The sequence below is a fragment of the Scardinius erythrophthalmus genome (assembly GCF_964197995.2).
Source record: "Scardinius erythrophthalmus genome assembly, chromosome: 24".
In the NCBI taxonomy this organism is placed as follows: Eukaryota; Metazoa; Chordata; class Actinopteri; order Cypriniformes; family Leuciscidae; genus Scardinius; species Scardinius erythrophthalmus.
Window position 1 is genome coordinate 30,798,805 of NC_138244.1, and position 72,089 is coordinate 30,870,893.

General features: G+C 42.1%; 1 protein-coding gene across 5 annotated transcripts; it reads left to right on the forward strand.

The window, feature by feature from the left end:
* Positions 1–5,687: 5,687 nt before the first annotated feature.
* On the forward strand, positions 5,688–47,612 carry LOC308684382 (epidermal growth factor receptor-like). Of its 5 annotated transcripts, none has more exons than XM_081355569.1 (16): positions 5,688–5,822; positions 23,048–23,199; positions 23,447–23,633; positions 23,837–23,971; positions 24,078–24,146; positions 32,818–32,936; positions 33,949–34,090; positions 34,456–34,572; positions 39,541–39,692; positions 39,918–40,122; positions 40,391–40,525; positions 40,634–40,702; positions 42,891–43,009; positions 44,017–44,158; positions 44,522–44,638; positions 46,606–47,612. In XM_081355569.1, exons 1-16 carry the CDS (start codon positions 5,744–5,746, stop codon positions 46,617–46,619), a joined length of 1,953 nt encoding a protein of 650 aa, XP_081211695.1. In that variant the 5' UTR covers positions 5,688–5,743; the 3' UTR covers positions 46,620–47,612. The 5 variants fall into 5 exon arrangements, with proteins under 5 accessions (XP_081211695.1, XP_081211697.1, XP_081211694.1 ...); XM_081355571.1 differs by having other exon boundaries at positions 23,048–23,112; XM_081355568.1 differs by having other exon boundaries at positions 5,693–5,822; positions 46,611–46,782.
* The last annotated feature ends 24,477 nt before the right edge of the window (positions 47,613–72,089 follow it).

The window sequence follows — 72,089 nt, forward strand, 5'->3', positions numbered from 1 at the left end:
TCCACCATTATATGACCCCTTTAATGACAGTTGTCATAAACATGCATAAGACCTCCTTCATATTTATGACATCTGTCATGTCATGATTATGATGGTGTCTTGTCAGTCTTATGCACACCCCTTCAAGTAAAGTGTTACCATATATTTATTTTGCCACATTTAACTTTGTTGGACTTTCACAAACAATGTTGTAATTTAAATGTCAAAGTATGATTTTTTTCTCACATTTTTTTTTTTACTTTGCATTGATCACTTGTTTATTTATTAAAGGAGACATATCATGCTTTTAAATTGTTCCTTTTTACATATAAATGATACATTTGTAGTCTATATAAAGCGGAACTGCAATGCTTGGGTCTGAATTCCTCATTATTATAGCTCCACAGGCCCCTTTTCTACCCCTTTTCTGATGTGCGTCTGAGAGCAACCCGTTTTGGTGCGGTCTCTTTAAATACAATTGAGACACTTCATACCCCGCCCCCTCTCCAGGTTGCAGAGGTTCAACTCCACCCCGTTCGGCCATTTTTGTAGTCTGATAGCAGAGATAGGATTTTCTAGCGGCACAGAAACTTTTTATTCACACGTTATTAACAAAATGTCAACAACGGAAACCTTGTCCAGCCAGCCTTACATGTTCGAGCCAGAGTCGGAGCCGGAGCGAGATGAAAATGAAGACGACGAACCTGCAGAACAACGTCTTCAGGGATGTAGTGGAGGCTAAACGCACGTAAACGCCGTTTACGCACCTCCCAAAATTTGGAAATAGCGTTTGCCCACCTCCAAAGTGCGTTTATCCACCTCTACATTGCGTTTATCCACCTCTAAATGTCACGTTATTTGAGCGGACTTTGCTTTTCCAGTGCGTGATCGCCGATTGGCAAATGATTCGAGCATTTGGGCCGTTAACTACAGAGCAGAACGCGCAGCGCGCAAACACGAGCAGAGAGCGCAGCGCGTGGACTAGACACACACACACACACACACACACACACACACACACGGAACAAAGAGAACGGTGCACACACACAGAAGAAAACACACGCTCGTGAAGTTACTAAACAAGCTGCGCGAGAATGAAACTTGATCGCAGCCGCAACAGGAAATCATTAAAACGATGCAAAAAAGTGATTTTTTTTTTTATTCATTACAAGCAGCTGGTTTAATGTAGGGAGCATGTCAAAACCCAACTGTACAAGAGATTCAGAGGGAATCAAGCCTGCACCAGGTTAAAGACTTTTCCCTCTACAGGGAAACACTGATCCACATTTTTCTGATAGACCAAGCAACTAATCAATTAAACGAGGAAATATTCAACAGGTTAATCGACTATGAAAATGATCCCAAATCCCTAATCATTATGCACAAGTGCATTGCATTGGAAGCCCTGGATATAGGCCTCACTCTCGATCTTTCTTACATATTTTTGTTCTCTCTGTTTTGTCATTTAGTAGGGGAGACCGGGGACAGTTGCAACATGGGGATGGTTGCAACATGTAATTTTTCTACAATCAGAAACAAAGCTAGAGTGATGACACTCATACTGAACATGCACAGTTAGCTCATTGAGACAAAAAGCTTAAGTTAATTAATGAAATTAAAGGTATTTTTAACATGTTGCAACCGTCCCTGGGTCGGGGTCAGTTGCAACATCTGGCTTCTTCCATTCAAATAAATACTGTTAACAATATGTCTTATATAATCATCTTTAAATGGTATGGGTAATTAGCAGACAGATGCAAGTTTAATATATACAAATTTGGTTGGTCTAGTCCAAATACTAACTGACAAAAAGTGTTGCAACTGTCCCCGGTCTCCACCAGTGGCGTCATGCCCATTCAAAGTGAGGGGGCACGTGCCCCCTCAGATTTTTCCTCCCTGATAATTTTTTTGTCACAACTTTATTCCTATTATGCTCCATAATATACCAGAGCCTATAACGACTTAAATGTATTCTTCTGGATGTGTAATAAATCGGTCAGCATCAGCCCGCCCCTTTTTCCTAATAATGGTGTCTGTGTATCAAATCTAGAGCGCTACGCGCATAGCGCTCTAGAATCTTTGCTGTGTATGTTCAAGCAACTCACTCGTCTCGCACGTTGAGCTGGCAATGTTTTACAGATGGTCTTGAAGTGGTAAGTGGGCAAAGCAACAAATCGGCATTGAATTAGTTATCGGATGATATTAAAAGGTAGTGGGATTATTTGTGGTTGACCTGGAAATTTTAACTTGATCAAAAAGTTATGGATTTGATATTAGCTGCGAATTCAGAGCATTAACTTAAGTTGTGTCAGTGTAACGTTATCGATAGCTAGCCTAGTCTAACTGTAAATTAGTTGGCTAACGTTACTGCCATACAAAGCCATAGTAACGTTATCTGATCGGTTTTGAAACATCTGTTCTGTTTTGTCTTGTGTCAAAGTCTCCAGCTGGTTCAATTGTTTTCAGTTTCATAGAAACGAGGGTGTTAAATTTGTTGTAGGCTAACTGCAAAACTCAAGGCATCGTTGATTACTTTTTTACATTTCTGTCAAATATTAACCATTTTCAAATAAACGGGGTAGTGTTAACCTTATTCAGCACTGAAATCTGTCAAACTTCTTTCAAAGTCCTTCATCACATATTAATATTAAAATAACTTAATTTCAGAGCACCACAAAGTCAGACCTCAGCACCTTTATGTACCTTTAATGTAAGATCGTTCTTAGGTCACATACCAATTTAAAATCATAACATAAAAACTGCAACGCTACTGTTTTTAAAATCATGTGTAGTAGGCCTAAGTGTACACAGTAAGTGTGTGTGTAAACATGCTTTAATGAAGTAGACTTCAAAAGCTTTTGAATTTGAGCTAACAGTTCTTTCATCAACCTGTCTTTTACATAAACTTAAAAAATAGATACTTTAACTTAGTCCTCAGATAGAGGAGGGTTGCTGCTAGCTCCGTTAAGGTATTTCTGTCCCTCCAAAACTGCATTGAAATGGTATGTTTAGCAGCCAGAATTTAAAAATTTTCAGGGGGAGAAACCCCCTGACCCCTCCTAACATGATCCATATCACCAGTCAGAAAACAATTGCAACGTCTCAGATTGTGCCCCCCCAGAATTTTGGCTTGCATGACGCCCCTGGTCTCCACTAAATTTCAACCATATTATTCCTTTTTGAGTCTCTTTACCAAGAACTTATATTAATGTATGAATTGAATAGTGATTGTGTGACCTATGATGAGGGAACAACTAGTGATACCCTTGGTAGTATCATCAAATGATAGCCTATAGCGATGTCATCAGGATACACATACACCGGTAGGCAGTGGCCCACCTTACCGGGTGACCGCTTCGTGGTCCACCAGAATGTATAGTTTACCCACCTCTTTTTTTACCACTACACCACTGAACGTCTTCATATGGATGTATCGCAATGGTGTGTTACTGTATTTATACATGAAACTTTGGTCTCTGACCTTTTACCACCATGTCGATTTATTTTGATTAACATGTGCGAGGGAGAGAGAGCAAGACAGCGTCTAGTTTGGAGACGGTGAAGTCTTGTTTACATTTCGCCTGGCTCCGAGAGAGAGTGCGAGGGCGCGCGTGACCGGGTCTCTCTCTCTCTGCTCGTTCTTTCAGTTAAACATGCGCCCTGTCACAAGCGCGGCAGTTCATCAACATTAGACGGTGTAATGAAGCGTGTGGGTTACTACATCCAACAACCGAACATTTTAACTTACCCTCTCGTAACTTCTGCATCCTTTAGCTTGGACTACAAAATTGCAGCGAGAAATAATAATGGCAGATTGCTCGAAGTGTTGAGCCGGTAGTCAATGTCCTTATTTGGCAGTTCCGCTGCAAATACTGTGACGTGATAGTTCAAAAAAACGTCATAGAGAACAGAAAAATCTGAACAGGTTGAAAAATATGACCAAAACAGAATATAAAGATATCAACGAAGCACCTGAAGAGAATAATTTCATCTTTTCTGTACTTCTAAACACTCCAAATATACAACAAAATGCATTTAAGGGCTAAAAAAGTGCATTTAGCATGATATGTCCCCTTTAAGAATATAGCCTGTTTTTCATGCAATAAACCCTTTAAAATGTGATTTTAAGCTCATTTATATTATTATTACTGTTATTATTTTTATTAATATTTTATTAATTTTATTAATTTTATTAATTGTATTAATTGTATTAATGCATGCAGCTGCCACACACAAATATAATGCAATTACAATATTTGATGATTTTATTTATTTATTGCAAAACTGTGCAGCCCTTTCCTATCTCTATCCATGATATTGATCCATAATAGAAGGATGATTGCATGAGAGATAGATGTATGGATATATATCTATACAGATGCACAAACAATATCAAACTATACAGATAAAATAGTACTGAATTATGTGTGTTACACACAAGTGTTCAACTAACCCTCTGTCTGTTACAATTAACCCCGCATATGGGGTAAGCTGAACATTTGCACTTCTGTCACTTTCAGTGCAACTGTATGAAAATGGAAGATCCTAGAAAAAAAAGCATTAAGTGTTCATTTGTAGCAGAGATGTGTATGTTGTTTGTGTAAAAAAGAAAGAAAGAAAAAAGACGAATCTAACTTAATTATTTTTTTAATAATTGGGCCAAACCCAAAATGTGTTAGGTTGTGCCCCGCTCTCCCCTACTAAGAAAAGTACTGGGCAATATAAGGTACTTGATACTTTTTCATCGATCAGGAAAATTCTCAGTTATTATTATTTTTGTAAATTTATAAATCAACTCTTATGTGTCTCCTAAAATATTCCTTTAGAATATAAATAAATTAGAGAGTGTTAAGACTATAGAACAATAAAATTAATATGGATAGAACAGTTCAGAAAATTTGGTCCTGGACAAGAGAAGTTGGAGTTCCTATTAAATCCCTTACTTTTGATTACAAACATGGCAAATCAGACTTGATTAGCAAATCTGGGAATTTGTTGAAATCCTTTCGAGACTGGGACACATAAGCATACTGGAATTTTTTTACTGAAATTGTTTTTGTCTTTTTATTTTATTTTATCATTGAGAAACAATTGAGATGGGGGATTATATATTGAGATTATATATTATTTAAATTATGTATAAATATATAGCTACTATATACATGCAAATATTTCGCAAATACATGCATGTGTGTATTTATACACTGAACAAAATTATAAATGCAACACTTTTGTTTTTGCCTCCCCTTTTTCATGAGCTGAACTCAAAGATCTAAGACTTTTTCTATGTACACAAAAGACCAATTTCTCTCAAATATCGTTCACAAATCTGTCTAAATCTGTGTTAGTGAGCACTTCTCCTTTGCCGAGATAATCCATCCACCTCACAGGTGTGGCATATCAAGATGTTGATTAGACATGCATGTGGAGGTCCTGGGCTGGTGTGGTTACACGTGGTCTGCAGTTGTGAGGCTGGTTGGATGTAATGCCAAATTCTCTGAAATGCCTTTGGAGACGGCTTATTTTATTTGGAATATGAATGCTGATGTTACAAACTCCCAGATCAATAATAGCCTACTGTAGCCTCTCTACCTGAATCACACCGTCTGAACTGCACGCGCACGATTCTCCCCGCTGCTGAAGGGCACGAGCGCGGAGGAGGAGCTGTCAAAGTTTACAGCCAAGTCTCTGGACATTTAGAACCCCCCGAAAGAAGAGCTCTTCAAACCACGGAGTGAAGTCTGAGAGGTTTGAAACATAAGAAATGGCAGGACCAACTGAGCTGGGATTGATTTTTACCTTTCTGCTCTCAGGGAGCCTCTGTGCGACGCCGGAAAAGAAAGGTAGGAGACACTCAGTATTATGAAACGGCTTGTTGTGTAAGATTAAACCTTCATCTTTGAATGCTCTCCGGTAGATCTAGATGGGATCGTCGCACATACCTTCAGAGATGTGTGTGCGCTTAGAGGAACCTCAGTCAGTCAGCGTGGGAACAGTGGGAGTTTGTGTTCACTGTCCCACAGAGAACTTACTCTTGGACTCGATTAGTCTTTTAAATTACGTTTTTATTCAACGTGACATTTACAGACAATAATACTCCTTCTGGAGGAACCTGAGGTTGAGTCTATAGTTCACACAGGGATCAGCCCAAATTTTAAGGCTCTATAACCCCACCCCATACTTTTAATAAGGTTGTGATTTCTTTGCGTTCATTAGTGAACAGGGGTGCGTTCTCCGAAACTACCTTAACGCTACGTCGTTATTAAGTTGTACCTTAAGAAGTACCTTATCGTTAATACGTGGTTTCTGAAACCTTCTTAGTTAAGTATACCTTCTGTAAGTCATACGTTCGTAAGGTTGGTCTGGAGCGCTCTTAGCTATACCTTATCACTGCTGACGGTTCATACCGCTAGTGGCCACCACTACGCAAAAAGCTTTTTTACATCGCAGTTTAATTACACATAGAAAATTGTATATGAACATTTAATATAAAATCTGATTAAGTATTAAAATTACATTTTTACTTTACTTTAAAATTTTACACATAAAATACTTAAGTTGTTATAGCCTACATCCAGTGTATGGAAGTGTTTTCATTAATAAAGTTTCCATATACTAATGGTTGTTAGCTTTTTTAATTACTATCCTAAGGCACATCAGCTGGCGAACCATTTGACAGAAAAGGCTTAGGAGTCTATATAAAGAAAGATGAGTTGCACAAACTTTATAGCTATGGCAGCGAGACAGCGAGTACTTGTTTTAAATCAAAGACGGCGCCGTCCGCGGAGCCAGTTAGTGTATGTCAACTACATGGCTGGTGGATAATCAGCATACGTTGTGGAGAACATTTACACACTCATGGCCGTGAGGGTTTGGGATTGCACACTTGCTAAATTATAAACACATACTCATATTTATTTCTGCATGTACATATTTCAATGAGCCCCGATAAATGCAGTTTGTACTATTTCTAAAACGCTTCTTTATAAAGAACATTGTTTTCTCAATACTTTACCTATACCGCTGTGAAGGAAAGAGCGCACAATCGATCATCGAGGCATCGATATCAACCTATTCAGCGCCTCCACCATGGACAGCGCCTGCTAAGGTCGAACTTAAGAAGGTTTACCTTAAGCAACATCCTAAGGTATAGTTCGGAGAACACACGTAGGAAAGGTATACCTGTAGTTAAGGTGTACCTTTTGAGTCTTCGTAGCGCGCTAAGAGACAACGTTATCGGAGAACGCACCCCTGGCGTGATTTATATACGGTAGTTGAGGCGAAGAGAAGAGGATATTGCCTTGAACTACTTCTTCACTATAGATTAAACAGCTGTAATAATACTCTAAAATGTGCTTCATGTGGCAAATTGACATGTTTTATTCAAGTCAAAATATTACTTTTATGAAAAAAATTAACATATGGTGACGCTTAAGGTTTCGGTTGTTAACATTAGTTAACTACATTAGTTAACGTGACTAATTTACTAATATTAGTTAATGTTGATCTCAACATTTACTACATTATTTCTTTTCCATCTTTTTTTTTTATTATTATTCAAAGTGGCTGAAAAACTCCAGTGAACATCAGCAGGATATGAATTTTGAATTAAATTTAGTTTTTAATTTAAGTGTGTTGACTTTTTTTTTTTTTTTTTTTAATTGAATGCCATTTGTTGTTACCTGAAGGATTTCTACCTGATCCAACCCTGAAAATGACTTTTGTCGGTTTAACAAAATGTAGTCAGGTAAGTCATAATTAGGGCCCGAGCACCGATGGTGTGAGGACCCTCTTGGAATTGCTCTGTTTATAAACATTATATTTGACTTCATATTGCATGAAGCTTCATTAGGTTATCTAAAATGCGTGCTAATGTGCTGGTCCACCACATTTTCTTTGATGTGAATCCAATTAACTAAAGCCATTTATTTAATCTATGATGTTAGTGTAAGAGTTTGTCACATTTATTCGATTTGTTTAAAGTGTGTTTATATGTCACTCTGCATATTATTTCGACGGTCTCAGGGGTGTCCTGTGTGTAAACACATGGCTCTGCCAATACTGACAGATGGGACACAAATCACTTTATTACAGTCTGCTTCCTCAATAGGACTCATTCAGGTTTACAGTCACGGTGCCAAGAGAGGAATCTCCTCCCTTTATTATAAGTTCTGTTTTGACAGTCATCAGTGACGTTACCTTTTCATGCAGATTTTGGTTTGTTTGAATTGCTTTCTACTACATTTGCAATTTATATAGTGTGAGTCTATTGAACACATTTACGTGGTCACTCATTATCATTGTGAAATGCACTGATTGCCAGTTTTTTTTTTTTTTTTATTGTACTTTGCCACCTAATTAAAGTAGCTTTCAAGCATACATCCCCAATAGTACAGACAGAACTCCTAATTTCTTCTGAAAAAGGGATGGGCTATAAAGCAAAGCTTGTCACATCAAAGTGGATAAGCTTGTATTCTTTAAACTTAAGTTTTTTTAGTTTTGTTCCAATTTCCTTGGACCCAATTTATTCCAAAATGAGAAAGTCCCTAATAACTTGCCCTCATTGTATATTTTTAATTGGGTTTGTCTACAGGCACTGAGATTTAATCTAGTCCATCTGAGAGAGTTGCTCTCACAGGTCTTCTTCAGACACATCCAGACGGCTCAGAGATGACTCAAAGTTAAAGCATACAAATACGTGTGAGATGAGCTTTAGTTGTGTTTGCCGGGTCTGGGGCTTTGACTGGTTTAGTAGTAAAGGTGTAGGAATGAGGTTTGTCTGCATGTTTATACTGTACAGTATGTCTGGAAAAGTCAAAGTCTTATTATACTTTTTAGTAAAATGCTGCTCTTCTCACGAAGTAAAGGTTAAACCTCTTGTGATCCTTCTCTGTTTAACAGTCCAAAGGTACAAGTTACATTAGTATTTCACCCTCTTTTTCCACCATAATATAGTTTCTTAAAGCATTTTAATTCTGCAGAACTGCTGCAGAAAACCATATTCACCCTTATGTTGTTCCAAACCTGCATGATTTTATTTCTTCTGTGGGAACACAAAGAAAGATATTGTGAAACATGTGTTTTATTCCATACAGTGAAAGTCAATGGGGTCCAAAACAACACTGGACCCCAATGATTTTCATTGTTCGGACAAAAACAGTTGAAACATTCTTCAAAATTGCTTAGGCTATGTTCAGACTGCCAGCAAAAATCCAGATCCAGATGGGTTTTGAAGGTCCGGACAGCAAAAATAAATAAATAAATAAATAAAATAAATGAAAACAATTTTTAGGTGGTTTGAAATGTGATTCCAATGCAATTTTTACAGATGTGTCTGAGTCTGAATGCTCTGGCTGCTCAAATCTGATTTTAAATAGTTTTTGCATCACTCTTACCATACACACAATGATATCGTCAAAACTGGTGAGGAACACGGTATTCATACACGGTATTCAAACAGTATGTCCAAAGATTTCAGCCGTGACTACATCAGAGTATACTTCAGTCTTAGTCTTAGTTTTGCACCACAACTCAACAGGATTTGAGGAGTGAGATGATGCATCTCCATTTTTCCTGTATTCTTTCTGAAAGCCTCGCCACATAGGTGTGAATGTCTACGCCATTACCAAAGCAACCCATGCGGATACCGGTAGATTGGTTATATCTGAACTCGTGAATCTTATTTGATCACTTGCAAATTATAGTGTGGGCATTCTGCCTGAACAGATCTGATTCGAGAAAAAATCTAATCCTTTTGAGTCTTCGTAGCGCGCTAAGAGACAACGTTATCGGAGAACTCAGCCCAAGAGAAAACGTTTAAACTTTTCATTTTACATCATCATGAGCACTCAGCAACAATTAGTCCCATTGTCTAACAATCTCAGATGGCTAGACAACATAGCTTTTTCATATGGATTAGTTTTACGATCTCTTTATGAACTTTTTGAAGTGTCAAAGTGATAGCATGTCAATGGAGGGACAGGAATCTCTCAGATTTCATTAAAAAATATCTTAATTTGTGTTCTGAAGATTGACGGAAGTCAAGTTTGGAACGACATGAGAGTGAGTAAATGATGACAATTTTCAGTTTTGGGTGAACTATCCCTTTAAGGTTTTTAAATCACCAAAAAAAAAAAAACAGATTCCATGGGATAATTTGTACTTTTTAAATGATTATACATCTCTACATAAATATAGTGTCAAATGGACAGTTTTTTTTTTCTCAGCGACAATCTGATTTCTCGATTCATTTGCAAGAGCTTTGCTTGTTGCCTACAAATGCTTATTTTTGCAAATCCATTGACACAAGCCTCCACCTACTGATAGGCCACTCACTCCACGTGCCTCTCAATAATGTTTATTCTATTTCCGCATTATTGTTTAGACTATAAAATGAGTTGCAGAATGCCTTGAAACCTCAAAATCTCTTCACTATCCTGATTTGCTGTCCGATTGTCCTCATCTGTCACACTGTTTGCACACGCTTTGCATGACCCAGTGATCGGTTTTGCAGACGGCCGGCTGTAATTTCTCTCAGCAAAACCCAATGCCCAGCGTCAATTTCCTGTCTTTAATATCTGCATTCTTCCCCCTCCACCTCGGCTAAGTTTTCATCATCCGTCCTGAACGCTCTTTCAAGAGTTACCAGAGCCCACTCACGGCTCCATATTGAGTTCCCGGGAGGGCGATTGTAAAAAACTGTCCGTTACTAAGGGGCCTTCGGCATGTGAAGGCTGGTTGTTTCTGGGTCTTGATGCCTCTCCCCGGTGATCGGCTTTTCCCAGAATCACATCTGCTGAAGCGGTTGGAGTTTCAAGAGCTGCGGAGAAAGTCAAACGAGCAGACCTCCTGCTTTGATAAACTGTTGAGCAGTTTCCTAAAACTGGCGAAGAAGTCAGTGCCTCATTTTGCTGGAGTGACTCTCTCTCTCTTTGGCAGAGAACAATGAGGGTTTTCTTCAAGCAGTTTTTGAATGTTTCTCCATACGACCGCTATAAAGGAAAGAGCTGTGTGACAGAAGTGTCATGTTTTTGAGTTCCTTTGTTGTTCACAGTCGTGTGGCGGCTCTGACCGTTTGATTGCGATGACAGCGACTGAGCTTGAAATGGCCAGAATCTATTTAGAGATAAACGCTTTGATTACCTGTGACAGTCTTTCTTTCTCTTTCTTTCTTTCTTTCTTTCTTTCTTATCTCTCTTATCGTCTCTGCATGTTATCACACATGCTAATTCTCAAGCTAATTCTGTGATGTTTGCCAGCTCACGGGAAGTCTATGTTTGGAAACATTGAACCTGCACGTCATGGAGTTTATAGTATTTCCATTATTGAGTGAGCCACTGTGATGGAAAGAGACCTTGGAATCCAGGCTGGAAAAAAATAAACGTTCCTTGTCGTTCTTGACATCTCAGTAGGGTGTGGCTTCATGTGAGAAGCTGCCGTTTCTGAAAATCCCACATCATTCCTCATCACATTTAATTGACCAATAGAAAAGACCACTGTGTAATTCCTTTTATTTATTCCAAGGTAGGGAAAGGGAACAGAATCTTGTTTAAAACTAATTGCCAAGTGCCAAGTTCTTAGAAATGGTATATATGTGTGTGTGTATATATATATATATATATATATATATATATATATATATATATATATATATGTATATAACTATCACACACAGGTGAAACTCAAAAAATTTGAATATCGTGCAAAAGTGATAATTTTGATGATTATGGCTTACAGCTTATGAAAACCCCAAATTCAAAATCTCAGAAAATTTGAATATTACCTGAAATCAATAAGAAAAAGGATTTTAAGAAAATGTCGGCCCTCTGAAAAGTATAATCATGCATATGTATATAGTTATATATACTAAATATATTAGTTTCACCTTTTAATTTGAATTACTGAAATACACAAACTTTTGCACGATTTTCAAATTTTTCGAGTTTCACCTGTATAGGATTTATTTATTACCAAACAAACGATTTATTATTTTTTAATTAATGAAAAAAAAACACACACACAAAAAAAACATTTAACTATCCTAAATAGGTAAACTTGTCTGGCATTTCAAGAGACAACTTGGATTTGGTGACAATTTTTTAAATATTAATAATGTTTTAACAAAATTAAGAAAAAAAATATTAGGCCACTTAAGTTTTCAGTTTCAAAAACACCATTATAAATTTATTTTATATTATTTTATTATATATATATATATATATATATATATATATATATATATATATATATAGGATATAATGTCTATATAATAATCTAGACGCACCTCTAGACCAAACAAACACAGTCTGACAAAAAAAAAACACTGGTCCGTGCGATATAAAAGAAATCAAGAGATGCGGTTTGCAGAAGCCAAGGCTAAATCATAATATGAGTCAAAAACGTCCAAGAGTTCAAATATGGTAGTCCCAAAAGCGAGATTGCATGTCTCGCCTGCAAGGTCTCGCAGCAAGTGTTGATTTGCAAAGTGGATCTAATCCCAGACGTCCCACTATTCATTAGATAATTATTTGGTTAATTTGAACGACGAGTAGTCGAGTAACTCGAGTATTGTTTTGATAAGAAATCGACTAGCAGAAATCAGTAGTCGTGCAACCCCTACTATCTATCTATCTATCTATCTATCTATCGTAATAATGTAGGCTATGATTTGCAAAATTGAAACCTGCTGCGTCTGTGTGTAGATGAGAGTATCAAAGTGTATGCGCGTTGTGCACACGCTACATTGATTATGGCCAAGCATGCGCCCTTAAAATAGTATATGAATAACATGCGCAACGCGCCACTGACTTTAAACTAGTTTTTTCGGTCAGTGGCGGAATTGTTTTCTAAACCTGTAAAATAGCATGAGGGAACGTTTGTGCCGGAACACGCCTCCTCTTTGCGCTGAACCGCCCCCGGGGAGCACAAGTGTATTTCTTAGTTAACCGACGTGCGTCTGTGGAGGGAAAAGTCCGCTGTGCGCGGGTGCAAAATAGGAATGATACATGCGTCGGTGTACAAAGTCAATTGCGCTGGGTGGGAATTGTGCGGGGGCGAGATAGGGCCCAAGAACTCAACAGGACTGTGCTCTTCTTTTCACTTGCACAGTTGGAATAATAAGTCAACTTGTAAGCTTAAGTTTTAGCACATTCATTAGCCAGCATTGGCTCACACTAAAGAAATAAAGACAAAAGCTAGCCAGGGATTTTGTCTCATAAAACAGTTTTCTTCACTTACTTGACATGACACATTTTCTGGAAGTTCACTTTGAAGTTTTCAAAACCCTACTGACCTCACTGGCTCCCTGGTTGCTGTATTAAAATATAATGTCCTTCTCAACTTTGCCTAGTCATCTGATGTTAGCCCTGAGGACAGTAATGTTGGGTTTCATACACCATTGGGAATGAACTGGCTGGATTTGGGATGGAACATTGTTTCAACTCATATCCAGCCATACACAGCAACAAAAGAAGTTGTACATAATGTTGTAAGTCAGTAAGTTATCTTAACTTGACACTGATGAGAACAGTGCATCTTTGTTACTATAAAAACACAGATGCAGTGTTTACTTCTTGAGAAGAAAGAGACACAAATCAAATCTGAGGACAGAAAGAAGACAACCAATGAATCAGCTCTTGGCTCCCTCTGGTTCTTCCAAAATGATGAATAAAGCCCACGACTGTGTAAGCACCAGTGATTCCATTAGCAACTCAATGGGTAACGGATCTGAGAATCATGATTGGGCACATTTTGTTCACATGGTCAACATAAGATGAATGTTCTCTAGTTTTGTAGCTTTCCAATAGATTAATTTGGGTCATTCTGACAATTTGGTGCCATTTAGGTTCCTAATAGCTACAAGTTATAATGTTCTACTGATTAAGCCCAAAAGCCACCAAGTTAGGAATGACCTATAGTTGCATGAAATCCTGCAGACGTGATCTCACTGCAACTTGATCACAAGTCCACAAGGAAGATGTGAAATGCTAGCGTGCTAATGTTTCGCTAATGTTACAACTAGGTGCTCAAAAGTCCCTTTCTCCAGCATTCCAGCCCTGGGCCTCAGGATAAACAAAGTCAAAGATTTGCAAAGTGTAACTGGAGATGTACACCGAGTTGTTAAGAGAGATAAACATTTGCCTCAGTTTAGGTCCAGTTTAGAAACATTTGTCTCTCTCAGGAGTTTTCATAGAAAAAAGTGTGATGCTTTGCGAGATGACTGACCTTAAATTGATTATCCATACAGTTCTAAAAAAAAAAAAAAAAAAAAACAACAACAATCCAATCTAAGAACACAGTGTCCATCAGATTCAATTTATATCTCCTGTGTAGATGAAAAAGAGTGGGCAAAATGTTATTTTCTAATGGAGACATTTTGCTAAAATTACACCATAAATACCATTATGGTGATGAATGTTCCCTATGGTTGGGCACTTGGAACTTCAATTATATTATTGTAAGTCTCCTCCTACTGATGCAGCGATGCAACAAGAAATCACAGTTATTTGGTTCTCTTACGAGAGGTTCTCTCGTATTGCGTAAGCTTGCTTACGCAGCGGGAAAAGTCTTCTTTTCTCGAGATACTGAAGCCAAAAATTATCCTTAATTTCATATTTTGTCAACGCAGTGCAGCTGCGGGCAGCTGAGCTAGAGCGGCATACTGCACGCTCATTGGCTGCCGCGCGGCAACTGCTTAAGCCTACCAGCGAGCGTGGCGTGACGTCACGCCCAATGAGGGCGCGCGCGCCCAAGTGCGTCACAGCCCGCCAGAATGGGCGGCGTCAGAGCGTATATAAGGAAGGCTCGTAGGCTATATTCTCTGATTTCTGTCTTTTTAGCGAAGCACTCGCATCGCTGAACTCTGGGAGGAAGCCGTCGCCGTTGCCCTGCAAGGAACAGCTAACGAGCCAGCTTAGGACAGCCTGAGGAAGCCGGTCGAGTCTTCGCCGCCTTCAGCCTGCCGTGCCAGCTCAGCTATCCGGCGATATCCTTTCATTGCAAGCTCTTTGTGTGTGTGTTTTGCTTCCGCAGCACTATCTAAAAGAGCAGAGGCGTTGTTGCAAATGCCTCGCACCACGTGCGGCTCATGCCGCTCTTCGCTCAGCGACAGAGACCGCCATCTTACCTGCGCTCTCTGCCTGGGCCGGGACCACGCAGCCGTCGCGCTTTCCACGGGCGGCTGCGCCTTCTGTGAAGAGCTGCCGATGTCGACCCTGCGGGCTCGACTCGCCCTTTTCACAGACCCTGCTCCTACCGTCGTTGGGCCGCGAAAAAGAAGCGCCGCTCTCAACGACCACCGGAGCCTGAGACTCGAGCCAGCGCCTCACCGGAGCCTCTCCCGCGGGCCTCGCTCTCTCCTTCTCCGCCCCCGCTTCCCGACGCGCAGCCGACGGCTCTCGCCCTCGATGCCGTCGCCTCAGGGGATGAAGCGGATGACGACGCGCTACTGGACACATGCTCGTTAATGGCGTCGGACAGCGAGGGATGGTCCGGCTCTGTCCGCTCCGCCTCCTCTACCAGAACGTCCAGCAGGACTCACGCCAGTATGGACGCCGAGCTTCTCCGCCTCCTCACACTGGCAGTCGAGCACCTGGGCCTCGAATGGTCTCCGCCGGCGGTGCCCCCGCCCAACAGGCTCGATGGATGCTTCCTGCCCGCCAGTCGACAAGCTCCAGCGTCCAGACCAGCGCCTTTTCTACCGGAGCTTCACGAGGAGCTTGCTAAATCGTGGAACGCTCCAGTTTCAACCAGACTCCGCTCTCCGGCCTCATCAACTCTCTCCCGCGTTGATGGAGCCGCGGGGAAAGGGTATGACCGGATCCCACCGGTCGAACAGGCGGTTGCAGCGCATCTTTGCCCCCCATCCGCGAGATGGCGCTCAAAGACTGCCCTCCCGTCTAAGGCCTGCAGGACTACTTCGGCGTTTGCCAGCCGCGCTTTCTCCGCTGCTGGGCAAGCCGCCTCAGCCCTGCATACAATGGCGGTCCTTCAAGTTCTCCAAGCCGACCTCCTCCGCCAGCTCGACGAGGGAGAACTGGATAAGTCTGCCTTGACCGACCTGCGCAGTGCGACGGACCTTTCCCTTCGCACGACGAAGACAGCGGCCCAAGCTATCGGACGTTCCATGGCTTCCAAGTCCTCCTAGCACTCGTCGGGAGGAAAAGACGGTTGAGTCCCGCTGCGGCCGGACCGCCGTCAAAGCTAACTTGTATCCCTCTGCCAGTCCCCTTGATAAAGGCTACTGCAGTAGTGTCCACCGCAGCCAACGAGCCAGTTTCTCAACTCTCTCGCCTGCCCACAAACGCCGTTTTTACGGCGACCCAGATAAATCAAGTAAAGAGTGTAAAATCTGGTCATTCGGCTCACGCCGTCAGTGTTATGAGTGTAGTAAACATGCCCACGTCCCAGTGTTCATTGCTACACACAAGCACAATCTCCCCTGTGTTACCCACAGAGTGCACTCACATAAAGCGCGCTACGGCCGCTCGAGTGTTAGTGGTAGGTCACGTGCCCACTCCCCAGTGCTCACACCAACACAGTGCCCGCTCTGTCTCACACATTCGGGGACCAGAACACTCCGCCACCGGCTGTGTGTTAATAAAGAGCCCTGTGCCCGCTACACAGCACGCACACTCTCATGTAAACACTTACGAGCCCGCACCGCGAGCCGTCACACACAACGCTCTATCACAGCGTCACTCAGCCGGCTGCCGCTATCAGCGAGCCCCCGTCTCCCCTCACTGCCACTGCGCGACTCGCGCACATACCGCCACAGGCTCCCTGTCCCGCGCTGTGCGGCGGGCGGGACCCGGAGGCGATTCGACCCCTAGCTATGAGTGCGAATGCATGGAAAGCTATTCCGGGAGTGTCGAAGTGGGTACTAAACACAGTGATAAAGGGCTATTCGCTTCAATTCGCTCGCCGCCCCCCGCGCTTTCGCGCCCGGGTCGAGACTCAAGTGAAGGCGGATGCAGCTCATCTGCTTCGCGCAGAAATAGCGAATTTGCTGCACAAAGGGGCGATAGAACGAGTTCACCCTCCGGTTACCGAGGCAGGCTTATACAGCCGTTATTTCCTCGTACCCAAGAAGGGCGGAGCGCTCAGACCTATATTAGATCTGAGATATTTGAACAAAGCGCTCGTGAAACGGCCGTTCAAAATGCTCACGACCAGTCAAATCCTCGCGCAGATTCGCCCGGGGGACTGGTTCATCTCTCTCGATCTGAAAGACGCGTATTTTCAGATTCAGATTATACCCCGTCACAGGCCATTCTTGATATTCGCCTTCGACGGTCAGGTATATCAGTACACCGTCCTGCCGTTCGGTCTGTCCCTGGCACCCCGTACATTTACGAAGTGCATGGATGCGGCTCTCGCACCCCTGAAATCAAAGGGAATGCGAATTCTGAACTATCTGGACGATTGGCTCATTATAGCGCACTCAACAGAGGAACTAGTTTCTCACAGGAAAGCGCTTCTCAATCATTTGGAAAGCCTGGGTCTTTCCGTGAACTGGGACAAGAGCTCTCTAACCCCCAGCCAGTCTATCACTTTTCTGGGTATAGATCTGGATTCGGCGGCGATGACGGCCAGATTGTCAGCACAGCGCGCACGCTGTGTTCGACACCTCGCCGCTTCCATTCAAGTGGGAAAAGTTTTTCCCCTGAAAATCTTTCAGAGGCTTTTGGGCCATATGGCGTCAGCCGCAGCGGTCCTGCAGCTGGGTTTACTTCGAATGCGCCCGCTTCAATGCTGGCTAAAGTCAGAAGTGCCCCGCAAAGCATGGTTTTCGGGCCGTGCACCAGTCAGAGTGACTCAGCGCTGTGTCTCAGCCCTGCAGCCCTGGCTGGCGGCCGAATAGTATCAGCGGGGAGTGACGATGGGGGTCATCGCACACCGCAAAGTGGTCTCGACAGACGCGTCCAACATGGGTTGGGGAGCGACTCACGAGGGCAGTCCGATTTGCGGCCCATGGTCGAATACGGAGAGAAGCCTTCACATAAACTGTCTAGAGATGCTGGCGGTCGAGAAAGCGCTGAGGCACTTTCTACCGCTTCTATGGGGACACCATGTGCTAGTTCGCTCGGACAACATGTCAGTGGTGTCTTACGTGAACCGCCAGGGCGGAATCAGATCCAGATCCCTGCGCGCTCTGACAGAGCGCCTCCTATCCTGGGCTCAGGGCCCGCTGCACTCCCTAAGGGCAGCTCATGTACCCGGTCGTCTGAACGACGGCCCGGACAGACTGTCCAGGGACAACGTTCCCCCAGGGGAATGGTCTCTACACCGCCAGACGGTCCAAACGCTTTGGCGTCGTTTCGGCGAAGCGCAGATCGACCTCTTCGCTGCGAGCGAGAACGCTCAGTGCCAGAGGTTTTTCTCAAAACACGAGGACGCGCTGGCCCAGACCTGGCCCAGCGTTCCGCTGTATGCGTTCCCCCCGATCTCGATGCTGCCTCAAGTGCTAGCGAGGATCAGGGAGGCGGACTGCGCAGTGCTCCTCATAGCTCCGCGCTGGGAAAACCAACCATGGTTCCCCGAGCTAATGAGACTGGCAGACACAGCCCCATGGCCGATTCCGGTGAGGAGAGATCTTCTCTCTCAAGCCCGAGGATCGATTCTGCATCCCCATCCAGAGCACTGGTCTCTGCATGCATGGGAAATCAATGGATATTCGTTGATCTGCCAGAAGGGGTAATTAACACGATCACGCAGTCCAGAGCCCCCTCGACGAGGCGGCTCTATGCGTCTAAATGGTCGGTGTTTAGCAAATGGTGTGTGGGAAAGGGTTCTAATGCTCAGTCCTGTGGAGTCCCACAGGTATTAAACTTTCTCCAAGAGATGTTGGACGCGGGCAGGTCCCCCTCCACGCTCAAGGTTTACGTCGCGGCCATAGCAGCGTTCGCCGATTCGGCGCGCGGCCGCTCACTGGGCAGGAACGAACTCATTACCCGCTTTTTGCGCGGGGCCAGGAGGATGAACCCTCCTCGGTCCCCGTCAGTCCCTATTTGGGACCTGTCTCTGGTCCTAGAGTCCCTGAAAGCGCATCCCTTCGAGCCTTTGGACTCTGTGGAGTTGAATACTTGACGCTTAAAACCGTTTTTCTGCTAGCTCTGGCTTCAGTCAAACGAATGGGTGATTTGCATGCGCTGTCCGTCAGCGCGTCGTGCCTCGAGTTTGGACCTAACGACACGTTAGCCATTTTCAAACCGAAGCACGGTTATGTCCCCAAAGTGTTAGGTACTCCCTTTAGGGCTCAAGTCATTACCCTATCGGCCCTGCCGTCATCCGGCAGTGAGGAGGGTGTTAACCGCCTTTGCCCGGTCAGGGCGTTAAGGTGTTATGTCACGCGCTCTGCAGCCTTCAGGCTCTCAGAGCAGCTTTTCGTTTCGTTTGGAGGGCGCGCTAAGGGTCGCGCCGCCTCGAAACAGACGCTATCCAGATGGATAGTGGATGATATTGCAGCAGCATATGCGTCAAAAGACCTGCAATGTCCGTTGGGCATACGGGCTCATTCCACCAGAGGCATGGCCTCATCGTGGGCATGGTCCAGCGGGATTTCCATTCATGACATTTGTATGGCGGCGGGCTGGGCGTCCCCCTCTACATTTGTTAGGTTTTATAACCTGGAAGTTCCCGCCCTGCAGGCTAAACTTCTGTCAGTCTAGTCGTGTTCATGTCCTGCTCATGTGCGCAGGCTGTATTATCGATTAGCTTGTCTGTTGAGCTGCACGCTCAGGGTATCAGTATGCATAGACCGGCCGTGCCGTTCTTGTGTTCCCTAGGTGTGCTTATGAACATGTGTTGGCCCGCACCGCTGGCCACCTGTCATTTCACCTCTATGCTTTTCATAAGAGTCATGTGTGATCGTTAGGCGCGCACGGCGTGGACAAAGGGTTCCCGCTGCGTAAGCAAGCTTACGCAATACGAGAGAACCTCTCGTAAGAGAACGATTCTTGGTTACTCACGTAACCTCGGTTCTCTCTAGAGAGGGAACGAGTATTGCGTTCCCTGCCGTGCTTAAAGCCTATAGCTCGTGTCGCTTCATTCGACAGAAAACAGAGAATATAGCCTACGAGCCTTCCTTGACGGCGCCCATTCTGGCGGGCTGTGACGCGCTTGGGCGCGCGCGCCCTCATTGGGCGTGACGTCACGCCAGGCTCGCTGGTAGGCTTAAGCAGTTGCCGCGCGGCAGCCAATGAGCGTGCAGTATGCCGCTCTAGCTCAGCTGCCCGCAGCTGCACTGCGTTGACAAAATATGAAATTAAGGATAATTTTTGGCTTCAGTATCTCGAGAAAAGAAGACTTTTCCCGCTGCGTAAGCAAGCTTACGCAATACTCGTTCCCTCTCTAGAGAGAACCGAGGTTACGTGAGTAACCAAGTATCGTTTTAAAGGAAGGAAAGTAATAAATAGGTATAAATAGATATAAAATATATATATATATATCTGATAATCAATAACTAGTCTATTTTCATGTCAAATAATGATCTTGTAATTGACCATGCTTGAGTCACAAACAGACTTCAACATTCAGCATGCCAAACACAACAATGGTAGCTATACTAAATCAAGAGTAAATCTAAAGGAAATGATCAAGTAAATGATCAAGTAAATGTAAGTACTGTAACTACGCGTTTGTCAGTACAAAATACCATTCCTATTTCACTTTACTTCGTTTTTTACGTCAATTTACAATTGGTCTGCATGCTTTTTTTAAGTAAGTCTAACTAGATTTGTTACGTTTGTTACTCCCAACACTGAAACCTACGTACTTGTACACTGAAACAGAGGAAGAAGCTTTACAGCGAGTGAAATGAAATCAACAGTATCACTTTCTGGTAATAAAGCCAATAATGCATTTAAAGTACACTCTGTGAAATAAAATTCATGGCTCTTCTGTGGGTGTTTTGCATCTGGCTCGGTTCAAACACGTGTCTTTCTTCCCAGCTCTCTCAATTCCGCCCTTTCCATCCCTCTTTCTTGCTCCCTCAGCCCTCCCCAGAGGCCACTATAGCATCTGGGTTTGGAGTAACGCAATGACCGACCCCATACGAGGAACTTCCTGAAATGTCAGAAGGGCCTTTTTTTTGGTTTCTTTGCTTTATTGCCATCCACTTTTTTTCAAATGGTAGTGGTGTTGGTTTTTTGAGTGTGTGAGTGTGTCTCTGTTTGTTCCATCTTCTTCCTGTGTGTTCTTCAAGTCCCTGATCTGGAACACCCCCACATCTCCACAGTTTTGAGTCTATATCCCACTCATTGGATCCACTCCCGGATGGAATCCAGAATTTAGCTTCAAAGACACAAAAATACATTATTGTCATCTACACCCTGAGAATCTTTCATTGTGTTTTGATGCTATCTTTGTTTACATTGCGCCATATGTAGCGGAATACACCTCCTCTCCTCAGCCTCAAACAATTCTGTCCTAGCAGGAGAGGGAAGTGTGGGCTTAATGCACAGGAAGACCTGAGGAAATGCTTTATTTTCCTCATTAAAACTGGAAGTGGTCCTGAGAGGTTTAAACTGCTCTTGAAACCTAAAGCCTTGAGCTCTAGATCCAAGAAGGATGATTCAGAGACTTCAAAATTACTTTACAAAAACATCTGCCTTTATTCTTGCAAGAAAAAAAATACGCATGTGTTCATTTTTGTGCAATCCATCTTCCAGACGGACAAATGAAACTTTCAACCAAAGTGGGGATAAACTTGGGGTCACGTAATGAAATTTGGAAAATAATCATCTAAATGAATGTTATCTTAATATGTTATTTTATATATAAGCACTATTTATCTTGGCCCACCGCAGTCTTTCCTTTGCCGCTCAGAGCACTTAAAACAAACGCCCACCTCACTGAATTCTGATTGGTTCATTAGCTGCAAAAGACACCTACATGCCTCAGATTGGCTCCGGCTCTAGCATTTGCATTCACAGATGATTTATTACAATCATTTTAGTCTTTTTTTTGTATTTAATAAAGATTTTGGAAATGGCTTGGCCAGAGCCTAGACTTAAATTCAAGTGAAAACCTGTGGTTTGACCTGCGAATTGCAGTCTACAGACACACTCCATCTAATTTGTGTAATTGGAACAAATTTGCATTGCAAAATGGGCTAAAATTCCACAAATGTGAAATAAACAAGAAGGCTCAAGACTGTGATTGATGTTAAAGGGCTGTGTATAAAGCTTTTTATGCTCAACCAAGACTGTATTTGATAAAAAAATACAGGAAAAAACTGTAATATTGTGAAATATTATTACAGATAATGTTTTCAAAAAAAAAAATATATATACTTAATTCATTTGATGGCAAAGCTGATGCCAATTTGGTGCTCAAGAATATCATATACATAATTAACCCACTATATTGCTAAATGTACCTTATTTTTCATATAAACAGACAAATATACCAGTATGGCTTCTCTTGAGACTCCTCTGCTTCAGAGCGGTCATAGTTAATGATATGCTAAAGCTCGCCCTGTATGTTGATGTGATTGGTTACAAGGTAGTTTGCGACATAAGAAAAACTGGAGATTTCAAACCTCATTTTTGAGACCGTCTTTGGTTTACTGCAGTTTTAAAGAGAAAATAATCAGCAATGGTGTTGACTTATGAATTTGCACATGGTTTAAAAATGTCACAGACATATAAACAACATTAAAAACTTTTATATATTTGAGGAAACTGTGATAGATGTGTTTAAAGAATTCTTTGATAAATAGAAAGTAAAAAAAAAACAGCATTTATTTTGAAATATAAATATTTTGTAACATATATAATAAAAGTCACTTATGATCAATTTAATGCATCTTTGCTCAATAAAATTATTTTAATTTAATTTAAAATATCTTACTGACCCCATGTCTTACTGTATTATTGAATGAATAAAACTGATTCCAATGTGTTTGAAATTATGTTCAAAAATAATTTGGTTGGGAGGTTTTAAACAAATTGCAAAAAGAAACCAAAAGCATTTTTGCTTCTACTGGAATTTGAGTTTTATTATGCTTTTTTCCATGAAGGCCCCAGTGGATTGAATTGTTCTTTTTGTTTCTCTGTGTGTGTTTAAGTGTGTCGGGGAACGAACATCAAACTGGCCCTTCTGGGAACAGTGGATGATCATTATCAGATCCTGGTAAAAATGTACAGCAACTGCACCGTGGTTCTGGAAAACCTGGAAATCACATATCTGACTGAAAAACACGACTTGTCTTTTCTCAGGGTATGGTATATATATATATATATATATATATATATATATATCTGTTTACAAACACTACGTTCAGTGCTATTTTACTGTTATCTTACTGTTTGGTTATTGTAAGTCATCTATATACCAATGTTTTATTATATTTTGTATTTCATGACAGATGCCTCAACAATATTTAAATTATGCAGTATAACAACTCTTTATATAGTATTAGTGATGGATGTTAGTGAGCTTTATGTGTAATGTTTCTGATTTTTAGAGCATCCAAGAAGTTGGTGGGTATGTTCTTATTGGGCTCAACTCAGCTCCCAGCATTCCCCTAGAGAATCTGCGCATCATTCGTGGCCACTCCCTTTATGAAGACAGATATGCCTTGACCGTCCTACTAAACTCCGACAACAGCATCAGACAAGGCGTGAACCAGTTACCACTGACTAGCTTAACTGGTACGTGGTTATATAAAAGTGTTCTTTGTCCTAGTTTTTTTTTCTTCCAAATGAGAATAACACATGCGTCTAACTGACCTGTGTGTCTTTCGCACATTTGTTTTGTAGAGGGAATAACATTCATTAATCTCCATGCCTAGTGCTGAAAGTTATATTTGCATTACATAAATGCATTGTTCAAACACTGTCATTTTCCCTCCTAGAAATACTGAAGGGTGGAATAAAATTTACCAATAACTATTATTTATGTAATGTGGAGACCATCCAGTGGACTGATATTCTGAACATGGAGACCCAGCCTACAATCATAAAGCCGCAACCAAACTTGGCTGGATCCTGTAAGTCCCTCAAGATTATTATTATTATTTTAAATATGCACGCATATTAAATGGTACTAATTAATTTTGCACGTTGATTAAGAATGTTCTACTCTACCTCCCGCAGGTGGGGAGTGTGACCTGAGCTGTCCCAATGGTTCCTGTTGGGGCCCTGGCCCTCAAAACTGCCAAACAAGTAAGTGGTCCTAAAAACTACTCGAGTAACTGAATCTGAATGTTTTTCCTACTTTCAGGCTTTTTAGTAAATTTGTGAAAATGTTCTATGTAGAAGTGTTTAAAAAAACACAACAACAACAACAACAACAACAAAAAACACAGAAGCCTTTTTAAAGCTAGAGAATGGGAACACAGATACTTTACACTACTATTCAAAAGTTTGGCTCTGAAAACGTACTCGGTTACTAATGTAACCTCGGTTCTCTCTAGAAGAGGGAACGAGTATTGCGTAAGGTTAGCTTACGCATCGGGAAAGTCTTCTTTCTTCGAGATCTGAAGCCAAAAAATTATCCTTAATTTTGTATACATTGTCAACGCAGTGCAGCAGCCGACAGACCTAGGCAGGCTGTATAAGCGTGCTCATTGGCTGCTCGGCGGCAACTGCTTAAGCCTATCGGTGAGCGCTCTGAACGCGGCAACCAATGAGGGCGCTTCGCGCCCTCCGCACCCTTCTAACCGTCAGAATGGGTGTGGCCAGCGTGTATATATTCAGCGCTCATAGGCTAAAATTCTGGTTTTCGCAGTCTGAAGCGCAAAAGCTCGTGGCGCGACACGGCAGGTTACGCAATACTCGTTCCCTCTTCTAGAGAGAACCGAGGTTACATTAGTAACCGAGTACGTTCTCTTACGAGAGGTCTCTCGTATTGCGTAAGGTTAGCTTACGCATCGGGAACCCTTTGTCAACGCCGTGTGCGCCGAGCATCCAGCCCATGAATCCCAGGGAAACCGGGGAAAACACTCTGCTGGGAAATGTGGCCGGTCGGAGAGACGGGCCAGCGCAGTACAGGCACTTCATGCAGCATATGAAATAGAGCGGCGCGGCCGGTCTATAAACATAACAGTACAAACAGTAGGGCCGGCAGAGCGAGCCCATACAGTACATAAGCACTCATAAGGGTAGGAGAAAAACGACATAGTCGGTCTCACATGAAGGGAAAAATTCCCGCGCGACAGAGAATAATACGGGCGGCCAGCAGCGCGGGCCAGCACCGACAACAGCGCGTAACGGGAAATAGGAAACAGAGCGGATCAGCCGGTCTGAGTCAAACACTTCACCCTGAGTATAGTACCAGAATAGCGCCAGCATATGAACGTAGTCTGCACACGAGAAATGGGCAGAGCATACATGTCACTTATGCTGACAGTATTTTTGCCTGTAGGGCAGGAACTTCCAGGTTATAAAACCTCACGAATGTTGATGGGGAGGCCCAGCCCGCCGCCATACAAATACCGTGATTAGAAATTCCGCTGGACCAGGCCCACGACGAGGCCATGCCTCTAGTGGAGTGGGCTCTGATGCCCAGAGGGCACTGCAGGTGTCTGGAGGCATAAGCTGCTGCTATCGCGTCCACTATCCACCTGGACAAGCTCTGTTTCGAGGCGGCAAGACCCTTGGTGCGTCCGCCGAAGGAAACAAAGAGCTGCTCTGAACGCCTGAAAGCGGCGGAGCGCGTGATGTAAACTCTCAGCGCCCGGAGGGCATAGGAGGTTATCACTGTCCCCACTGTCGGATGCTGGCAGAGCCGAGAGGGACATAACTTGTGCCCTAAACGGGGTTCCAATCGCTTTGGGGATGTAACCGTGTCTCGGTCTGAGAATGACTTTCGAGTCATTCGGCCCGAACTCAAGACATGCAGGGCTAACAGATAGCGCGTGCAAATCACCCACTCGTTTGACTGAAGACAGAGCTATCAGAAAAACGGTTTTAAGCGACAGATACTTTAGATCCGCGGATTCAAGCGGTTCAAAGGGAAAAGCCTCTAGGGCCGCTAGGACCAAGGACAGATCCCTCGAGGGAACCGAGGGGGGCCGCGGGGGATTCATCCGTCTAGCTCCTCTGAGGAAGCGGATAATGAGCTCATTCCTTCCCATTGCCCGGCTGCGCGTCGTCTCAGCGAACGCTGCAATAGCGGCCACATATACTTTGAGCGTGGAAGGGGATCTGCCCTTTTCCAACAGCTCTTGTAAGAAGGAGAGCACCCGCGGGACCCCGCATGCGCGCGGATCCAAGTTTTTAGTAGCGCACCATTTAGAAAACACCGACCATTTAGACGCGTAGAGCCGTCTCGTGGAGGGGGCTCTCGACTGTGTGATCGTGTTCACGACCCCTTCTGACAGGTCAACGGGTATCCGTTGATCACCCATGCATGCAGCGACCAGCGCTCTGGATGGGGATGCCAGATCGATCCACCGGCTTGGGAGAGGAGATCCTTTCTCACCGGGATCGGCCATGGGGGTGAGTGCGACAGCCTCACTAGCTCTGGGTACCAAGTTTGGTTTTCCCATCGCGGGGCTATAAGCAGCACTGAGTGGTGCGTTTCTCTGATCCTCGAAATGACCTGTGGCAACAGGGAGATCGGAGGAAAAGCATACAGCGGGAGGCTGGGCCATGTCTGGGACAGCGCGTCCTCGCTCTTCGAATAAAACTTCGGGCATTGAGCATTGTCTTTCGACGCAAAGAGGTCGATTTCCGCTCTGCCGAATAGGCGCCAGAGAAACTGGACTGTCTGGGGGTGCAGAGACCATTCTCCCGGGGGAATGTTGTCCCTGGACAGTCTGTCTGGACCGACATTCAGGTGGCCCGGCACGTGCGCGGCTCTCAGCGAGCGCAGCGAGCGGTAAGCCCACACGAGAAGGCGTTCTGTCAGCCTGCACAGATTCCTGGATCTGACACCGCCCTGTCGGTTCACATAGGATACCACGGACGTGTTGTCCGAGCGGACTAGCACATGGTGATCCCGTATGAATGGGAGGAAGCGCCTGAGCGCGTTCTCGACCGCTATCATCTCCAAACAGTTTATGTGGAGGCATTTTTCCCGGTCTGACCACAGGCCAAAAGCCGGTTTGCCCTCGAACAGAGCGCCCCAGCCTGAGGTGGAAGCGTCCGTCGAGATAACTTTGCGGTGTGAGATAGCTCCCATTGTCACTCCCCGCTGGTACCAGTCGGCCGCTAACCAGGGCTTCAGAGCTGAAACGCAGCTCTGAGTCACTCTGATGCGGATACCGCCGGAAGCCCATGCTCTGTGAGGCACTCGGGCATTCAGCCAGCGTTGTAGCGGGCGCATTCGTAAAAGACCCAGCCGAAGCACTGCTGCGGCTGAGGCCATACAACCTAGTAACCTCTGAAATGTTTTGAGAGGTACGGTGCTGCCCGGCCGGAGGGACGCGGCCAGGCGTCGAATGCAGCGCGCGCGCTGAGTCGACAGGCGGGCCGTGTACTGATATACCTGACCGTCGAAGGCGAATCTCAAGAATGGCCTGTGACGGGGTATTATCAGGATCTGAAAAGCACGCGTCTTTTAGATCGAGAGATATAAACCAGTCCCTCGGGCGAATTTGCGCGAGAATTTGTCTGGTTGTGAGCATTTTGAACGGTCTTCTCATAAGAGCCTTGTTCAAACGTCTCAGATCCAAAATTGGTCTGAGAGCTCCGTCCTTCTTGGGAACGAGGAAATAACGGCTGTAAAAGCCCGACTCGCTCATGGAAGGGGAAACCGGTTCTATAGCCCTTTTGCACAGAAGTGTAGCTATTTCTGCTCGAAGTAGATGTGCTACTTCCCCATTCACTCTGGTCTCGATACGCGCTTGAAAGCGCGGAGGGCGGCGAGCGAACTGCAGAGTATAGCCCTGTTTTACTGTGCTTAGCACCCGTTCTGATGCGCCTGGAATAGTTTCCCACGCTTTTGCGTGTGCAGCCAGGGGCAGAATGGCCTCCGGGCTCCGATCGCCGCGCATCGCGGGCTCGAGAGCTCGAAACGGAGGGGCGGGCGCGGCGCGCGCGCTCTTGGTGCTTAGATACGGCGGATCGCACGCAGCGATAGCTGGCCGTATTACACACAGTGTCCCGGTGGCTTTAGACGGGGAACATAAAGTGTGAGGCGCGACGCGCGATGGCGGCGTCGGGGGCGAAAATGTTCGTTAGTATGTGTGAGCGCTCGAGGGCGGGCACAGGACTTACATTCAGGGGCGGGCGCGGCGCGCGCGCTCTTGGTGGTTAGATACGGCGGATCGCACGTAGCGATAGCTGGCCGTTTTACACACAGTGTCCCGGTGGCTTTGGACGGGGAACATATAGTGTGAGGCGCGACGCGCGATGTCGGCGTCGGGGCGAAAATGTAGTTAGTATGTGTGAGCGCTCGAGGGCGGGCACAGGACTTACATTTAAAACATGACCGGTCGTGCGAGGCCGTGTGACAGAGCGGGCAGTGAGTAGGTGTGGGCACGGAGAAGTGGACACGTGACCTACTTTTAACACTAAAGCGGCTTTTGCCTGCTTCATGAGAGTGGGCTCTGTGAGAGACACGGGATGTATAGTGCTTGTGTACAGGGGTGAGCACAGAACGTGGGCACATTCACTGTACTAGAAACACATACGGCGTCAGCCGTGCAACCAGACATATGCTCTTTTGAAATTTTTCTGGGTTGCCGTGAGAACGGCGGATGCGCGCAGGCGAGCGGGTAGATACCGGCTCGTTGACTGCGGGGTAAACAGCTGCAGTAGCCGTGGCAACGGGGACTGACAGAGCGTTAAGCTTCGACGGTGGTCCAGCCGCAGGGCTGCGGGATTTAACCGTCTTTTCTTCTCTCGTGTTTAGACGCTCAAAAATACTCGAGCACCCTGAGAAGGTGTGGTGCGAGAGGCGGGTTCGCTTTCTGTAAGTAAGAAAGACTGGCCGCGAGCTCGGAGAAGCAAGCAGCATAAATTTATTTCTTCCCCGAGAGCTGGGATCGAACGCGGATCTCTCGCATGAAAGCGTATGATTCTGCCACTGAGCCACAGGGGATAACACATAAGCTTTCAGTTAGCGCGAGCATATAAAAAGCGACCTCATGTGTCGCGTCGGCGTTTGTTTGCAGGCGTGCGTGTGTTTAAAACAGGCTCGTTTACTGCAATAGTAATATTTCCAGTCGCCTGAACTTAAGAGGGGACTGAGAAATGTGTGAGGATTGGCGGTTGTCCAGCCGTAGCGAGACTAACACACTCTCTTCTCTTTTCGCCGGCGAGTGAGGCGCGCACGCTGAACGCTGCTCGTGACCGTCCGCTTTGTCATCCCTTGAACGGCGCAATCTGCGCGGCCCAACGAGGGAGAGAGCGGGCTTGTTTTCTGTATGTAAGAAAAACTGGCCGCGAGCTCGGAGAGGCGAACAGCATAAACTTAAACTGCCGCGAGAGCGGGGATCGAACCCCGGTCTCTAGCTTGACAGTCTAGGATTCCGCCAGTGAGCCACAGGGGAGAATACATCAGTACTCGGTTAGCGTCATCATGTCTTGTGACGGCGTTTGCTTGCAGGCGAGCGTGTATTTATAACAGGCTCGTATACTGCAATAGTAACAATTCCAGTCGCCTGAACTTAAGAGGGGACTGAGAAATGTGTGAGAATGGAGGTTATAGTCCAGGCCACGGCGGGACGAAAACACTCTGTTCCCCTTTCACCGGTGAGTGACGCGCGAGGACGGAGTAGCTTTCTTGTAACGTAAAGAGAGCTCCAAGACCGTCCGCTCCTGCCATCCCTCGTGAGCGGCTCAGTTTGCGCGGCTCGAACAGAGGGAGAGGAAACTCGCTCCGAGACCGTCCGCTTCTGCCATCCCTTGTGAGCGGCGTAGTTGCACGGCTCGAACAGAGGGAGAGTACGGGTATCTATCACATTCGCCTCATCTCCTGACGCGGCGGCGGCGCGGGCAGAGCCGGCGGTTGAGCGGCCGGGAGGGAGAGGGCGAGAGAGAGCTCGAAGGAGAGGTTCCGGCGAGCTCCTCAGTCACAACAGTCTCCGGTGGTCGCTGCGAGCGGCGCTTCTTATTGCGCGGCCCGGCAGGGACAGGCGGAGCGACAGCTTGGTCGAAAGCTTCAAGTCGAGCCCGCAGGGTCGACATTGAAAGCTCTTCGCACTCGGAGAGTGCGGTGGCGGCGTGCCCGCGGCCGAGGCGGAGAGCGCAGAGAGGTGGCGGTCTCCGTTGCTGAGCGGGGCGCGGCACGAGCCGCAAAAACGAGGCGTTTTTACAAAAACGCCTCGTGCTCTTTTAGAGTACACACAGAAACAGTAATAATGTAAAGGATATGTCGCCGGATAGCGTAGCAGGCACGGATGGCTGAAGGCGGCGAAGACGGCCGGCTTCCTCAGGCGCTGTCCTAAGCTTGCTGGTCGCTGGTTTCAACGGCGGCGGCTCTCAAGATCCAGCGATGCGAAGAGCGTCGCTGAAGACAAGAAAATCAGAATTTTAGCCTATGAGCGCTGAATATATACACGCTGGCCACACCCATTCTGACGGTTAGAAGGGTGCGGAGGGCGCGAAGCGCCCTCATTGGTTGCCGCGTTCAGAGCGCTCACCGATAGGCTTAAGCAGTTGCCGCCGAGCAGCCAATGAGCACGCTTATACAGCCTGCCTAGGTCTGTCGGCTGCTGCACTGCGTTGACAATGTATACAAAATTAAGGATAATTTTTTGGCTTCAGATCTCGAAGAAAGAAGACTTTCCCGATGCGTAAGCTAACCTTACGCAATACGAGAGACCTCTCGTAAGAGAACAGTTTATTTGAAGATTCAGTCTCTAGAAACACTGCCTTTCTGATAGCTTACTCTGCTCTGATTGGTCAGATAGCTCAGTCTGTTGTGATTGGTCTACTCTCCTCTGATTGGTCAGATAGCTCAGTCTGTTGTGATTGGTCTACTCTCCTCTGATTGGTCAGATAGCTCAGTCTGTTGTGATTGGTCTACTCTCCTCTGATTGGTCAGATGACCCAGTCTGTTGTGATTGGTCACTTACAGCTCATGTCAGAAACTTTTTTTTTATTATTTGTGGTAATTGTAATTACAGGGTTGCCAACTCTCACGCATCTCGCGTGACAGTCACGCATTCAGCCTCAATCTCACGCTCTCACGCTCAACAAAGAAATCTCACGCAAAAATAGACATTCTTCTGTGCTGTATTTTTATTTATTTTTTTCACTCATGTGCACTAAATTTCAGAATTACTATAAACAATTCAGGCTCTTAACTACTGGATGGACCACTAGTTATGGCGCAAATTAGTTAAAAATCTCCCAGAACCTAGAGCGAGCACGCATGCGAGACAGAGACTGTCGTCCACTCCAAACCAACCGATAGCGCGCGCACGCACGGCAGAGAGGCACGGCATTTTATCAGTTGCGGCGCCTTCATCTAGGCTACACTGCAGCACGACGTATATTCACATCAAATGTTAATGCAGAGGAACGGGACACTGCAGTTCACAAAAGTTCATTATTTGCATGTGCTTTAAAGCCTTGCCGGTTAAACATGTCATTCGCTGCTGATGCGCTGTATATGCGCTTTACTGAGCGCGTACACTCGACGCGCACATGCACTAAAAGCCTGTTACTGGACTAAAAGTTATCTTTTGAGTCTTATATTGCGCTAATACTGTCAAATACAAACAATGTTTACATAAACAAAGTTGGTTATGTCTAAAGTGAAAGCAAACAGAGAAAATTAATTAAAATCTGCTTGTCATATATGCGTGTATATTAGACGCGTCGCGTGCAGTTCTTAAAGAGACAGTAGCCCTAATAATAAACATGCTGCCGCTTGTTCTTAAAGAGATAGTTCACCCAAAACCAAACAGTTGCAGGTCCCCATTGACATACATAGTAGGAAAAAAATATACTATGGAAGTCACAGGGGTACATCAACTGTTTGGTTACTGACATTTTTTCAAATAACGTTTATTTTCAACAGAAGAAAGAAACTTATTCAGGTTTAAAACAACTTAAGAGAGTAAATTATGACTTTTGGGGGGAGAACTATCCCTTTAATATTAATAAAACAACAAAACACAGAGGAAATCATTCACTGCTCTTGACTGAGAACTTTAAGTTTGTTGTGTTTTATTTTCAAATTTGTCCATTTAATTATTTTCTTCAATTCTACTGTTAAATACACCTATAGCTGAAAAAATAAAGCACTGTTTATTTCATTTGTATATTAAGTTCTGTATGTGTAATATGTATCTTATATCAATTAATTTTTAATAACAAAGAAAGTAGTGACAAAGATTTTATCTTCGATAAAATCTTTTTATCTTTTTTTATCTTTTAAAAATGTGTTATTATTGATCATTATATCACACTACAACTTAACATAATAAAACATTAATTTTAATTGAAATATTATTTATTAGCTTTTTCTAGAGATTGCAGTCATGCATGACATGGTGAAAAATGACTTGAAATAATACTGAAAATAGGTTAAGATGAATGTTAAAGGTGTGCCCCCTAAAAGCACAAGTGCCCCCCCCCCACCCCGTCGGAGAAGTCTCACTCCGAGCTAAACTGAAAAGTTGGCAACCCTGTAATTATTGTGAGAATATGGCTAAAACTGATATATTTATGGATGTTTTCAGTAATACAACGTTATGGTTATCGGTTATCTTAAACTTGGGTTATCTTGTTTCATGCTGTACTGGTTAGTAATGCACAATACCACTGCAAAATACAGAGAATTTCTGCTTTTTGAGTAGTTTTTTTTTTTTTTTAAATGCTCCTCTTTAGTTTGTTTAGTTGATCCTTGACTTATATTTCACGACTGCCGAAGAACACTACTTGACCCCTACTTGTCTGTTAGCATCTCTGAAGTTTCTTCTCTCTCTGAATCTAGTGACTAAGGTGATCTGTGCGGAGCAGTGCTCGGGCAGGTGTAAGGGACTCACACCTATGGACTGCTGCAATGAACATTGTGCTGCTGGCTGCACTGGACCCAAACCAACCGACTGCCTGGTGAGAAACACATGTGCAGATACGTTAGATTCATTTCCCAACCATTCATTGTTTGCTCATTTATCATTTACCACATACTGTATGCTATATGTGAGCGTAAATACAGTTAGTTAATTAGGTTAGGTATTTATGAACTGAACTAGTGTGAATAACAATAGCAGTATGACTCAACATGTGAGAAATTCACAGCCACTTGAATGTGTTAATAAAAACTAAAATAACTGTTTTCTATTTGAATATATATTAAAATGCATTTTATTCCTGTGATCAAAGCTGACTTTTCGGCATCATTTCTTCAGTCTTCAGTGTCACATGATCCTTCAGAAGTCATTCAAATATGATGATTTGCTGCTCAAGAAACATTTCTTGTTATTATCAATGTTAAAAACAGTTGCTATACTGCTGCTATATATATTTTTTTTTTAGAAACCGTGATATTTTTGATGAATAGATATTTAAAGGAGCAGCATTTTTTTTTTTAAATAGAAATCTATAGAAATCTTTGGTACAGCCCTGTTTCGCATGTACATACTATGTACTTCTTATAGCAATAACTATAACTGGGTTTAACTATAGGTTCTAACCTTGAACCTTCCCCTAAACCTAACCTTAACCCATGTAGTTACCTTAAATTACCAGTACTTTCTTGGGGAAGTACACTGCCAGTACACTATAGTACACATACTGTAAAATATAGTGTAACCACATCTTTTGTAACATTTTAAATCTTGTTACTATCGCTTTTGATAAAAAGCATCCTTGCTGAATAATCAAAATATTCATTTTTTTTTGTTAAAAACTTTTGAGCTATAGTGTACTATATAGCATATAAGCCTTTGAAAAAAAGGTTTGACAAGAAACCTTTTAGAAGTTATCTAGCGGCTGGAAACATTTGTTACAGTGAAACATTCATTACCAATGAAGTGCACAGCTGCAGTAAATGTAACCTCAAGGGCAATGAAGATGATTTCGGACTAGTTGCCTCATGGGAAATGCTGTTTGTTTTCTGCAGGCCTGTAAGGACTTCCAGGATGAAGGGACATGCAAGGACGCATGTCCACCGCTCATGCTTTACGACCCTAACACCCACCAGCTCGCTCTCAACCCTGACGGGAAGTACAGCTTTGGGGCAACTTGTGTCAAGAAATGCCCACGTAAGGCCAGGCTGAGACACGAATCTTCGAAACCTGCTATTTATTTATTCATTTTTTTTCACTTGAAACACACAATCAGATTCTAATTATATCTTTCATGCAAATTCAAAGCTGTTAGGTCTTGTATTCTTGCATTCTGCAGATTAATGTTTTAGGTGTTCAGGGTTAAAATCTAAACAACACAATCCAGGTAAAGAGAATCACTCTGGTGTGGATCGTGAGCCTGCAACTCAAACTCTGGTTTCTGAATAACATCTCAGAAAGCAGGATAACTATGACAGAATGATTTGACGCATTAGGATTGTGTTGCTGGTTGGTTGTGGTTAACGACTCTGGAATGACTGATGGTTTGATGTTTTTCTCAGGTAACTATGTCGCGACAGACCATGGGGCATGTGTGAGAACATGCAGCCCTGGCACCTATGAGGTGGATGAGGGTGGAGTTTGGAAATGTAAGAAGTGTGATGGCCTGTGTCCAAAAGGTACAGTTGAGACTGCCGGTCAGGTCGGCAACAAGATGTTTTTTTTTTTAGTGGAAAGATTGTTTGTCTGTTTGTTTTCTCTCTCTATTTTTTCTAGTTTGACAAACACATTAGTCTTGTTTTAGTTGCATTTACAACTGTATTCTAATATAATTTAAAAGATATAATTAAAACTATGTAGAAGGCATAAAAACGTACTCGGTTACTAACGTAACCTCGGTTCTCTCTAGAGAGGGAACGAGTACTTGCGTAATATCTTACGCTAGGGGAAAACCTCTTTTCCACGAGATATTGAAGCCAAAAAATTATCCTTAATTTTGCAATAATGTAAAACGCATTGCAGCAGCATGCAGACATGGGCGAGACAGCTCGTGCACCCATTGGCTGCTCTGCGGCAACTGCACCAGCCTATCGAGAGAGGCCCCTCATGACGTCAAAACCAATGAGGGTGCTTCGCGCCCACTACGTCATGTCCCGCCGAAAGCGGGTGGGGCTTGGGCTAAAAATACAGCCCCGAGAGGCTGGTTTGGTCAGTTTTTCATCGCTGAAGCGAACCAGAGCGTGATGCATGCACGGCAAGATACGCAAGTACTCGTTCCCTCTCTAGAGAGAACCGAGGTTACATTAGTAACCGAGTACGTTCTCTTACGAGAGGTTCTCTCGTACTTGCGTAATATCTTACGCTAGGGGAACACAGTGTAAAACGCTGTGCGTGCTAAGATTCAACACTAAGGTCCCAAGGGCAGGTGCCCGGGGCTCATACAGTGCCTAATCACAAGGGACTCACAGAGAATCCGGGAAGAGGGGCTAGAATAGCATCATTCCTGTAATATGGAGCTCTGATAAGAGCATGTTATATCAAGTGTTCCACACAGCCAGGGCGAACTCGGCCTGGACTGATAAATATGGGGGACTTACGCACTGCCCACAGAAGTATACAGACGATCAGTGATCGACGCTCTAGCAGTTTCAGCATCCTGAGCCGATAGCATCGGGCAGGCAATACTGAAAAATTAGACCGAGAGCAACTTAGCTTGTAAAGCGGGAACCTCGAGGTTATAAAACCTTATAAATGTAGACGGGGAGGCCCAGCCTGCCGCCATACAGATATCTTGCAAGGCAATCCCACTAGACCAGTGGTTCCCAAACCTGTCCTGCCGGCACCCCAACACTGCACATTTCTTTGTCTCCCTAATCAAACACACCTGATTCAACTCATCAGCTCATTAACCCATGTGATAATGAGCTGATGAGTTGAATCAGGTGTGTTTGATTAGGGAGACAAAGAAAACGTGCAGTGTTGGGGTGCCGGCAGGACAGGTTTGGGAACCACTGCACTAGACCAAGCCCACGACGAGGCCATGCCTCTCGTGGAGTGCACTTTGACACCTAACGGGCATTGCAGGCCCTTAGATGTATAAGCTAGCGCTATAGTATCAACTATCCATCTGGATAAACTCTGTTTTGACGCAGCTAGTCCCTTAGAACGTCCGCTGAACAAAACAAAGAGCTGCTCCGTCTTGTCTAAAAACAGATGAGCAAGACACATAGGCTCTTAACGCCCTGACCCCTGCAAAAGCCTGCGTCCCCTTCCTCTTCAGATTCAGCAGGGCCGACAGGGAGATCACCTGTGCCCTAAACGGTGTATTGAGGGATTTAGGAACATATCCGTGCTTTGGTTTGAGTATGACTTTCGAGTCATTAGGTCCAAACTCCATACACGTCGCGCTCACTGAGAGCGCTTGCAAGTCCCCTATGCGCTTCACTGAAGCGAGAGCCAGAAGAAACACTGTTTTGAAAGACAAGTGTTTTAGGTCTATTGACTGGATTGGCTCAAATGGGGCACCTTTCATGGCTTCCAGAACCGTGGAAAGGTCCCAAACGGGAACTGAGGGAGGTCTGGGAGGATTCAGCCTCTTAGCTCCTCTAAGGAAGCGAATGACCAGATCGTTCCTTCCTAATGACTGACCAAGCGTTGGTTCAGCGAACGCTGCTATGGCCGCCACATAAACTTTGAGCGTGGATGGGGCTCTGCCCTTATCCAGAAGCTCTTGTAGAAAGAAAAGAACCTCCGACATCCCACAGTCTGAGGGTGAAGTACCACGACCTGTACACCAGCTAGTGAACACAGACCATTTTGAGGAATAGAGCCGTCTAGTAGATGGGGCTCTAGCCTGCGTGATCGTGTTTAACACTCCCGCTGGGAGGTTAATGGGTACCCGTTGATGGCCCACACATGTAGGGACCAAAGCTCCGTGCGAGGATGCCAGATCGAGCCGTTGGCCTGCGAGAGGAGATCCCTCCTCACCGGTATCGGCCACGGGGCGGTACTCATCAGCTGCATCAGGACTGGAAACCAGGCTTGGTTCGTCCATAATGGGGCCACAAGTAGCACTGAGCATCCATTTTCCCTGATTCGCTCTAACACCTGGGGTAGGAGCATGACAGGGGGAAACGCATAGGGCGGGCAGCGGGGCCAGACGTGGGCCAGCGCATCCCTGCTCTTGGAGAAAAACTCCTGACAGTGAGCATTCTCTTGAGACGCAAATCTATTTTCACTCTGCCGAATGTTTCCCATAGCAGTTTGACTGTCTGTGGGTGTAAAGACCATTCTCCTGCCGGAACGTTGTTCCTGGACAGTCTGTCTGGTCCCACATTCAGGTGGCCGGGCACATGCGCTGCTCTCAGCGAGCGCAGATTGTGCTGAGCCCAGACCAGGAGGCGTTCCGTCAGCCTGTGAAGGGTTCTGGATCTGATACCTCCTTGGTGATTTTATATAAGCCACCACCGACATGTTGTCCGAACGGACCAAGACGTGGTGTCCTTTTATCTGGGGACAAAAGCGCCTCAGCGCGTTGTCGACTGCCATCATTTCCAGGCAGTTTATGTGTAGAAGCTTTTCCCGTTCTGACCACTGGCCGAAGAACGGTCTGCCCTCGAGCAGCGCTCCCCATCCCGAGGTTGAGGCGTCCGTAGACACCACCTTCACACTCGAGGAAGTCCCCAGGTTTACACCTGACCGGTACCAATTGGTCGCTGTCCAAGGTTTCAGAGCTGAGATGCATTTCTGATCGACCTTGAGGCGCAAGAGACCGGAGGTCCACGCTCGGCGCGGTACGTGCACTTTCAACCAGTACTGCAGCGGTGCATGCGAAGCAGACCCAGCTGAAGCACTGAAGATGCTGAAGCCATGAGACCCAGCATCTTCTGAAACTTTTGAGCGGGACTAAAGTGCCATTTGAATTGTTCTGTTTGAAAGTAGACATTTCAAGCTTTCTATATATTTCTCAGGTCTGTGAGGCAAGTAGGCTATACCATACGCTGAGTTTCAGTTCATTTATGAGACGAGCTCCAGTTCACTCGCCGGCGCCTCTGTGTCATCATGATTATCTATTTTCTATATTTAATTCTTATTTATTAAATCCAGGCCATTTGGATGATGAAACATTGATTAAAATTAAGATACAATTAATAAAAAAACGAAATTCACTTTAATGAAAGGCTTTGTGCTTTCTGTTTGAGGTCTCTGTGAAAGTTTTTAACGGAGAACTGTCACGTCCATAACATTGTTTTTTTTCCTTATAAAAGTGAACACGAAAAAATAAAAATAATATTTTATGTTCTGTGGAGGCCGACCCTTCTTCATCCGGTGGGTATATTACTTTTGGTTTGCGCAGTGCAACTCATAGAACTACTAAAGAATATTTTGCCACCTAAAAGTTAAAGATTTTTTGTCACCTCACATGTGTATTTCCCTCATATTAAATATAAAACGCATGTGTAGACTGATATTTTTCTAATGTCTTGACTCCTTTATTAAGGGAGTATGATATAAACAGACGTTTCAATATGTTGGTATTAAATGCATTTTCTGAGAATTATTTCAAGTTTTGACTGCAAATGTCACGTCCATATAACGCTGGAATTGCCCAATTTTAACGAATTTATCCTCAACTAGTTTTTTGGTCTAGGTCTACGTATTTTATTCCTACCTTAGTAATTTAAAGATGTGGTAGCCCTACATCTTACACATCACACTCCACTGTTATGGTGGCAATTTCAGTAGATTTACTCACTAACATTATTGTGGAAACAAAATAAGAATGGAAACTAAAATATGGTAGTATCGTGCTACAGCGCACATTCTATCAGCTGCAGTTCTGGCGCCTCAGTCCCAATACTGTAAAACTCGACGTACATTCACATCACATCCACATGTTAATGCAGCGGTAGATTTACACTCACAGGACACTGTGCACTTATTATTCGCAATCACAAAAGTTCATTATTTGCTCGTGCTTTAAAGCTTTGCCGGGTAAACATTTCATTGGCGTTCTGTTCTGACATGATGCACTTTTTCTGAGCGGCGCGTACTTTAGTGCGCGCGCACTGTCAAACAGCGCCAAACTGGATTTTTGTTGGGTCAGACCCATCTGATAGCGATGGGGGGCTGATACCGCCAGAGCAACATGGAGCTACATGTAAAAAAAATATGCACCAAACAAGCCACTTTGAAATGTTGCTGTTTTCACAAAAGTTGGGTGACCCTCCCCCTAGACTAAAAAAAGTTGGATGACCCTCCCCTCAACAAAGAATAAAAAGACCCTCCCCTATTTTCCTCCGGTGGCCCCTTCCATAAATACCGAACGGTCCCTAAAGAATTCTTTGATAAATAGAAAGTTAAAAAAAAATAAAAAAATTTAATGCATCTTTGCTCAATAAAATTATTTTAATTTAATTTAAAATATCTTACTGACCCCATGTCTTACTGTATTATTGAATGAATAAAACTGATTCCAATGTGTTTGAAATTATGTTCAAAAATAATTTGGTTGGGAGGTTTTAAACAAATTGCAAAAAGAAACCAAAAGCATTTTTGCTTCTACTGGAATTTGAGTTTTATTATGCTTTTTTCCATGAAGGCCCCAGTGGATTGAATTGTTCTTTCTTTCTCTCTGTGTGATTAAGTGTGTCGGGGAACGAACATCAAACTGGCCCTTCTGGGAACAGTGGATGATCATTATCAGATCCTGGTAAAAATGTACAGCAACTGCACCGTGGTTCTGGAAAACCTGGAAATCGCATATCTGACTGAAAAACACGACTTGTCTTTTCTCAGGGTATGGTATATATATATATCTGTTTACAAACACTACGTTCAGTGCTATTTTACTGTTATCTTACTGTTTGGTTATTGTAAGTCATCTATATACCAATGTTTTATTATATTTTGTATTTCATGACAGATGCCTCAACAATATTTGAATTATGCAGTATAACAACTCTTTATATAGTATTAGTGATGGATGTTAGTGAGCTTTATGTGTAATGTTTCTGATTTTTAGAGCATCCAAGAAGTTGGTGGGTATGTTCTTATTGGGCTCAACTCAGCTCCCAGCATTCCCCTTGAGAATCTGCGCATCATTCGTGGCCACTCCCTTTATGATGACAGATTTGCCTTGGTCGTCCTAATAAACTCCGACAACAGCATCGGAAAAGGCGACAGCATCGGACAAGGCGTGAACCAGTTACCACTGACTAGCTTAACTGGTATGTGGTTATATAAAAGTGTTCTTTGTCCTAGTTTTTTTTTTTTCTTCCAAATGAGAATAACACTTTAACTTTAACGCTTCTAACTGACCTGTGTGTCTTTCGCACATTTGTTTTGTAGAGGGAATAACATTCATTAATCTCCATGCCTAGTGCTGAAAGTTATATTTGGAAAACAATAATAGACCTAAATTTCAACTGTCACTAAGTGAAGTTCGTCATACAGTACATAAATGCATTGTTCAAACACTGTCATTTTCCCTCCTAGAAATACTGAAGGGTGGAATAAAATTTACCAGTAACCGTTATTTATGTAATGTGGAGACCATCCAGTGGACTGATATTCTGAACATGGAGACCCAGCCTACAATCATAAAGCCGGCACCAAACTTGGCTAGAGACTGTAAGTCCCTCAAGATTATATATATATTTTTTTAAATATACACGCATATTAAATGGTACTAATTAATTTTGCACGTTGATTAAGAATGTTCTACTCTACCTCCCGCAGGTGAGGAGTGTGACCTGAGCTGTCCCAATGGTTCCTGTTGGGGCCCTGGCCCTCAAAACTGCCAAACAAGTAAGTGGTCCTAAAAACTACTCGAGTAACTGAATCTGAATGTTTTTCCTACTTTCAGGCTTTTTAGTAAATTTGTGAAAACATTCTATGTAGAAGTGTTTAAAAAAACACAACAACAACAACAAAAAAACACAGAAACCTTTTTAAAGCTAGAGACTGGGAACACAGATACTTTACACTACTATTCAAAAGTTTGGCTCTGAAAACAGTTTATTTGAAGATTCAGTCTCTATAAACACTGCCTTTCTGATAGCCTACTCTGCTCTGATTGGTCAGTTGACTCAGTCTGTTGTGATTGGTCTACTCTGCTCTGATTGGCCAGACAGCTCAGTCTGCTGTGATTGGTCTACTCTGCTCTGATTGGTCAGTTGACTCAAGTCTGTTGTGATTGGTCTACTCTGCTCTGATTGGCCAGACAGCTCAGTCTGCTGTGATTGGTCTACTCTCCTCTGATTGGTCAGATAGCTCAGTCTGTTGTGATTGGTCTACTCTGCTCTGATTGGCCAGACAGCTCAGTCTGCTGTGATTGGTCTACTCTGCTCTGACTGGTCAGATAGCTCAGTCTGTTGTGATTGGTCTACTCTGCTCTGATTGGCCAGACAGCTCAGTCTGCTGTGATTGGTCTACTCTGCTCTGACTGGTCAGATAGCTCAGTCTGTCTTGATTGGTCTACTCTGCTCTGATTGGCCAGACAGCTCAGTCTGCTGTGATTTGTCTACTCTCCTCTGATTGGTCAGATAGCTCAGTCTGTTGTGATTGGTCTACTCTGCTCTGATTGGCCAGACAGCTCAGTCTGCTGTGATTGGTCTACTCTGCTCTGACTGGTCAGATAGCTCAGTCTGTTGTGATTGGTCTACTCTCCTCTGATTGGTCAGATAGCTCAGTCTGTTGTGATTAGGGTGACCACCCGTCCCGCGTAGCGCGTGCGCGCACAGCGTTTGAAACCCAATTCATGCGTCCCGCAAATTGAGACCGTGTCACGCATAATCTGTGCTTGCTAAAAAAAAGGTTGGTCGCTCTATATCCTCGAGCCCCAGGCAGCCAAACGAACATTACTTGACAGTTCAGCACGCTACTGTTGCCACACAAACCCCTCAGTTGAACTGCTAACTAGGTTGTCATCAACTTTTTCGTTGTTGTCATGACAGCGCACGCACGCGCATACCAGACACACTGGGAAGGAACTTTTAGATGCGCGCTTTCCAATTCGAAAAATGGAGAAAGAGACTGAGTCTGAGAGGCACCGCCATCATTAATTATAAAGAGAAGGTGTGGGTACAAGAAAGACTGGGAAAATGAATATTTGTGGCTGAAAGGTGTTGAGGGGGATACCGAGAGGGCTTTTTGTGAGCTTTGCAAAACGTCCTTCTCAATCGGACATGGAGGGGAATAGGCTACGATGTCAATCGTATTTTTTTTTAAATACTTTTTTTTAAAACTGTTCCTGTGGTGTTTAACTACAATTCCTGTTAATCCTATAATTTTATATTATAATTTATTTAAAGTGAATAAATTGTAATGAAAAATAAATAAAATTAAATAGTAAATCGTAAGTGGAAGTGCATCTGTCAATTCATTGAATGTTCAAAATATTATGAGTCTTTATTTAGAAAAAAAATACACATGTGCTAGAAATGGGTAAACCACTATCAGTGAGTCTGCCCGTGGGGTGGGGGCACCGCCGTGCCAGGCAGTGTCCCCCATTGTCCCTCAGAAACATACCCCTTGTCCCCCCTTGGGCTTATTAGCAGGTGGCCTAGTTGTGATTGGTCTACTCTGCTCTGATTGGTCAGATGGCCCAGTCTGTTGTGATTGGTCACTTACAGCTCTTTTTTTTTTTTTTTTGGTAATTGTAATTATTGTGAGAATATGGCTAAAACTGATACATTTATGGATGTTTTCAGTAATAAGAGGTTATGGTTATCGGTTATTTTAAACTTGGGTTATCTTGTTTCATGCTGTACTGGTTAGTAATGCACAATACCACTGCAAAATACAGTGAATTAACAGTTTTTGGATTTCTGTAAGGATTTCTGCTTTTTTGAGTAGTTTTTTTTTTTTTTTTTAAATGCTCCTCTTTAGTTTGTTTAGTTGATCCTTGACTTATATTTCACAACTGCTGAAGAACACTACTTGACCCCTACTTGTCTGTTAGCATCTCTGAAGTTTCTTCTCTCTCTGAATCTAGTGACTAAGGTGATCTGTGCGGAGCAGTGCTCGGGCAGGTGTAAGGGACGCACACCTATGGACTGCTGCAATGAACATTGTGCTGCTGGCTGCACTGGACCCAAACCAACCGACTGCCTGGTGAGAAACACATGTGCAGATACGTTAGATTCATTTCCCAACCATTCATTGTTTGCTCATTTATCATTTACCACATACTGTATGCTATATGTGAGCGTAAATACAGTTAGTTAATTAGGTTAGGTATTTATGAACTGAACTAGTGTGAATAACAATAGCAGTATGACTCAACATGTGAGAAATTCACAGCCACTTGAATGTGTTAATAAAAACTAAAATAACTGTTTTCTATTTGAATATACATTAAAATGCATTTTATTCCTGTGATCAAAGCTGACTTTTCGGCATCATTTCTTCAGTCTTCAGTGTCACATGATCCTTCAGAAGTCATTCAAATATGATGATTTGCTGCTCAAGAAACATTTCTTGTTATTATCAATGTTGAAAACAGTTGCTATACTGCTGCTATATATATTTTTTTTATAAACCGTGATATTTTTGATGAATAGATATTTAAAGGAGCAGCATTTTTTTTTTAAATAGAAATCTATAGAAATCTTTGGTACAGTCCTGTTTCGCATGTACATACTATGTACTTCTTATAGCAATAACTATAACTGGGTTTAACTATAGGTTCTAACCTTGAACCTTGCCCTAAACCTAACCTTAACCCATGTAGTTACCTTAAATTACCAGTACTTTCTTGGGGAAGTACACTGCCAGTACACTATAGTACACATACTGTAGAATATAGTGTAACCACATCTTTTGTAACATTTTAAATCTTGTTACTATCGCTTTTGATAAAAAGCATCCTTGCTGAATAATCAAAATATTCATTTTTTTGTTAGAAACTTTTGCACTATAGTGTACTATATAGCATATAAGCCTTTGAAAAAAAGGTTTGACAAGAAACCTTTTAGAAGTTATCTAGCGGCTGGAAACATTTGTTACAGTGAAACATTCATTACCAATGAAGTGCACAGCTGCAGTAAATGTAACCTCAAGGGCAATGAAGATGATTTCGGACTAGTTGCCTCATGGGAAATGCTGTTTGTTTTCTGCAGGCCTGTAAGGACTTCCAGGATGAAGGAACATGCAAGGACGCATGTCCACCGCTCATGCTTTACGACCCTAACACCCACCAGCTCGCTCTCAACCCCGACGGGAAGTACAGCTTTGGGGCAACTTGTATCAAGAAATGCCCACGTAAGGCCAGGCTGAGACACGAATCTTCGAAATCTGCTAATTATTTATTCATTTTGTTTCACTTGAAACACACAATCAGATTCTAATTATATCTTTCATGCAAATTCAGCTGTTAGGTCTTGAATTCTTGCATTCTGGAGATTAATGTTTTAGGTGTTCAGGGTTAAAATCTAAACAACACAATCCAGGTAAAGAGAATCACTCTGGTGTGGATCGTGAGCCTGCAACTCAAACTCTGGTTTCTGAATAACATCTCAGAAAGCAGGATAACTATGACAGAATGATTTGACGCATTAGGATCGTGTTGCTGGTTGGTTGTGGTTAACGACTCTGGAATGACTGATGGTTTGATGTTTTTCTCAGGTAACTATGTCGCGACAGACCATGGGGCATGTGTGAGAACATGCAGCCCTGGCACCTATGAGGTGGATGAGGGTGGAGTTTGGAAATGTAAGAAGTGTGATGGCCTGTGTCCAAAAGGTACAGTTGAGACTGCCGGTCAGGTCGGCAACAAGATGTTTTTTTTTTAAGTGGAAAGATTGTTTGTCTGTTTGTTTTCTCTCTCTATTTTTTCTAGTTTGACAAACACATTAGTCTTGTTTTAGTTGCATTTACAACTGTATTCTAATATAATTTAAAAGATATAATTAAAACTATGTAGAAGGCATAAAAACGACAATCCATTGCAGTGTCTGTTAGTGATCTGTCCTTCCATAGTATTGCATGTCAACTATTGTAACTAAGCTTTTCCAACAACACAGACAACATATAGCCATGATATGTTGTATTTCAATAAAATAAAATAAAAAACACACACGTGTGTATGTGTGTGTGTGTGTGTGTGTGTGTGTACACTATTGTTCAAAGGTTTGGGGTTCTTTTAAACCAGTTCACCAGACCGACCCAGTAATCAGAGATGAGCTCCTGTCCACTCTCTCCCATACACTCACAGAGGCGTCTCGTCTCAGAGGGACATCTCTCTTCTTCACTGCAGCGGCACTCGGGTCCTAGTTAATACAACAATAAACCAAACATTATTTGTGTTGGTAAATTCACTCCAACCCTGTAATGCCATCATTACTGTGGGTCTGTATTAGTTTATCTTTATTATTCATTATAATATAATAATAGTAATAACAATTGAGACTATTTAGAAAAAAAAATTGTCTAATTAACAAAAAAAAAAAAACACCCAGATAATCAAGATAATTGAAAATCAAACTACTCAATTGATTAATATTGTACCTTTTAACTGTGTAACCACTTTAGCCCAATCTGTATCAGCTCCATCAACAAGTTATTTAAGCGTTGACCAGTTGCTCCTCTTGGCACTCGAGAGCTCGAGGAGCTTTGGGCTGTGCTTGTCCAGCTGTGACTTAAACGTCCAGGGGAACCGCAGTACATCTCCAGAACTCCTCGTTCACCTGTAGGACAGCGAATCTTTGACTGTTATTTAAGGGGGTTTAAAGATTAACAACATTTGAACTTTATGCAAAGCAAAAAAGTGAATCTACTATATCATGTCCAAATCACAATTTCCCAAAAAGTTCTCAGAAGTGAGTAGTGTCAGGAAAAACTGAATGATAAGTCACTTAACTGGAATGGTTGGAAGAGGGCAGGCCATCTTTCCTTAAACTCTGCCACACCAGGAGACTTGGCAACACTTCCTTCAGTGGCACATTAATCTCCAACCGATGATAATCACTCAGCTAGCTGTGGCTTTGTGTGTGTCCGTGCGTCTGTGTGTCCGTGAGTCCACTGCCAAACTATGTCGAAGCCAAGACAATGCTTTTGAAGAAGTTACAAACACCTCTGAAACATTGAACTATCACACAAAGACAGCATTACTTATTCAACACACACACACTCGTAGATTTATACAGTATGAGCTCAAGTTAACAAACTGTTTGAGATAGAGCACATTCAAAGTTGGCGGTCACAAAAGTTTGTAGGAAACAGAGCGATACTTTTGCAGATTGCGCAACACAAACACGTTAATTAGGGTAAAATCTAACTTTTAACAATACAAAGAGTTACTTACATGAGGTACGTGAAGTATAAATTATCCGGCTCTGTGGAAAACCCTGTTGGAATAAACTTCTGGAAGCTGGAAGAGACGAGAGTGAAGGATTTGCCCGGGCTTGTTCTTCCGTTGCTGCAGGCGTGGGCCGGTCACGTCTTTTACGTCTGACACGTCTGATATACACTTTAAAATGAGCTTTGTAAAATCAATTTATGGTAAAGTCCAATGAAATTAATTTTATTAAAGAAAATATTAAGTTATTAATTAACTTAATTAACGCAAGTATGCCGCGATGACGTCATGAATATGCTAATTGACGTATGACGTCATCTAGCGACATTTAGCGACTTTTAGGGGAGGCGTTAGCTACTTTCCTTTGAAAATAGTTGGCAACACTGTGTTTCACTGATTTCTGTCTCTTCAGCGAAGCTCTCCTAATCGCTGGACTCTGAGGAAGCCGCCGCCGCCGAATCAAGCGACCAGCACGCCGAGGATTCAGCCTGAGGAAGCCTTCAGCCATCCCTGCCTGCTTCGCTACCCGGCGATTATATCCTTTACTTGCTCTGTGTTTTTTGTGTGTTTGTGTGCTCGCCCCGCGACACACTTCGTCTAAAAGAGCTCAAGGCGTTTGTTGCAAAATGCCTCGCAAAAAGTGTAACGTACACCTGTGTTTCACAGCAGAGAAGAACTGCTTCACTCGGAGTGACATCTCATTACATCAAGTACATGATACGACATGATACAAACCTGTGCCTGTATCAAATCAAATATATCAGTCATGATACAAACCTATACCTGTATCAAATCAAATATATTAATGTGTTTCAAGTGTTTTTCTCTTTTTACTTAATGATTTCTTGACATTTCTGAAAAAGATTTGTGATTTTTTTATTGCTCTCTGAGTATTATATCATGATGATTTTCTCTATGATTCTGTACCATTGTTGCAGAAAAAAATGTTTTGGGGCTGTAGGATTACAAATTTAAGAATATGTTTTAGATCTGCTGATCCTACTTCCTTACATAACATCACATAAAAAAACTAAGGTGAACTATACTGTATTGGGCATTCAAGGTGAGCACGAGGGCATTAATTTACTAATTAGATTTAACAGTTTCCTGTGAAGGGGTTTTGTTAGTCTTTGATCTTTCTACTAAGAGTTGAACTGTGTGAATGTTACCTAGTCTTAGTTCTCGTGACCATTTGATGTTTATACAATTTGGGGGGGACCATTGTCTCAGTTGGGGGTAATTGCCTCTATTGTCTTTAGAAAAAGATTTAGTAGTCTTCCCTAAGGCTGTGTGTAAGGTCAGCACTTTTAAGGACAGCCCACTGAATTGCCTATAAGATACCATGTAAAGTTACATTAGTTAGAGATTGTTGGACGAACCGCAGCCACACTCAATAAAGAAGAACTTCTGTTTGAACGCAATCCCAACGTCTCCTGGTCTGCTTTGAAGAAGGAAAAAGTTCCCAACAGGGCGGGGGAGGGAAAATGATCAATAAATCAATAAAATGTTCCCAAATGAGCCAAGAAATTATGTGGAATAATTGTTATCATGTGCCATCAAAATGTTTTGCAGTAGAGGGTTAATATATATTATAGTCTTCAAATCAATAGTTTCCTCGTCAGTTGTTAAATAAGTGCAATGTAAATATTAATAATGACTGAATCAATAATATGTATGATTCTGTCAATAGACTCTTCAGAAATGTGTGTATAATAGCTTAGCATTTCTCAACATGAGGAAGTTGTTTGATAATGTGTCTGTGACTGATCTACAGTCTTCAGGATAATGATTTAAATAGAGAGAGTCACTTTGCATTGTCAGCACATGCTTCAGTGCTCTGAGAGTGTTTATAGTGCTGTGAGTTTAACACTTCATGACTGAGAGCAGAACACACTCTTCATCATCACACAAGACTAAACTACAGCAATGAACACAATCAACATCTTCATCTGGACCATTGCACTGTTTATTCAAGGTTTGTGTAATACAGTTTTTATATCTTATATCTTTTATATATTTTATATCTTATCTTAAAATGTGAAATATGTATGTTTATCATATACTGTATATCATCATGTATATATATATATATATATATTTATTTTTTTTTCAGAGTGTAGAGGACAATATACTGTAACTCAGAGTCCATCAATACCAGCAGTTCAACCAGGAGAAGAAGTCAGAATAAACTGTAAAACCAGCAGTGATGTGCATGGTGGTCATTACTTAGCCTGGTACTCACAGAAACCTGGAGAAGCTCCTAAACTCCTTATATATTATGCAACAACCCGTAATACTGGAACTCCATCTAGATTCAGTGGCAGTGGATCTGGCAGTGATTTTACTCTGACCATCAGTGGAGTCCAGACTGAAGATACAGGAGATTATTACTGTCAGAGTTATCACAGCAGTGGTGATGTGTTCACACAGTGATAAAGAGTCGTACAAAAACCTCTGTCAGTCAGACGTCACAGTGACTGCACTGATACAGCTGAGAGAAACTGCAGCTGCTGATGGAGGATCACAAACTACACAATATCAAACCTTTCACACACTTTATTCATTTATTAGGATGTAAGTAAACATGTAAGTAAATTCATGCAAAACTAATCAATAACTAATGCAGGACAAATGTCTAGAACTACATAAAAATGTTAACTGCTATTGTAAACAATGTGTGTGTGTGTGTGTGTGTGTGTGTGTATGTGTGCATTTGATTTATATTACATGTATATATATATGACATATATATATGTCCCCACAAGGATAGTAAAACCTGAGATCAGCTCCATTGTGGCGACCAGCCAGCGGTCCCCATGAGGGGAATGGGTAAATAAACATACTAAATTATATTTTTTTGAAAATGTAAAAATGCAGAAAGTTTTCTGTGATGGGTAGGTTTAGGGGTAGGGTTAGTGTAAGGGGACAGAATATACAGTTTGTACTGTATAAAAACCATTAAGTCTATGGAGAGTCCCCACAAAGATAGTGAACCAGACATGTGTGTGTGTGTGTGTGTGTGTGTGTGTGTGTGTGTGTGTGTGTGTGTGTGTGTGTGAATATCTTGTGAATGATTAGAAGATTCTACACTTTAGGATTGGCTTTTCATTAGTAACAACTGTAAGAATCATGGTAACTAACTAATAATGACTACTAATATAATATGTTTATAAGCAACTGAAAAAAGCACAAATGTCAGGGCATGTCAGAACATCTCAAGGACCCCAAAAACACCTCAGACCCCAGAGGGTTAAACGCAAAATATATATTACAAGTTTGTGTCTGTCGTTGTATTTCTGTGAATGGCATTTTACACATTTGTGTCTACTTGTCTGCAGCTTCAGATTCAGAATACAGGTTTGTGACTACTGTATGCGAGTGCAAATTTCAACCTTCAACTTCAGATTTTTATTTTATAGGTTTTCACATTGGAGCTGTGAGTGTAAATGTTCATGTACAAGTACCAATATTTATTGTACAAGTTCTCAAATTCAAATCTACGTGCTCTCGAGTTTTGCTACTGATTTAACCTTCATAGTGGCTTCACTGAATCTTTACTCAGCAAGTGACGGGGAAGAGGAAATGTTGAAAGGGCAGATGGTATCCCCAATAGCCCAGGTGGATATCAGAGCTGCACAACAGGATGACATAAGTATTAAGGAAGTGATCAAGCTTAAGGAAAACAGCTGGATCCCAAATAGCAAAGAAAAAAATGTCATGACCAGAGGAACCAGACGTTTGGTTCAGGAGTGGAACAAGCTAACAGTGGAGGAAGAAACTCTGGTAATCGGAAACAGCTAGTCCTACCTGAAAAATTGAAGCCATTGGTCTTGAAGAACCTTCACGACAACATGGGTCACATTGGTGCTGACAAGGTAACCCATTTAGCACGTGATAGATATTACTGGCCTTTCATGCAGAAGGAAATTGATGATTATGTGATCAAAAAGTGCAACTGTATCAAACAGAAGCGTCCGAATGTTCCTGAGAGAGCGCCCATGGGTTTGATTACCACCAGTTCACCCTTCGAATTGGTCTCCATTGATTATCTGCATTTGGAGCCAAGCAGAGGAGGGCACGAATACATACTTGTCCTTGTGGATCATTTCACGCGCTTTGCACAGGCATATCCAACAAAGAATAAATCAGGGAAAACGGCAGCAGAGAAGATCTTTCAGGATTTCATACCACGCTTCGGATATCCAGAGAGACTACACCATGATCAAGGACGGGAGTTCGAAAATAATTTGTTCCAGACACTGCAACAACTGGCAGGGATTTCTCATTCAAGGACTACTCCTTACCACCCACAGGGTAACCCAGTTGAAAGGCTAAACCGTACCTTGTTGCAGATGCTTCGCACTCTGGAGGAAGAGAAAAAGGCTGATTGGAAAGAACACCTTCCACATCTGGTTCATGTGTATAACTGTACCAGACACGAAGCTACTGGATACTCACCGTTCTTTTTACTGTATGGGAGGTCCCCCAGGTTGCCAATTGACCTGATGCTTAACCTAAAACCGGAAAAAGAGACTCAAAGCCACCTGACGTTTGCTGAGAAGTGGGCATCCAGAATGCAAGAAGCTTACAAGATTGCATCCGAAAATAGCCAAAAGTCATCTGCGAAAGGAAAGAAGTACTATGACAGGAAGGTGAAAGGAGTACCTCTCCAGCCAGGTGATCGGGTTTTAGTAAGGAACTTTTCTGAGAGAGGAGGTCCAGGCAAGCTTCGTCCCTACTGGGAGAAGGAAGTGCACAAAATAGTGGAGAGGATCAAAGAGGGGCCTGTGTACAAGATCCAACCTGAAACTGGTAAAAAGACAATTCGAGTATTACACAGAAACCTTTTACTACCAGTGAATGATTTACCTGTTGAAGATCACACTGTAAATGTACCTGTAAAGAAAAGACAACTGAATAAGAGGAAAGTCGCAGAGCCGAGTGTGGATCAGGAAGAGGATAGCTAGGAAGACGAACAATGGTACTATCCTTACTTACCAATGACTGCAGGGAATCATGATCACGTTGAACTACTACAAAGGTCCCAGACTGAAAAGAGATCTCAGTTAAGACCGAGGGCGAGAGAGTTTTACCCTTCTGCAACACCATTGTCGGAACCAGTGACCATACAGGACGGTCAAGCAGGAGGCGAGGAGCAGGTTCTAGAAGAAGAGGATATTGTCGGGTACGGCCCAGAAGAGTTACCTCCGTCAAGTCAAGGATCACCTGGAAGGCAAAATGAGCAATGTGAGAGAGTTGATGAAGAGGATCAAGAGACTTTGCGAAGATCAAACAGACAAGCAAAGCCAAAAACAATACTGACTTATGACATATTAGGTCAACCGACTTACAGACAAAGTCATTTAAATGCAGTCCAGCCTTACATGATTCCGAGAAGTCCAATGACTTACCCGGTAGTTAATGCAGTTCCTTGGTGGCAACCAATACCTATCTGTACTTGTTAGATGAATGACTGAGAGGAAATAGACTGATAGACCTAGTATTGATGTCAGGAGTCATACAAAAAAAATAGGGGAGAGTGTGACGGACTGAAAATATTACAGTGAAAGATAAGAGTATTGAGTTATAATAGGTACCCCAAAATTATTTATTTTTTTCTCTCTTTCTTCAGTTTAAGTATTTACAAGAGTCTAAAAAAAGTTTTTCTAATGTTATATTGATTTAAGTTTATTCTGAAATAGGCCTGTAGGTGGCGCATTGCACTAGAGCGATGAGAAATGACGTTCTGGTCAAAGGGCAAAGTGATTAAAAGAAAGCGCCAGAACGCTGCAGACACTAACGTGTGTTTCTCATCATTTTATACAGTTACTATATCTCATCCTTCCCTGTTTGAGACCGGTAACAGTTACACCAGCAAAGAGCAGGTGCTAGTGATGGAGAAATGAAGCTTTGTGAAGCACTGAGGCTTTTCCCTCAACTGTATCGTAGAATGGTTCATTACTCCAAGCTTTTCAACACACTGCACACTAACAACATCTCGTGGTCAAAAGCTGGAAAATCTGCAGATGACACAGACTGTCGGGTTTGGCATAGACGAAGCAGACAGAATGGTAAGTTAAATGCTTTAATTTGCAGAATGGATCGGTACAGCGTAACAGGTGAGTAAACAGTAAGTTGAATATCAGATGATAGCTTAACTGAAATGTAATCAAGTCTCTCTCTCTCTTTCTCTTGCAGATGATGATGAAGGAGTGATTTAGTTTAGTTTAGTTTTTAGGTGTTTTCTGGTGGTTTTTCATGGTTTTTAGGTGGTCCCTAATGGTTTTTGGTGGTTTTGATGGTTTTAGGGTGGTTTTGATGGTTTTTGAGTGGTTTTGACCCTTCCGTAATGGTTTTTCGTGGTTCTTGATGGTTTTTCGGTGGTTTTTTGACGTTTTTAGTGGTTTTTGAAGGTTTTTGGGTGGTTTCTGGTGGTTTTGATGGTTTTTAGGTGGTTTTTGATGGCTTTGGGTGGTTTTGGTAGGGTTAGGTCCAAGGTGGGTATAGCCATATGTATTATTAATGGGTAGGTTTAGGTCCAGGGTGGGTATAGCCACAGGGATTACTAATGGGTAGGGTTAGGTCTAGAGTGGGTGTGGCCACAGAGATTACTAATGGGTAGGGTTAGGTCCAAAGTGGGTATAGCCATATGTATTATTAATGGGTAGGTTTAGGTCCAGGATGGGTATAGTCACAGGGATTGCTAATGGGTAGGGTTAGGTCTAGAGTGGGTGTGGCCACAGAGATTACTAATCGGTAGGGTTAGGTCCAAAGTGGGTATAGCCATATGTGTTATTAATGGGTAGGTTTAGGTCCAGGGTGGGTATAGCCACAGGGGTTATTAATGGGTAGGGTTAGGTCTAGAGTGGGTGTGGCCACAGGGATTACTAATGGGTAGGGTTAGGTCCAAAGTGGGTATAGCCCTATATATTATATATTAAGGGGTAGGTTTAGGTCCAGGGTGGGTATAGTCACAGGGATTGCTAATGGGTAGGGTTAGGTCTAGAGTGGGTGTGGCCACAGAGATTACTAATGGGTAGGGTTAGGTCCAAAGTGGGTATAGCCATATGTGTTGTTAATGGGTAGGTTTAGGTCCAGGGTGGGTATAGCCACAGGGATTACTAATGGGTAGGATTAGGTCTAGAGTGGGTGTGGCCACTGAGATTACTAATGGGTAGGTTTAGGTCCAAAGTGGGTATAGCTATCGGTCCTATTAATGGGTAGGGTTAGGTCCAGAGTGGGTATAGCCACAGGGATTACTAATGGTTAGGGTTAGGTCTAGAGTGGGTGTGGTCACAGAGATTACTAATGGGTAGGGTTAGGTCCAGAGTGGGTGTGGACACAGAGATTACTAATGGGTAGGGTTAGGTCCAAAGTGGGTATAGCCATATGTATTATTAATGGGTAGGTTTAGGTCCAGGGTGGGTATAGCCACAGGGAATACTAATGGGTAGGGTTAGGTCTAGAGTGGGTGTGGCCATAGAGATTACTAATGGTTAGGGTTAGGTCCAAAGTGGGTCTAGCTACCGGTCCTATTAATGGGTAGGGTTAGGTCCAGAGTGGGTATAGTCACAGGGATTACTAATGGGTAGGGTTAGGTCTAGAGTTGGTGTGGTCACAGAGATTACTAATGGGTAGGGTTGGGTCTAGAGTGGGTGTGGTCCTAGAGAATACTGATGGGTAGGGTTAGGTCCAAGGTGGGTATAGCCATATGTATTATTAATGGGTAGGTTTAGGTCCAGGGTGGGTATAGCCACAGGGATTACTAATGGGTAGGATTAGGTCTAGAGTGGGTGTGGCCACTGAGATTACTAATTGGTAGGTTTAGGTCCAAAGTGGGTATAGCTATCGGTCCTATTAATGGGTAGGGTTAGGTCCAGAGTGGGTATAGCCACAGGGATTACTAATGGTTAGGGTTAGGTCTAGAGTGGGTGTGGTCACAGAGATTACTAATGGGTAGGGTTAGGTCCAGAGTGGGTGTGGACACAGAGATTACTAATGGGTAGGGTTAGGTCCAAAGTGGGTATAGCCATATGTATTATTAATGGGTAGGTTTAGGTCCAGGGTGGGTATAGCCACAGGGAATACTAATGGGTAGGGTTAGGTCTAGAGTGGGTGTGGCCATAGAGATTACTAATGGGTAGGGTTAGGTCCAAAGTGGGTATAGCCATATGTGTTATTAATGGGTAGGTTTAGGTCCAGGGTGGGTATAGCCACAGGGATTATTAATGGGTAGGGTTAGGTCTAGAGTGGGTGTGGCCACAGAGATTATTAATGGGTAGGGTTAGGTCCAAAGTGGGTATAGCCCTATATATTATTAATGGGTAGGTTTAGGTCCAGGGTGGCCATTAAATTACCATTAAATTACCATAATTTTCATTAACTTACCATTAATTAATTTTATTGGTAGGTTGGGGGAGTCAGATGAGGAAGGACAAATTGAGCCATTGCTCCTTGTCTTAATCCTCGATCATCATGTTGTTCCCCCTTCCTTAATTATTTCTAATTCTGGAACTATATTTTATTGTTATTACTTTTTTTGTTATTATTATTTTTTTATTATTTATTTTTTTATATTTTTTATTTTTTTATGATTGTTTTATTTTTTATTTTATTTATTTATATATATATATATATATATATATATATATATATATATATATATATATATATATATATATATATATATATTATTTTTTTTTTTCTTATTCTTTTTTTATTTTTTTTTTTATTTTGAAAGATGTAGTCCTCTGGTTTTTTTTATTAATTTAGGCATAGAAAGTCCAGCCAATGTTTTGCCATGGCTTCCCCTGTTTTTTTTAGTCCAATGTATTCTGTCTGTCGCTGTTCTAAACGATTCGTTGGGTAGAAGGGGGATGTATTTCGTTTTTTCTTTAATAATTCGATTGAGGAACTCCAAGTTCTCTTTAAAGCGTGTGGGTAATTTGCTATCATAATTAATTAGTGGGAAGTAGATGGTTGCCGTAGGGAATGTCTCTTTTGCTGCTCCCCTTACTCTTTCCAGAATCTTCTGTAGTTTTGTGGTGTTCCCCACCTCCTTATTGTTGGTGCCGAAGTGTAGGATTACTATATGTACTTCCGGAGCAATTTCAGTTTTATTTTTTAGAATATGGTAAATGTGTTCAAGCTTGGCTCCCGGGTAACTGACCACCTGTGTCTTTTCATTGGGGATTTTGGGTAAGTGGGTGAGGTTTGAGTCTCCCAAAATTAAAATGGGTTTTTGGGGTTTAAGTGACCAATTTTCAAATTTGTTCTGGCGGTGCTCTTGTCTCTCAAAAATCCCGAAGCTCTGTACTCGTTTCTCTGTCTGGAGTTTTTTGAGTATTGGTTCCTTCTTCCCTGTGGAACTAGTCGGTTTGGGTTTTGAGTTGCTACCGTTTGGGGTTGGATTTGTTGATTCCGCTTGTTTTGGTTCTATTGGTGGCATTTCTGACTCCAACTGGTGTACTTCCACCGTTGGGAAGAAGATCTCATCGTCAGAATCTACCGTGGCCCCCAACGAGAACCCCATGGTTGTTTCTTTAGGTCTTTTGGCCCGTGGTTGATCGCTGTTGTCCTGTTCTTTGTCTATTTCTATAACCGTTCGACGGTTGCCTGATGTGGGGGTCTTTGTGTTGGTCTTTGTGTCTTCTTCTGGTTTTAATGTAGGTGTATTTTGGGGTGTTTCATGGGATTCTTGGTTTGGTTCTTACGGCTTTTTGATTTTAGAGGTCATAAAGGTTTGGACCACCTCGGAAGCTTGTAGAATAGTACTTTCTTGTAGTGTCTTTATGTTCCTCTTGCCCCACTTTATGGCAATTTGCCACGCCTCTTCCCATCTTACCCTGGAGGTTGAGAGAATGGTATCTTCTGTGGTTTTTAAGGTCTCCTGATAGTGGTCCCTCAATATATCGAGACCCACGTAAAGCCAGTTTCTCGCGTTGGCGTAGATGTTTAACTCCGTAGTGGGATTGTGTTTGCTCATGGCTGGTTTTATTGCCCTGGTTAGGTCATCCGCCACTCTATTTAATCGATTTGGTACACTGTTTTGTTCAGCTTTTTCCCGCAGAGTTTTGGCATGATGGAATGCCCTCAGGTAGTTGTAGTACCTTCTGATCAGCTGCTTAAAGTCTTGATCTTCCGACATGTTAACTGAAATTGGAAAAGATTCCCGGATTATTACATATAGAGGATTATGTTTTATGTCTATATATCTAAGCTTCTGCTTGTTTGAACCCGAAAATGTTAGACCTGTCTGGGTCACCCATTTCCATGTGCCTGTCTGGGCATTCGGTTCACTCCCTAATCCCGATCCCCCCTCCCCTAAGAGGTTGAGGGGTCGGGAAAGGGCAAGCAGTGTGATGTATTGTGTGTTTTGAAGGAGGTAATTTAGAAGGGTAAAAATATTTACCAATTGTTTTAGTCAAATTGTTTCTTTTCTAGCCTATCATTTAGTCCCTTAGGGAATTTAGTATCAAATTTTTTGATCCACCGCCATTCCGCTTTTCTTCTTTGCTGTTCCGTCCAATGCGGGTTATGCTCTATACCTCGAATGCGTACATTTTGGGTACCATGTCTTTGAAAATGTTTAATTAGAGTTTCACTCCTTGAGTTCCTAGCGGCCGTGCGGATGTTATATTTATGTTGGTGTAGTCTGCTTCTAATCGAGTTTTTAGTTTGCCCAACATACTTTTTTTTGCATTTGTTACATGTTATCAAATATATACAATTTGTATTGTTGAGAGATATATTGGGAATTAGGTAAGCTCTGTATTCCCCCGTTTGTTTAATCATTTTGGGTCCACGGATCAGGGCTCTAGGTTTTTCGGTGGGAAGGCGACTTCGAATTAAGATGTCTCTCAGGTTGGGGTTTCTTCTGTATGCTGCCAAAATGGTGATGTTTTGTGTATTGCCCAATATTTGTGTAAAATTGTCTTTAATTTTTCTGTTTAGTTTTTTTGCGGTGGGTGTATAGGTAAAAATGGCCGGAACCACAATTTGTTCCACCGGGGTTTGTTGTTCTTTCAAGTTGGATTGTTTGTCCTGATGTTTTTTATATATTTTTTTGAGTTTGGATTTTGTGTATCCCCTGTTGCGAAGTGATCTAAACAAGATGAGTTTTGCCCCCTGGAAGTCTTCTTCCCTTGAGCAGATTCTAGAGAATCTGCAAAGTTGTGCTGTCACTATTCCTTTAAAAGTGTGTTTAGGATGGAAGCTTTTATGGTGTAGTAGTGCGTGTGTATCTGTTTCTTTGAAAAAAACTTTTGAGTCTAATTTATGTGTAAGGTCAAAGTCCGGACCTTTGAAGATGGTGGTGTCTAAGAAGTTGACCGTCTTGGAGTTTGTCGTGGCTTTGACCTTGATTAGTTTGTGATGGTTGTTTAAGATTTGTACGAATTCTTCTAAGCTTTCCATATCGTGTTCCCATATTCCCCAAATATCGTCAAGAAACCTGTAGTATTTGAATGGTAGTTTGTTGCATTTTGGAAAGACCGTCTCTTCCCAGTGTGCCATATATATATTGGCATATGAAGGAGCGAATTTTTTGCCCATTGGTGTACCATTTATCTGGAGGTAATATTCCCCTGCGAATTCAAAGTCATTGCGCGTTAGGCTAATTTCTAATAATTGGAGAATAGGCTCGTCAGGTCTTGTGGTGTCCTTATTTTTTTCGAAAGTTTCCCTAACCGCTTGTAATCCTAGCCGAGTTTCGATGTTTGTGTATAAGCTTACTACATCCATTGTAAAGAGAATGGCTTCTGGTGAGGTTTGTATCATCTTGATTTTCTCTATGAAGTCATAGGTGTCCCTAATATAACTACCGTGTTTAACTGATAAAGGGTTTAAACAATATTCGATGTATTCCGCAATCCTATACGATTCGCTCCTGCAATCTGAAACTATGGGGCGTCCCGGAGGCATGTATGGGGTTGGCCATTCTTCCCTGGGTTTGTGGATTTTAGGTAACAGGTAGAATCTCCTGGGCCTAGGATTATGTTCCCCCAATAAGTATGTAATTTGTTTGGGTTTTAAGAAGCCTTCCCTCCCCATCTTTTCAACAATTTGTTTGATTAGGGGAATGGACTCTAAATAAATTGGTTCTGGGATTTTAACGTAGAAGTTTGTGTCCTGTAATTGTCTTTGGCCTTGTAGCACATATTGCGTTTTGTCCATGACCACTACTACGTTACCCTTAGGTTAGTCCTATAAGTCCAGCTGAAATGATTAGACCATGAAACACACAACTGTTTGGATCCTTTACTCTTTCTAAACTGTGACGATTTTTCATCAAGTACTTTTACTTTTAATACTTTATATACATTTTCCTGATGATACTTACATACTTTTGCAGGACTTTTACTATTTTTTATGTTTTTGAAAGAACCCCTTTATGCTCATCAAGGCTGCATTTATTTGATCTAAAATACAGAAAAAAAAAAAAGTAATATTGTTAAATATTACTACAATTTGAAATAATGGTTTTCTCATTCATTCTCTGCGAAGTCTTGTTTAGTGTTACACTGCAATTCTGAGCATTCTCCCTGGTTTCACATCTCTTGGTTTTGGCTTTCTTGCCTGTTCCGTAGATTACTCTTTTGGCCGTGTTCCCTGCCTTGTTGTGTTTGTTTGTATGGACTGCCTTCCTGTGCTTGACCCTTTGCCTGTGTTTGGTCACGATTCTGGATTACTCAGATAAACTGCATTTGGATCCTCAACCTTTGTGTCTCAGAGCAGTTTGTGACAGATATACATTTAACCTTTGATACTTTTTTCAGCTTTCAGAGTTAAAAAAGGAACATACTTTATTTAAAATATAACTATTTTGTACCAAGATACACTACCTTTCAAAAGTTTGGGGTCAGTAATTATTTAAAAAAAAATTTTTTTTTGAAAAGAAAATATGCTATTTTTATTCAGCAGGGATGTGCTAAATTGATCAGAAGTGACAGTAAAAATGTTGTTTCTATTTTAATTAAATACTAATTATTTTTATCTTTTTATTCATCAATGAATCCTGAAAAAAATATCACAGGTAAAAAAAAAAAAAAAAAAAAAAAAGTTTCTAACATTGATAATAAATCAGCATATTAGAATGATTTCTGAAAAATCATGTGACACTGAAGACTGGAGTTATGGCTGTTGAAAATCGAGCAGAATCCACAGAAATAAATTATATTTTTAAAGTATGTTAAAATAGAAAACTATTATTTTAAATTGTGATGATATTTTTTTCTGTATTTTTGATCAAATAAATGCAGGCTTGATGCGCAGAAGAGACTTCTTTAAAAACATAAAAATAGTCATGTGTCCAAATGTTTGACCAGTAGTACTGTACTATTATACTATTGCTGCATAATTATCAAACATGTTGAAGTCCTTTCACGTCACCATTTGGCGTGTTGTTGTCCGCCTATACTTCACATAATAGTTCTGTAGGCCTGGGCTTCATTTAACCAACTATGATAGTTTGATCAAATGGTAAACGGTGTATCAATATACATAGACTAAATAAAAAGTGACTTTAATACTACTAACCATTAATGCGACTTTCGGTGCTGGTTTTGTGCAGTGCTCTGTAGTCAATTAGCATCCACTGTTTAAACGACGCAGATTCAGATCGCTTCATAAATGTAAATTCATCTGTAAATCTATTTTTCAAAGCATTTATGAATGACTGGAAAATTACCGCTCCACTTCACATTGGCCAATGAACTTTGAACTTGTTGTGCCAGATGACGATTGGTCGGTGTATTATACATGACAAACAGGCTTCAATGAATTATGTAATATTTAAAAATATGTGATATGTGGATTTTTAATTGAATCGACACACTACCTTTTATTATTGAAAAAAACGTCTAAAAACTCACTGAAATAACTATATCTGGCCAGAGAGCATCGGTTCCCGAGCAGACTGTGGAAAACCTACGGAGACTGGACAAGTTTTCTTGTGTGCGTCCGCTTTTAACGCGTCTTGACTGTCGTACAGTCTGACATTAATGACGACTGAGATCTTACAGTGTGACATGGCTTACAGCAAGGATCATGTTCATAGCAACAATCGTAAAGGACTATTATTAATCACACAGTGTGCGCCGGCTTTAGTCTTGAGCTGTTGAGTTGTTGTATTATGTGGGGAACTGGTATGCATGTAAGAGGGAGAGAAAGTTGTTTTTGTACATGCAATGCTAGCAAAGAGACATGTGAGTTACCTGAATGTGATCTCTTGATTAACGTGACTATACAACAATGTCCACTAACGGTAACACTTTACAATAATAGTACATGAATAATCATCATGCACTTTGTGGTAGCGTTTGATGGAGTCTTCAGGGGTTCTTACTGGTGGGGGGAAAGAAGAAAGAAAAATGTTATACTAGTTTGATATGGCATAAAGGCAAGTAAATTAAATTAATAATGATCATTATTTTTGGGTGTGTTATTGCTTTAAAGGGACAATAAGTAGCTTTTTATGTATTTTATTATCTAAGATCAATATTTTTATTCATAAATATGCCCTCAATGGTGTACAAATACCTATGCCAATGATCAGACTAATCCTCGTAAACGAAGAATTTATTATCTTTATATACATGGGACGGGTAGGTCCACGGAGGCTTCCATGTAGTTCCGCCATCTTGAAAAACTCTAATAGCAGAGAGGGACAAAAAGTACTAGGCCAACGCGTTTCCACAACGCGTTTCGTTCAGAGCCAGCGTCACGTGACTGAAGCCAGCAGAAGCGGAGGAGCAAAGCAGTTGAGAGGCGCTGGTCACTGCCGCGGCAAATTTAAAAGGCTGCACTGCACGGTTATTTATACACCGTTCATTCATACGAGTCACAGGATAAGGAGTCCTCGTCGCCGAAAAAGTCCAAAATAGACCGTAAAAGGAAACGTGACCGGAGATTACAAAAACAAGGGTTAAAGGGATACTCCACTTTTTTCGGAAATAAGCTCATTTTACAACTCCCCAGAGTTAAACAGTTGAAAAACTTGACTCTTCTGTAGTTAAACCGTGTACTAAGATCGACGGAAAATGAAAAGTTGCGATTTTCTAAGCCTATATGGCTAGGAACTACTCTCATTCCAGCGTAATATTCAAGGAACTATGTGGCTGTACCATGAGTGCAGCAGGCGTAATGATATGACGCAGCGCCTGAAAATAGTCCCCAGCTCGGTAACTTCTTCCAACGTGACCAGGACTAAGTTTGTCTAACCTATTAGACCTATTTTCAGGCGCTGCGTCATATCATTACGCCTGCTGCACTCATGGTACAGCCGCACAGTTCCTTGATTATTACGCCGGAATGAGAGTACGGTATATATATATATGCTAAATCATGAACACAATGACAGGGTGAAATGGGCTGTGATGCATGGGGCGCCAGGTAAAATCTTGCCTAGGGCAGCAAATTGGTCAGGGCCGGCCCTGCTGGAAGCAAAATAAGAAAAATGTGGCCTACATGAATTAGGCTTAGCTTAAGATGCATAATTAAGCATACACATCAACAGCCACATTTATGTTTATGTATTTCTTGGGTCAATGTACAAAAACGAACATTACGAACCTCCTGTTTCATTGGTTTGCTGTAGTTCAGGCTGATGTCCTGAAATGTATTCCAAAAAAAAAGAAAAAAAAAGAAAAAGAGAACATCTTAAAGCACTTGAAAAAAAGGATAGTCATCACCACATGAATGCATCATGCAACAAGAAAACAAACAAACAAAAAACAGGAAGAGTATCAATAGAGTTTAAGTTGGCAGGAAACTGGTATTTCAAAACAGAAGTCAACTGTTTTCAATTTCCATAACCTGTAATTTTATTTATAAACCCATCATAGGATAAATTGGAAAAATAAATTATGTGGGTTTTATATATGATATATATTATATGGTACTGTAGTTTGGTAAACTTTGATGAGCAAGCATAATTTTAATAAAGCCCCTAATTTTCTCCTTGTAAAACAAAAAAAACAAAAAAAAACAACCTACTTTGTATTTTGCCTTAAAATCAACATTAAAACCCCCTTAACTGTCACCGTCCCGCTAGTTTACTTAAATCTTAATCTAATCATGACAAACTATACATGGTCAGAAAGTTTCTCAATAGATATTTCAGGACTGTTTTTTGTTAGAAATTATGTTGGAACAGAAATAGATGAAATTATGACAAGAGTGCACCTCAAATCTACAGATCATTTACTAGAGAACTCTTGTATTGCGTTAAGCCTAAGCTAAACGCTAAGGGTAAAAGTTCATTTTTCAGTGTAAACTTTTTCAGTAAAAGTTCAATGTAAACTGGTCCAAGAGCAACCTCCTCCCCAGTCAGGAACATCATTCCTTGGCATGGAGCTGAACTCCAGACTCATGCAGACCATTCAGCGCTCTGCAGAGGAGTTCGTCATAGGAAAAAAATAATAATAATAAACCTCCCCCTCAGAACGTTCCAGAGGACGATGGGTCTCATGGCCTAAGCAGTGCTAAAGGTAGGTTTGTTACACATGCGCCCTTTTCAACTATGGTTGAAGCAGGGCCTCCCAGCACAAGCCTGGACTACAGGTCGCCTCAGTTTCAGTCAGCCAAGCGTGTGTAGCGACGCTGAAACCCTGGATGAGGGCAGTATGGTTCCGAGAAGGAGTGAACTTGGGCACAGCCTCAAAGATCAAAGTAGTCTCGACAGACGCATCCAACAGGGGTTGGGGTGTCCTGTACGAGAGGAAACCCTCCGTGGGCTTGTGGTCAGACGCAGAAAAAACGTCTGTACAAACTGTCTGGAGATAAAAGCAGTTGAGAACGCCCTTCAGTTCTTCCTACCTGTACTGGAGAACCAGCATGTTCTAGTCAGAACGAACAACATGTCAGCAGTGGTGTCATAAACCGCCAGGGCGGCTTGAGATCACTGGGCTTGTTCACAAGAGCAAAGCGCCTCCTAATCTGGGCACAGCACCACCTGCACTCGCTAAGGGCAGCACACTTACCCGAGGTCCTAAATGTGGGCCCAGACATGCTGTCCAGGGGAATAGTCCCTCCACCCCTTAACGGTGAGGAACATATGGGAAACATTGGGCAAAACGGAGGTGGACCTATTTGCGTCCTAATCCAACGTTCACTGCCCAGTGTTCAAAAGAAACTTCAAAAACCGTTCAAAAGAAAGGGACACGCTGGACATAGACTGGCCCAGCTTACCCCTGTACGCATTTCCCTCGATCGCTTTGATACCACAGATAATCAAACTGGTCAGAGAATGCAAATGCTCGATTCTCATGGTTGCTCCGCTTGGGAAAACCAAGTCGGGTTCCCAGAGCTAATAGAACTAGTGAGCACAGACCCATGGCCGGTCCCTCTTAGGAGAGACTTACTTTCGCAGGCCGAGGGCACCATCTGGCACCCTCACCCAGAGCTTTGGGATCTGCATGTATGGGCGATCAATTATCATCACTCAACCTTTCACAGGGAGTGAAAGATACGATCAATCAGTCTAGAGCTCCATCCAGTATACAGCTCTATGTGTCTAAATGGTCAGTTTTCACTGAAAGGTGTCTAGTTCATGACCAGGACCCGCTAAACTGCAGAATAGCGGTTGTGCTCTTTCCTAAAAGAGATGTTGGACAGTGGCAGAACCCCTTGCACTCTCAAAGTATATGTTGCAGCTACAGCGGTATTTTCTAAACCTATAGATGGTTAATCGGGAACAAGGACCTCATTCAGTTTCTCATGGGAGCTAGGAGGCTGAACCCTCCACGCCTATAGATGTCTAGAATTTGGCCCCAGGGATTCTAAAGTCATCCTCAAGCCAAGACACGGGTACGTTCCCAAAGCACTTGCAACTCCTTTCAGAGCGCAAGTTATCACCCCGTCAGCTCTCCCTGACCCAGACAGTGAGCTCAGGGCTAAACTCCTATGCCAAGTGCGGTCTTTAAGGATCTATATGAAACGTTCTCCTGCTTTCAGACACTCAGAACAGCTTTTTATTACCTTCGGCGGCTGCATCAAAGGCTTAGCCCTATGGCGGCAGGCTGGGCTTCTCCGCCTACATTTATTGGGTTTTACAATCTGGAAGTGTCCGCTCTGCAGGCTGGACTGTTCTCAGTCTAGAAGACATATGAAAGCCCTAGCCAACCTTCTCCGTTAGTCTGTTGGTATAAATAAAAACCCTGCAGGCATAATAAGGCAAGAAAAACATTTGCACATTACTGTATGTACACAAAACCGATACGACCCTACTCATGCTTAAATATTATTCCACATATGAGCCCCGGGCACTCGCCCCTGGGACATTAGTGTTGGATTCATTATAAACATGCACAGTGCTTTACATGGGGTTCCCGTAGCTTTTAGCTTAGGCTTAACACAGTACGAGAGTACTCTTGTAAGAGAACTTTGTTACTAACGTAACCTCGGTTCTCTCTAGAGATGGAACGAGTAGTGCGTAATCTGCCATGCATGTTTGTGCTACGTTATGCATTTGCTGAAGTCAACTGTATTTATAGTCTGGGGCCACACCCGCTGTGTGGCATGACAGGGCGCAGATAGGTTGCAGCAGTTGCTGTAAAGCAGCCAATGGGCAAGCTTTCCGTCTGACGGAGGTCTGTTAAAGGAGAACTTGGTAACTTTTTTAACTTAATAAAACTGTCTAGAAATCATTTGGATGGTTAAACAACCTGTTCTGGTGATATTGGTGACTTTCCCCGCTCCCCCCAGCGTTCCCAGGCAGAAAACCAACCTTGCAACTTGGGGACTACCGTCCCGGCAAGATAGAAATTGGAAGTCTCGTGAGAAGCGAGAACTAGAACGAGAACGAGCGCGAAACACAAATTGCTTTACGGCAATTCGACATAAACACCCACGCATGTATTATGTATTACCAGATTACCCACCTCGGTAGACATAGCTCCACATGATACAGCAGCGGTAGAGAGGGGGAGGAGGCCACCGCAAGTGAGTTTTTTACGACCGTGTTGTGAAATATACGCCCCCCCACAGCTGTAGGGGGAGCTCGTGGGGAAAACATGCGACAACAAAAGGGAAAATCAGCGAAGAAGTGACTAGAGTTACAGAGTTCTCCTTTAAGCTATTTTGCCCAGGCTTGCTTGTTGCAGCAAGTGCACTTTAAATTATTAAATGAAATGATAATTTTTTGCTTCATATTATCGGGAAAAGGAACTTTTACCCTTAGCGTTTAGCTTAGGCTTAACGCGTTAATAACAGTACGTTTTGACTTGTCACAAAAAAAGGACGCCCACACTTTTAATAATTGAAGCGTTGATTTTCATACTAAAGTTCATAACAATTTAGTATGTCAATAAATAAAATATTCTCAAAAAAAATCTATATATTTATAATTATCTATATATAATATTTATATATTATTTTATAACTTATATTATAAAATATTATTCTCAAAAAAAAAAAGATATATATATTATATATATATAATTATTTTTTTTGGGGGGTGGGGGGTGACTTATGCCTGGCTCACACTACAGGAGTTTTAAAATCCTAACAGATTTTGAAATCTGGTTGCAGCACACACTAAAAAAGATTCTTTGCAGATTTTCTTACCTCAAATCTTAAACGTGCTGCAATTTTCAAATCTTGTAGTATGTGCATATCACACACACAAAACGTTATTTAGATTCTTAATCACGTGATTTACGCAGCAGTTCGGAAGCGAGAAAGCGGATGTAAACAAGATGGATACTGTAACAAGATGTACTGTAAATATCGGGCATAAATCAGCCTAAAACTCCTGTAGTGCGAGCAAGATATGGCTAAGAAGTACACTCTCATTCCAAGAATTGTGCTGGGTGCAGCAGGCGCAATATTATGCAGTGTTTGGAGATAGTCCCTAGTTAGATAACTTACAACGTCATTGGTGCCAAGTTTGTGTTTTTGTGCTGTGTAATATTGTGCCTGCTGCACCAACCGTATGGCAGCACAGTTCCTTGATTATTACCAGGAATGAGAGAATTATTTAAAGGTGATCTAGCTATGAAATGAAAAGTGATCGTTGCTGCTGCAATCTTTACCGCTGATACCATGTTCTCTTATGACTCACGCACAGTCAGCGGCAGTGTTTGGAATAACGCCGTTTAAAAGAACGGCGTTAGGTAACGACGTTATTTTTTCAGTAACGGGGTAATCTAACTAATTACTTTTCCCGTCGTTACAACGCCGTTAACATTACTGGACGTTAAATGCGGTGCGTTACTATGCATTGATTGAATAAACTGTGTAATCCGAACGCACCCCTGGCTCGCACAGCTAGTGAGGAGGTGGGTTAATAACGAGGTCAGCGATTATGATTGGCTAAGGCAGTGTCATGTGTTTCATGGTAGCCAATCAGAGCCAGTGTTTTTACACACATGCCAGCACACGCGCCACACACACACCAGCTAAACAGAGATTCGATGAAGCAGCAGAGATGGCGAGTTAGGAGCAATCCTGACTGAAAGGTTGGCGGGCGCGATCGAAAAGTTGCAAAGTGTTTACATTTGTGTGTGTGTGTGTGAGAGAGAGAGAAACAGAAAGAGAGGCGCGGGCGCGATCGAAAAGTCGTAAAGTGTTTACATTTGTGTGCGTGTGTGCGTGTGTGTGTGTGTGTGTGTGAGGCGCGGACGCGATCGAACAGTGGAAACATAAAAACATTCAATTCATTCAGGTACAATTACCAAACATATCTCAAGGTCTTTTTGTCTTTTTATTAATTTAATTAATAAACTAATTATATAAAACATATAAAATGTTATATCTGTCGATGTGCAATAAATATCTAAAGTTATGTACCAACACCTGTCTGTTCTACTCATTTCAACTGACTTGTGAAAACTGCTAAAAAAAATCCAAATTCTTTGACATATATATATATATTATTTTTTTTTTAACAGTAACGCAAATAGTTACTTTCCCTGGTAACGAGTTACTTTTATTATAGAGTAATTCAGTTACTAACTCAGTTACTTTTTGGAACAAGTAGTGAGTAACTATAACTAATTACTTTTTTAAAGTAACGTTTCCAACACTGGTCAGCGGAGACTCGCGCTTGTGCGGATGCTAAAAACAAGGCTTATTCACTCAGATGCGCGCATCAATCCGTTTTGTAGAATCCATATTGTTCCAGTGAAATTACAAAAACGTGTCCCTATCTGCTCCTCTTCTCAGTCATCCACGCCCATTTAACCATTTAAACCAACAGGAGCTCCCAGTTGGGCATGTCTGTTTAAAAGCCTATAGAAACTGAAAGCAAACATTCTTTTTGCATACAAAACTAGAGATGTAACATGCTCAGATTATACCTCAAACATGCGAGTGATGCGTTGTTTTCACCCTCTAAAGAGTCTTTAAAAATTGCCTAATATGAGTTTACAAAAAAAAAACAAATGCATTGCACGTAAGCCTTTAGGAACTCCAAATGGTCATTAAAGAGGGAGTGGAAAACAGTAAAGCAAATGTCTTTGTTCATTTCAAATATCTTATTTTCAATCCTACAATTCCCCCTTGGCACCGTTGGCCACACACATGGAGTCCAAAGGTGACAGTCCATAAAGACATGCTTTCTGTTGTGTTTAGTTACATCTTCAGACTTTTCGTCCAGGCTTGTTGCAATAGCAGTTGGTCAGTCTTCAGTCTTTGTTCTCTTTCAGCCCTGCATGAAGAGGCTCCATCAAATGTGTTGCACTGTTCATAGATATGCAAATCATCCATCTAACACTTCACACCTCCACAAGAACAGGCACTGCATCTGGGAACAAACGCTGGTTTCTCTTTCTGAGACGGGACACAGGATATAAACTTGGGTAGCAGGGATCCTGTGAAGAGCAGAACAACAAACAGGAAATTTGTCTCTGGCAAAAAGCCCTGAAATTGACGTACTTAAAAATATGGTCAAGGGTGAATAAAAGATGATCTTACAAGCTCTTACACTGTTTCTGGAAACATTTAAATAAATTGCATTTTAACAAAACAACAAATGCTGGTTTAAAACACCATTTCATGAAGAGTATCAGCAAACTATGCTGTGTAACCAAACACAGAGATTCAATTGAATTAATGTCCTAAAACATTGTTGCAAGTCACATGGACAAAATACAAATAAGCAGAAATCAGTTTCAGAAAAAGTTTGATGCTCAAAAAGTTTCAGAAATGTTTCAAATGCATTAATGATAACCAGCTTGAGAATGTGAGTATGAGGTGTGATCTGCCTCAAAATCACCAATGTTTCAGTTAACCCTCTGGGGTCTGAGGTGTTTTTGGGGTCCTTGAGATGTTCTGACATGCCCTGACATTTGTGCTTTTTTCAGTTGCTTATAAACATATTAATGGCAAAAAAAAAATTACACACTATTTAGCACAAACAGGGCTACCATAATATGTGAGCAACAAGAATGTACATGTCTGCATTTTTGAGAGAATAATGTTTATGCGTGGTTATTGAAAAAACTAAAAACTAAAGTTTCTGAAATAAGGCCATAAAACACATACTAAATATGTGCCAATAAGACTTTTGTCTAATAGATGTCATTGCCTAGTGTTTTTTCTTCAAAATGATGTGAAAATCACCCTGCCTAATCATTCACATAACACAATACATTGATTTGAATTTTGCAAAGCACTTTCTGTTTGGAAAGGCCATATGCGGAGTGGGCGTCACAGATCATGCATATTTAGTGATTCACACCTCAGGAGACAATCGGGCCTGCATACTTAATTAGCCATTCATTCAGGTGAGTCACTGAGCCACAAGAATGCAAGAGCAACAGTTGGAAGCATCTCAATTCTTTTTTATTTTTCCACATATTGTGCTTGCAATTTGGCCTATAATATCCAAGGATAACATGTCTAGTAATTGTGCAGTTAATTCTCATACTGTATTTTCAGTTTTGGAATATTTATCCTCTCCCCAAATTTGTCACTAATAAAACACAATAAAAATTATTTAAAGAAAAGGCTTATATTTACCTTTTAATAGTTTGTTTACATCTACCTTGTAAATATATTTTTTTATCAAAAAGGTTACAATTACAACAATTCAAGTGTAATCTTTCTTTGTAAAAACTAAAGTATACATTTTATCATACATATTTCAAAGTTAAAAAGGTTACAACAACAATAATTACAATTTCAACAATATTTCAAGTGTACTCTTTCTTTGTAAAAAAAAGATTATAGGCCTACATTTTATCTATGTATTCATTACTTTGAATATAGCCAACATTGGAACAGCTAACATCTTAGTTGATGACTTTATTTTTGACAAAAATAGTAGGCTATTTTATATATAGAAATTGCTAAACAAAAGCTTATTTGATGTGGCAGTATATTCTACAGTAAAAACTGTACCCAAATCTACTAAACAAAATGTTGTCTTTCATATTTCGCCTGACTGTAACGTTGTTTTCATGAAATATTAGTGCATATTGTTAATTTGCCGTTTAATACGTTGCTTATACAAATAGCCTACATTTTATTTCAACATATTTCAGTCGATTTTTACTCATCTCAGTATAGCAATACAGTTTGCTAAAACAACATAATTCATTCACACACGCGATTTAAATTTAACTTCTGGCAAAGATGAAGTTGATGATAGGCTGACTCGCGATCTTCGCAGTAGGCTAGTGAACGCACCGGAGAAATGCACATTTATTAGGCTACATAGTTTTTTTTGTTTTGGATGGTTTTGTTTAGAACCAGCTTTCTGTAAATATATCAAAATTTTTTTTAGACATGTGAGGCGAGTAGGCTACGGGTTCATGATGATCTCCAGTTCAGACCTTATGTTGTGATTGCTAGCCTATATTTACTTTAAATCCAGGAAATTTGTTAATGAAAAAATTATTAAAATTAAGATACAATTGATACAAAACGAAATTCGTTTTGAAAGGAAAGGATTTGTACTTTCTGTTTTGAGGTCTCTGTGAATGTTTGAAAGTCTTTTAGTGCTTAGAGCGCTCGCGTCCATAATGGAGAACTGTCACGTAATATTGTTTTTTTTTTCCTCATAAATGCGAACACGAAAAATAAAAGACAAAAGACTTTTTAGTAAAACTTACTCCAAAATTGTGTCCTCGGCGGAATTCGCTCTTCAATATGCTGCCGTTCGTCGTCTGTTACAATCTTCCTCTGAGGAAACAACCCGGTATCGTGCATTCTTCCTCGCTGTCCTCGCTGTCCAGAATCATCTGAAGGGCGTCTTTATTACCGGAGAAGCGTGCCATACTCAAAACGCGATGAACTATCAGTAAGTCTGATAGAAACTGTGTTTTTATGGCATTGATCGGGGGGCGTATGCGATGCATACTAGATCACCTAAACTATTTACATGTGAATCGCGCCGGGGGCGGGGTGGCCGCAGCTGATTATAAAGATAATGAGGCAGAAGGAAAAACGGTACCTCTCTTTGCTTTCAAACGGATTACATGAGTTGAAAACATTTGTGTTTTATATAAATTACTTAATTTAAAAGAAGATATTTCAAGCTTCATAAAGACATAACTCACATGCCTGTGTGAGAAGTATTCGCTGAGTTATGATTAATTTTCGGACGCGTTTCAGAATGGACTACACGGACAGAGAGAAGGCAGAACTCGCTTCGTGTTTATTTTTCTTTATTTGGCAAAAAGCACCACACTTTGTTTTTATTGTGAGTATACACAAAAATAATACACATTTAACAGAATCGATTGATGTATGAAACTCCTATGGAAAATCAAAGTCAACAGAGTATTTATGAGTTTCTTTTACACTGATAAAAAAAAAGCGAGCTGGTATCGCCGGCGATACCGCCGACCTCAGGGGGTTAAGGAGCATTGTTACGTACGCCGCGCTACGTAATTTTTGTCCTTGCGTATGTTGCTGCATATGCGTGTCGTGTGTGTCCGTGTACTTTATTTGTTTCAGGTGTGAAGCTCGATTGGAAAGTCTGCCTGTCAATCTGCTGACGTAGGATGCTGACGTCTGGAATCACGCCACCAATCGCCTGTTGCCGTGCAGTTTATGAATGGCTCTAACTTCAATGGCGACAGTCAGGCAATGGCAATTATATATGATACAAATCAATAGTTTCCTCGTCAGTTGTTAATTAAGTGCAATTTAAAAATTAATAATGACTGAATCAATAATATGTATGATTCTGTCAATAGACAAATGTGTTTGTGTCTGATCTACAGTCTTCAGGATAATGATTTAAATAGAGAGAGTCACTTTGCATTGTCAGCACATGCTTCAGTGCTCTGAGAGTGTTTATAGTGCTGTGAGTTTAACACTTCATGACTGAGAGCAGAACACAATCTTCATCATCACACAAGACTAAACTACAGCAATGAACACAATCAACATCTTCATCTGGACCATTGCACTGTTTATTCAAGGTTTGTGTAATACAGATTTTACAAGAATTATTAATTCTCTTAAAATGTGAAATGTATATTAATAATTTTTGTTTGTATTTTCTTTCAGAGTGTAGAGGACAGATCACTGTAACTCAGAGTCCATCAATAACAGCAGTTCAACCAGGAGAAGAAGTCAGAATAAACTGTAAAACCAGCAGTGATGTGTATGTGTGGAGAGGTTTGAGTGGTTATGAATATTTAGCCTGGTACTCACAGAAACCTGGAGAAGCTCCTAAACTCCTCATATATAGAACAGCACTCGCGACCGTTAGGCAGATGACTGACGCACACACATCCATAAAATACACGGGCGAACCGTCTTGAAAAAGACGTGCCGCGTGCAGCTCTTTTTAGAGAGTGGAAAAGCTCAGCAGAGTGCTGAAGCACCCAGGGAGAAACACACTCACTGTCGGCAGATTACTGCACAAATCAGCAGCAGGAAATGCGATCTCGCTGGAAGCGCCGTCACACCAACACACTGAAGAGCCGCTCGTCTCGAAGAGAT

What these genes read in the sequence shown, in the direction of transcription:
- LOC308684382 (XM_081355567.1), top strand. Translation starts at nt 5,744, where the DNA reads ATGGCAGGACCAACTGAGCTGGGATTGATTTTTACCTTTCTGCTCTCA. An exon ending in CCCTCAAAACTGCCAAACAA is followed by an intron (nt 24,147 to 32,817) that starts GTAAGTGGTCCT and finishes CTCTGAATCTAG; the next exon opens with TGACTAAGGTGATCTGTGCG. An exon ending in TTGTGTCAAGAAATGCCCAC is followed by an intron (nt 34,091 to 34,455) that starts GTAAGGCCAGGC and finishes TGTTTTTCTCAG; the next exon opens with GTAACTATGTCGCGACAGAC.